The 70,000-nt window shown below is 38.7% G+C and overlaps 3 protein-coding genes across 7 annotated transcripts in view; all 3 read left to right on the forward strand.

The window, feature by feature from the left end:
* Positions 1 to 23,110: 23,110 nt before the first annotated feature.
* On the forward strand, positions 23,111 to 45,202 carry LOC135217689 (uncharacterized). Of its 4 annotated transcripts, none has more exons than XM_064253665.1 (7): positions 23,111 to 23,207; positions 24,582 to 24,699; positions 27,918 to 28,071; positions 39,821 to 39,992; positions 41,087 to 41,221; positions 43,173 to 43,282; positions 44,738 to 45,202. In XM_064253665.1, the coding sequence occupies exons 2-7, from the start codon at positions 24,590 to 24,592 to the stop codon at positions 44,897 to 44,899; spliced, it is 843 nt and encodes a 280-aa protein (XP_064109735.1). In that variant the 5' UTR covers positions 23,111 to 23,207; positions 24,582 to 24,589; the 3' UTR covers positions 44,900 to 45,202. The 4 variants fall into 4 exon arrangements, with proteins under 4 accessions (XP_064109735.1, XP_064109734.1, XP_064109733.1 ...); XM_064253664.1 differs by lacking the exon at positions 23,111 to 23,207 and adding an exon at positions 23,336 to 23,474; XM_064253663.1 differs by lacking the exon at positions 23,111 to 23,207 and adding an exon at positions 24,096 to 24,253.
* Positions 45,203 to 46,917: 1,715 nt separating this feature from the next.
* Positions 46,918 to 55,052, forward strand: LOC135217416 (putative aldolase class 2 protein CC_1201). 2 transcript variants are annotated; one of them, XM_064253259.1, is made up of 7 exons: positions 46,918 to 47,046; positions 48,640 to 48,754; positions 49,423 to 49,576; positions 50,326 to 50,488; positions 50,885 to 51,022; positions 52,154 to 52,263; positions 54,716 to 55,052. In XM_064253259.1, exons 2-7 carry the CDS (start codon positions 48,648 to 48,650, stop codon positions 54,875 to 54,877), a joined length of 834 nt encoding a protein of 277 aa, XP_064109329.1. In that variant the 5' UTR covers positions 46,918 to 47,046; positions 48,640 to 48,647; the 3' UTR covers positions 54,878 to 55,052. The 2 variants fall into 2 exon arrangements, with proteins under 2 accessions (XP_064109329.1, XP_064109330.1); XM_064253260.1 differs by having other exon boundaries at positions 46,941 to 47,046; positions 48,645 to 48,754.
* A 5,656-nt stretch (positions 55,053 to 60,708) lies between these two features.
* The window catches only part of LOC135217770 (cilia- and flagella-associated protein 57-like), a 36,046-nt gene continuing 26,754 nt past the window's right edge, over positions 60,709 to 70,000 (forward strand). The window contains 6 exon segments of the mRNA XM_064253796.1: positions 60,709 to 60,906; positions 64,761 to 64,971; positions 65,622 to 65,810; positions 66,771 to 66,883; positions 68,070 to 68,250; positions 69,296 to 69,463. Of these exon segments, the coding sequence (XP_064109866.1) occupies positions 64,816 to 64,971; positions 65,622 to 65,810; positions 66,771 to 66,883; positions 68,070 to 68,250; positions 69,296 to 69,463 (807 nt within the window). The 5' untranslated portion in view covers positions 60,709 to 60,906; positions 64,761 to 64,815.

The raw sequence follows: 70,000 nt of genomic DNA on the forward strand, positions 1-70,000 counted from the left end.
AAAACGAGTGGAATTAATCAGTGATATCTATCAATCTACGCTCAAAACGCGGCTTCTAAAGATTCGTCACGTGCATCTGATAAGCCACTTTTAATAACCACCAATTCAGCAACAATTGTCTCAGGTCTTATTCAGAAAAATTAACAGTGGCGTAGAATCAAGGTGGATAATGAGGTTCCGAGATTGTCTTTCGGATAATAAGTTTACTCTTGCGTCGAAAATTCATGTTAACTACCACTAAAGGTTTTATTTATTTTTTTTATTTCCATAATCTGTATGCATCAGTTGCTGAGACTGGGCTTCTTACAGTATATAACAGCATCACCAACTTCCCTCATAAAAAAAACGTAAAAAAAAAGTCTTGAAACCATTAAATAAAAAAGTAAAAAAAAGTAAAAAAAAAAAAATTCTTGAAACAATTAAATAAACAAAAAAGTTTTTAAAAATGTTTAAAAAAGGTCTTAAAGAAGTTAAAAGTAAAAAATCTTAAAAAGTCTTAAAAAAATAAAGGTATAAAAAAAAAAAAAAAATCTCTCAAAGTCGAGGAGTTTTAGCTATACTTTACAAGTTACGTTCGTCCGCGTTCTCACCAAGCTTTTAGTAAATTCTGGATCAATGCATCTTTATTTATCTCATCATCGGTGCCTTAAAAACAACAGCCCTACCTGCAGCCAAACCGTTATGATTTTCACCTTATATATTTGTAAATGATAAGAAATGAGCATCAGATGAATGTCATTACATCGTAGAAAGAGCACTTCACAAAGAACACACACCGTTGCAAGAACCTGTTACAATTCCTCGGTGAAATGCGCTGTCATTCACTCAATTAACACTTTCAAGAGTTCCTCGTTGGACGAGTGGTTTCGCGCTCGACCACCAATCCTGTGGTCCGAAGTTCGATTCTCGGCCCGGCTAACGCGGAGAGGAATTTATTTCTGGTGATAGAAAATAATTTCTCGATATAATGTGGTTCGGATCCTACAATAAGTTGTAGTTGCTAGGTGACCAATTGGTTCCTAAGCTACGTAATAATATCTAATCTTTAAGGCCAGCAGCCCTAGGAGAGCTGTTTAATCAGCTCCTCAGTGGTCTGGTTAAACTAAGATAGACTTAACTTTTTTAACCGCTTGCAACACAAAATAACCGCGAATTTGATGATGGTAACAGACGTGCTTGTTAACTATCCCCGATTCCCTCTTTTAATATTTCAGATACACAAATGCACTCGTAAAGGTATGTTTTTGTTTGTATGGTGCTTTTACGTTGCATGGAACCAGTATGGTTATTCAGCAACGGGACCAACGGATTACGTGACTTCCGAACCACGTCGAGATTCGTGAACTTCTATCACTAGAAATACACATCTCTCACTCCTCAGTGGAATGCCCGAGAATCGAACTCACGGCCAACGAGGTGGCACGCCAACACCATACCAACAACGCCACTAAGGCGCTTACTTCTAAAGATATAAATGCTCCCACACACTGCAATATAGTACCTATGTTGGTAAAGGTTTTTTCTAAATGAGAAAACGCAAGGTATTCCTAATCTCTTTATGAACTACCAGCAGTGATATCTTCAAGTAATATAATGATATAACATTGCATATTTATTTAGTATTATATAGCGACCTATCACCAACTTTTTGCAATATCCTCCTCAGTAGGCAGTAACCTGCGTAGAGAAAAACGCGCAAAGAACAACAGAAAAAAAAAAAATAGAAGACCAATTCCCACAAATCACCCATTTCAGGCAAACGAGATCCTAATCGTGCATTTTGGAGACGAAGAAGAAGAAAAAGATACTAGCATTTTTCATTTCTCATAAATGACCGATAACTTACTAGAAGCGCGGGGGGGGATCTGAACTACTGTGTTAATCGTATCTGAAGGTGCATGTGTGTGTGAGCGCGCGCGCACGGTTTCAACCAACTAATCTCCAACGGGAAACGTTCACACAGTCCTGGAATTCCAAAACAAACCCGACTAAACTAACACAAATTTTATTCATACCTCCACTATCACCTCAGAACATCTTGAGCACCAGAAGCTCGCCCAAATAAAAACGGGCGTCCTCACTCGAGCGATAGGCAAGATAAACAACATTTATCTTTTTGAAAATTATGGCGTAGTTCGCAGACAAATATACATGAAGCATTTGCATATTTGATGACAGTGTTTCTAAAGTAAATTTCTGCAGATGATATACACAGAACGGTTTCCTTCTGTTTGCAAATGGAGTGCACAGAAAAAAAAAAAAAAAAAAAAAAAAAAAAAAAATTATAATATATATATATATATATATATATATATATATATATATATATATATATATATATATATATATATATATATAAATGGAGTGCACAGTAAAAAAAAAAACTTTTTCAGGCTCAGCCTACATTTTCCATTTGGATAATCTTACTATATAATGGGCGTTATGTCTGTCCGTCCGTCTGTCATTCAATCACGGACAAACGGCTTGTCCGATGGGCATGAAACTTGGCAGGGTGATAGTGGGGATCCCTAAGATGGTTTATAATGGGGTTTCAGCCTACCTCCCCAACCCCCTCCGAAGGGGATGGGGGCGAGGAGTTTTGTTTCTTTGTATGGAACCAATGGTTAGTATTCAGCAACGGGACCAACGGCTTTACGTCGACAGTGAACTTCTATCACCAGAAATACACATCTGTGACCCCTCAATGGAATGCCGGAGAATCGCACTCACGGCCAGCTAGAGGTACTGGAGAAGCTGAGGAAGCTACTGAAAAAGAATTTCAATCTTGATGATTGGAATAACCAGACTTAACTGAATCAAATTTATCTTTGTTTTAAATAAAACACCAAACCAGTTGATTACTAACACGAACTGACTAAAAAAAAAAATTCATTTTAACGGGTTATATTCACCTCGTAATGTTCTACCAAAGGCAAGGCAAAAGCAGATACTTGCACCCTTCCACTTCAGGTCATATATGAAATTCCAAAACCAGAAAAAGTCTAAAATCCATACTAGTACTAAGTACCATCCGATGCGACTCCTTTTAGGATCGATACTCTCCGTTGCGATATCCTGTTCTGATGACCTCCGCATTCATTCTCGTCCTCCAACGTTTATGGAATTACATTCTCCAAATTTATTTGACTAGTACATCGCCCTTTAACGTTTCCCCTATACCAGTGCACCCATCAAATAAAAACCTTCTCCTTCACACTTTCTTCCCCACATCCCCCCACCCACCCTTCCGCCCCCTCTCCCAACAACCCCACATTATTCAACCCACTCCTTTTTTTTTCTTTCTTTTTTCTAATCCAGCAGTTGTACCGAATAGTCAGGAGTCCGTTCCAGCGAGGGGCTCGCTATGCAGCTGTCTTCGAGAAGCAGCCGTGGCCAAGCAAGCCTTCAGGCAACTGTGTCGTCGACCTCTCAGTGCCCATTCTTCGCGTTCGTGCCCATTTCCGCTTTGGTTGTGAATACCCAGCCTGGCCAGGCAGGCGCACCACATCTCTATTTTATCTATTATGAAGAATCTTCCTCAGACCAAGGTCCTTTTACTTTTCAGACTATCCACCTCCCCGAGTAGTATCAACAACCATTGTGACTGAAATGGCGAAAGAAAAGCCGGCCCCTACCTTTTTCCCTCGTTAGAAAAGGGTTTAGGATGGCTACTATGCCCGTGTGCTTACTACAATACAGGCGCCTCAGTGGCGTGGTTGGTATGGTCTTGGACTGCCACCTCGGTGGCCGCTAGTTCAATTCTCGGGCATTCCATTGAGGAGGAATAAGCCATATAGCCATATAGGAGTCAGAGATGTGAAATTCTGGCGATAGAAGTTCTCTCTCGACGTGATTCGGAAGTCACGTAAAGCCGTTGGTCCCGTTGCTGAATAACCACAGGTTCCATGCAAAGTAAAAACACCATACAAACAAACAAAACATATGAGCACCCACGAGTGAATTTATATGTTTTGGCAAACAAAATTAACAAATACACGTTTAAAAAACGTTAAAAATATCGGCATTTAGGGATAACATATTCTTTTTTTCATTCAGTACATCATTCATAGTATGCACTTTTTTTGGAAAAAGCTGATCGATGGATTCAAACTTTGAGAATAATACTCGGAGTACCAAATTTTCATTCTTCTGAAAATTAAATTACAAAGATATCGTATCTGCTGATACGTCGTGACAATTCATGAGCAATACGGGAAAAAATTTCGCTTCCCACCGTAAACAATAAATGCATCCTTCCAATCTACATGGGACTGTGTTGTTGGAGATTATGCTGGCATTACGCCAGCACGGGCTCTTGCTTATAGAGCACAGCCCGTAGGACGTGGGGCAATACCAATCTCTTCTCGAAAATCTCTGCTCAGAAACTAGCAACAGAAAGACCTTTAGGGGTCAGGCATGAGGAGCAATGATTCACACTGTGATACGAAAAGCTTAAGAAGTTCTCTCTCTCTCTCTCTCTCCTGAATAAGGCCGGCGCAGCAAATACATAAAATTTCATTTTCAAATCAAATTTCAGACCTTCGTTTGAATTACAAATTATCACTAATAATACCCACACGAGAATATGAAAAAAGACAATGCTACTCTGTTAACAACGTAAACACGAGAGAGAGAGAGAGAGAGAGAGAGAGAGAGAGAGAGAGAGAGAGAGAGGTTGCTCCATGACCTCTCCTATGTACCGGATCCTTTAAGAAATAGAAAGGATATGTAATCCCCAAGTAATCTCCTTCTCAAACCAACACCTGACAACCTCATACGGACACGGATGTTACATCAAGCTTTATTTTTAGAAGAAGAAGAAGAAGAAGAAGAAGAAGAAGAAGAAGAAACTGAAAAGGTAAAAAAGGAAATGAATGACTGATTTCAGCGAGTATCAGCGCTCATGGTGAGCGCGCAACTTTATTGCAGAATAAATACGACTTATTTCTATTTGGCTTACTCGGCGAAAGAAGGTTCATCCCTGATGACCTGTCGAAAGGTGACCCTAGGAGGAGGCCAGGGTCCCCGGGGTGTTGGGGAGCACTATGGGGCCGCCCGTACTTGACGAAGATTATGGAAATTGTGAGAAATTTCAGAGATGCCCAAAGATTAATACCTGTGGACCAGAGAGGAAAATACTATACTTGACAGATACACGCACACACCCAAAGAAAATTTTCATGCATATGCAATATATTGAAAACGAAAATTGTGAATGATTCGGCTTCACATTTAATCATAAAGCTCATTTTTAGTATAAACCCAATAGATTTAATTATCAACCTGACGTCGTAAAATGTTGAGGATCTACCCATATATCACATACGAAGCATCGGTACAGTGCTGAAATAATTCTGACATTACATTTCGCACTGGCAGAAATGGGCGTCTGAACTAACTATAATGTTGAGAACCATTGGAGATTAACGCCTATCTTGACCGAAGAAAATAAGTAGAAATATCTTTACACTGAGAGAGAGAGAGAGAGAGAGAGAGAGAGAGAGAGAGAGAGAGAGAGAGAGAGAGAGAGAGAGAGAGAGGATTGTCTGAGCTAAACGACTGTAACTTTTCATTCAACGAAGACGGGTAGGAACGCCAAGAAAATCATAGATAAAGGTAAGATATACGGAGACCTAGACCAGATGGGAATTCGGTTTTGTTAAAAATTCAGTGGACTGATAAAAACGTTTTCTGGATGCAAATACCCAAATCAAACTCTCCAATCCTTCAGCACACTTGAGCGGTTTTAGTCGACCGGCAAATAATAATAATAATAATAATAATAATAATAATAACATAATAATAATAATAATAATAATAATAATCATAATAACAATAATAATAATAAAAACCGAGTTCTCTTGGTCATTCAAGTATACGTTTCCCGGGATTCGTCCATAACTTAATATTTACGGGTCGTAAAAGTTATAATATCACAGGCGAAAACGAGGCGAATAAGTTTATATAGACGTGGCCTTGGTGAAGAATACGACAGAATGAAGCAATACAACGAAAGCTCTTAACTTAATTCATATCTGTATCTTCTTTCCCAACGTTATCCCTACACTAAGGGGTCGGTTGCCTGATGCGCCTTTCCTTACAATATCAGGCATGGTTTATTATTTGGCAAAGGGGGTTTTTACGACCGCATGCCCTTGCTGTCATCAACTACAGTTATTGGCGGTGGGCCTCGCCTTTAATTAAAAAGTCCACCTGCAAGGCAGCAGTTTCCACAGTTATTGGCGGTGGGCCTAGCATTTACTAAAACAAAAAAAAGTCCACCTGCAAGGCAGCAGTTTCCCAACAGTTATGGCGGGGGGTGGGCCTAGGCCTTTTGCTTAAACAGTAAGACTGCCAGGCAGCAGTTTTCCACAGTTATTTGCGGGGGGGTGGGCCTAGCCTTTTTACTAAAAAAAAAAAGTCCCAAAACCCCCTGCAAGGCAGCAGTTTCCACAGTTATTGGCGGTGGGCCTAGCCTTTTACTAAAGAAAAGAAAAAAAAAAAAGTACGACTGCAAGGCAGCAGCTGCCCTTTTAGTCTCCTTTTACGAAATGCAGGACCTACGGTGGTGGTAGTCTTACACCCCTACCACAGGGTGGGAATTCATAGCTGTATAATGGGTGATACTGAGTTCGGGCGATTGTCGTAATGTTAGTTATTCTGTGATTATGGAATCAATGATGAAAACATCTACTATTCCACAGAGCAAAATCAAGTAAAGATACGACGGTCTCTGGGAAACCTATGAGAGAGAGAGAGAGAGAGAGAGAGAGAGAGAGAGAGAGAGAGAGAGAGAGAGACGCGCTAAGCAGCTTATATACTAACGATACATTCTAGAATCTTTTGAGCCATCATGGATATCTACTTCTCCGTAAGAGACGGCGCTCACTTCCTGTTTGGCTGTAGGAGAAGCACATAGCGAGGCCTGAGATACCATAATATAATGAAATAATGCTGTGAATGACAGAACAAGTGATTATGTCTTCCCACGCATGCGCTCACACTCATACTTCCGGTCTCATTCTACGTTGGTTCCCACTTATGTAAGTTGGTTTTTTTGTCTAATGGTTTTTTTATTACTATTATAATTACAGTATTATATCATTGGCATTATATATATATATTATATATATATATATATATATATATATATATATATATATATATCTATATATATATATAGATAATATATAATATATATATATATAGTATATATTATATAACTATATATATATATATATATATATGTGTGTGTGTATCTAATAAAAGGAGCCCATAAAAACGCCAAAGCATAGAGAAAATACTATATTTGACGAAAACTACAAACAGGATTGCGATGATTAAGTTCACTGTGATCACTGAAACAATAATGGTCATAATTATAACGTGAAAGGCCTCAGTAGTAAGACTATACTTTCACTTCCTGTAACCTAGTACTATAGTACTAAGTTCCGTCTTTCAGCTCTTCTCGTGACCCCGGCAGCATTTTTGGACACAACCGATTCATATCAGATAATGAAATGACTGAAGTTAAATGGCATTCTCATTTAGTTACGAAGGAATTTTTATGCTATAATAAGCACATCAAAAAGATCTTCATATCTCACGATGGAAAAGGTAACCCACAGCCCTCATCTGGTCCAGACCGGAAGAACACTTAGCGTCAGTAAAGAGAGGGTGTTAATCCTGAAGGAAGCGTTAAAAAGGCCTATAAAATACCAGACGCAGAGGAAGAGAATTCGAAAAGCTTGGCAATAAAAGACACAAACTCTGAAGAACTTTGTCATCCAAAGATGGCGACACGTTTCCACTGCCAAAAGTCTACAACTTTTCATTTACTAATGGCAAAGAAGCCCACTGCTTCACTGGCACGTTTTCATATAATATCACATTAGAAAACAGCCTGATGATATGAGTATAATAAATCATAAAAACAATCAACACACTTGACAATGAATGCTAAAAATGAATTTAAAAGACAATACTTTCCTGCTGGAGGCAGAGTTATCTATATTCAAGCTAAATTTTGGTTTCTCTATAGAAAAGGTCTCTACCAGTATTAATTCGGTTTCAAACCGAGCTTTACACAAACTACAAAAATCAAACAAATTAAGTTTAACGTAACACAGAGTTATCTCTCATGGAGGACAGAAGTGGTTTACCTAGACTAGAGGTACGTAAAAGTGTCCTTGAACTTATATGTCTGTGTTCAAAAGGGCTGGTAGAAAACAATTTCGCTATGCAGATTTATATTTGATATATGAGGAAATCTCAACTAGGCTATATAATACTGTGCTCTTTTGTTTATTTTAAACCATTACAGTTCATGATATTGCTGACACCTTTTGCAAGCAAAAGAATGCATTGGTGCAACTCTAACCAGGGACTGTGGAAACCTAGGGATTAGAAGCTACGGGACGACACAGACTAATTAACAAATACTGTAGGCCTATTCTTTGGGCTCCTAAAGGTTCAACTAATGTTATATATACGCAACAATTCTTTGTGTAGACGCTTACAAATAAACACATACACAAGTATGAGTGTGTGTAATGTGTATGCCAAATGAGGACATCGCAATAATGCTAACAAATTCCTACAAAGTATGGATTTCCTTTATGGCGCTGATTATTTAACCAAACTGTTTGTTGTATAAATACGGTAGTTTATCGTATCCAAAACAAAACTGATTGAGACATGAAATATCCACTAAACATATGTCTGAACGTACCACAACATCAAAACGGTCTTACATATTTAAAGTTCTGTTATATATTTAACTACTAGAAGTACTGAGGACGCAGTCGAGTTCATATTTAACAGTTAATAGTTAATGACAGGATTAAGTACAATTCGCTGAAGCAAAAACCAACCTCAAGTGCCCGAAGTGAAATCTTAGACCTACACAGACAGAGATATCTCCAAAAGGAAGCGTATAGCTGAACTTTGAAAAAGCTAAAGACGCACGTCAAACACGATAACACGAAAACGTGCAGGATACATTAAAGGCATCTTATAATGAATTTTCTTTCTCTCCCCTTTTCTTGTAACTGTAAACACCTTAGCCCGGGACCAGGTGAGTGACGCCAGGTATTATTTGCTCGACTAGGCCTAATTAAGTGTCCCAGCCAGAGGTCTCAATTCTCCGCCAAAATAGCTGATTATAAGTTGGAGTCCGACACCAGGTGGTTGGCCTTAAGTCCCGGGAGGGGAGGAGAGACGGGAACAAGAGTTACAAGACGAGGACAAAGGACGTAGTAGTAACAGACTTTCTTTTTTAACGAACGATACGATGGATGGCTGGGTCATTATGAGGTGGTGTTGGCGGGCATAGACGCTAAGCGAAGGAAGGAAGGCGTCGCTTGATCTACGTACAGATAACAAACGACTGTGAACCCGGTTTACATGCACGGTATCAACCTGGTACTATTGTATCCGCACCCTTGTGGATACAATAGTACCAGGGTAAACTCATGCTAATTACAGTAGACGACCGCAAGAAGATATCGTGCATTATTAATTAATATACATATTTGTCGACTATGCAATATAGAAATGGGTGTAAATAATACTTTGATCCCCCAAGGCCTAGTACTAAACATACCGGGTTAATACCCATGTACAGTGATGCTCAAATCTCATGCGACATGACTCCATAGGATTTCGTTCAAAATTCCCTAACTGGCAACCTAGCATGCTCCATATTTATCTTTTATTTCAATGCGAAAACGCGAGTATCGCATACAATAAGGCCATAATATGTTTCACAAGAGTAAAATCTGTCATATATTTAAAAATTGTAAGAAAATGTCACGTGTAGCCAAATTTCAGAAAAACCCTTACGAAACATTTTCAAAACTTTCGTTCACTCATTGCTGAAGCATTTGACCAAAACGAAGTCGCCATCAAACCTCAGTTCAAATGTTAATAAATAAAGAAAGAACGAAAAAAATTGTCGTAACATTAATAAGGCTTCCAAAGCAAACATAAAATTTGAAATAGTCCTATTTGATTGTTTTTACCCTCAACGCTGAAAAAATGTAAATATGTATATACAAAAGTAGAATGCGCCCACCGATATCAACGTGTGAGGGGAGCATGTGTGACGTATTAGTGTCGGTGCAACAACAACCACCTGGTATATAAGTAGGTCTAATATGAGTAGCGACCATTAAATTATCTTGAAAACATTTACTTTATGTGTGAAAGGAATATTTGGATTTTCATACATAATTATTTGTTATCTTTCTTAAATATTTGAAAACTGGTAGCATACTAGCAAATATTCGCCTATTTGTCAAAGCCAAGATATTATTCCTAGGCCAAGGTGTTAGGTTTCTTTACTTTACACTTAACATTCACATCTCTATATTAACAATTTCTGGCCAGAAAGCAAATGAGGTTATCTACACATTCTTGCACTTCAAGTTATGAAAGAATAAATTATACACCAAAAGCGAGCAGAAGGACTTTTAAGAAAATAATATTGTAAACCAGTTGAAAAACAAGTGTTCCATATGCCTTGATATTAATACTTATGATATTTCGATTAATAACCATCTTCTCCATATAACCAAAATCATCATCATCTTTTATTCCTCAAAGAACAGGTAATCTCTACAAATAAAAACATTAGTAAAGATTACATCTCAGAAAGCCTAGATTATTTTTCTAGGCCTATAAATCATTTTGCAACATACAGGCAGCTTAAATACAGCCTGAAACTTCAACATTCAAAGAAAACTGGTTGTAATTCGTATTCCTCAAAGAACAGGTGATCTCTGCAAATAAATTCATTAGTAACAGATCACATCTCAGATGGCTTAGATTATTTTTTTAGGCCTATAAAACATTTTCCAACATACAGGCAGCTAAAACGAGCCGAAATCTTCAACATTCAAATAAAACTTGTTTTAATTCATATTCCTACATTGAAATTGTTGTTATGACTGTTGAGCATATTAGGCCTACTGTCACAATGCTGCAGACATGGATATGTTGACCGGTTCGAGGAGCATGTTAAGTGTGCTTTCATTGCTGGCACCGCTAACCTTATCACACCACACTTGAACTGAGCAACGTAAAGATAAAAAAAAATTAAAAAATCAATTCAAATCACACAAATTAAGAGTTATACCAATGCATAAAAGGGATCATATCTATTTAACCATAAGGAAAATAAGGCTAGCTGTGAATTCGCAAACTTTTCGACATGAATGACATTACAAATAAAAAAAGAAAAAAAATACCACTACTTGGCAACGTCACGTTGAGTCTGAGAATATGGACGATACAAAAAGAATCATGTCGCATGAGATTTGAGCCCCACTGTACAGTACGATCAATTTCTCCACAATGCAAAAGCTACCTGTGGTTCACTAATTATAAATTATATATATATATATATATATATATATATATATATATATATATAGTGTATGTATAATATATAATATATATATATATATATATATATATATATATATATATATACATAACACCCACGACAAAGCAGGTTCATTCCGTTGTTTGCACAATACCAGATCAAGTCAACAGTATGATATGGGTCTTGAATACGGGAATTTCACACACCTACTGCAGCAGTGCAGATATTTCCAGTCTTTATTGCTTTTTTTCAAAACTGAACGTAAAATATTTAAATTTACACAAGTAAACAACGACGCTCAGGCAATAAATAAGTTAGAAAAATATTTTCCTTAGAGGAAATAAATTTTTTCAAACAATACGCGTAGGGCCGCGTCGAAGAGATGGTTCACAGCCTTGGTTCAAAGTAGGTCAATTGTTACAAACATTGGTCTATTACGTTTTTCTAACAGAATGAAACACGTACTGCTGAAAATCCAACATACTTTGGTCATCTTGAATATTCATGAATTAAACCGCACATGGATAATAGCATAATTACTCTGAGAAATAAATCCATAACAATTATTAACATCAAAGAAACTGAACCGTTGCGTCGAAGCAACACTGAGAAACGCTATTTAAAAATTCCAAAAATTGTGAGGCCCTTTAAGTAGTACGTCAACGTTTTTTTTTTTTTTTCGTTTAATATAATGGAAAAAAACTGGCCTGCCTACGCCCATTAAAATGTGTTAATCCTTTAGGCCATCTCTGCTTGACCCACGTAGATTTATTGTACCATAATCCTAACCAACAACTCTCATACTACTATACGTGCATGAGCCCCCTCTAAACATTTTCTCCTTAAAAATTTGGGGGGGGGGGCGGTGATGGATAAGTCAAATATAAGTCTAGTATGATATTTACTGCTAAGGATGTGTAGCCCCAGAATCAATTGGAGGTAAGAAGAGGTTGGTGAAGGCAAAGTACATCGTCACATAACTGAGAAGCACTCTGCAATGAACCTTCACAGCACTGCAGAGATGATTAGGACATTCACATCTCATAGTATGTATACCCCTCTGTGCCACTAAGCTGTGATGTTATCAGCGAAGGTCAGCCCTCACGATAGGTTAGGTTAAGGACTTAAAAGACTTCCTAGGCCCACAGTCGTTGCTCGTCACACTTTTAGTAACTGTTAGGCTACTGCTACTGAGTACTGACACGCATCAACTAAGTATCTTTTCGAAGTATTACTAATGTTATGATTTATGCATTTATGCTGTTTACACAGTTGTATTATGATTGATTTTCGTTTCCTCCCACCTAGCCTAGATAGCCGCCCACTGGAATCCCTCAAAATAATTGGATAAATTTTGAGAAACACAAAAACCAGTGATTTGCACCCACGATAATCTTTACGCAGGCATAAAACACAAGATAAAGAGTCACAAGAATATATGCTAAACTGACTGGGATTAAAAAAAAATACACTTTAAAGGTAATTTTACAATAAATATATATATACAATATACTAGGCTATGTAACTTATGAAGAGATTAAAATTATTTATATTTCTTATAGCTCAACATACTTGAATTTACTATGTATATACATGTATATACCCATACCTATACACTGTATAGACATACTCATTAGGCTAAATAGGTAATGCCAAAGTAGTTTCGAACTGGATACTGGTACGGCAGCCGTATCCTTGATTGCGATAGATATTGGTACGGCTGTGAATTGCGCATGCGCGAACCCTTGTTTACCGTCTCAGAGTGACAGCAAGAAAATGACGACCTAACATCGTGAACCGTGTAATAATACATTAGTTTTCGCTAAAGAAAAAAAAAATGTTTTCAGGTTTCAACAAGCTGAAAAAGGCAATAGACGTCTACGAAGAGTCAAACTTCCAGAAATTGTATATCCGTAGGTCACGAAAGATCGAATCGGCCCTGAAAAGAGCTCCGAAGTGGAGATTCAAAGATTTGAAGCTTAGCTAGTAAGGTAGTGCAGCAGCCAGTAGTGCGTCCAATATGGGAAACATGCTGTTAATATAGACCTGATTTGGATGATTACTTCGATTGATTAGGCCGTTTACTAGAGGATCGACTTTGGTAGTTTTCCTTACTACCATGAATACAGCAAAACACGATTTCTGTGTACTTCAAGTCTTCTTTGAATCTCCTCTTGGAGCTCTTTTAGGGGCCGATTCGATCGTTCGTGACCTACGGATATTCAGTTTCTGGAAGTTTGACTCTAAGTAGGTGTCTGTCTATTGCTGTTTTCAGCTCGTTGAAACCTGAAAACATCTGTTTTTCGGCGAAAACTGATGTATTATTACACGGTTCAGAGGGGATCCAAAGAAGACAAGAAGTACAGATAGATTATTCTATTTTTATTTTTCATGTATATAGCCATATCTAAGTATGTTTAAGTATTATTGTGATTTTTTAATATTTTCATTTACTGTCAAAATGTTTTGGTGCTTTTGGTGATGACAGTATGGTGCTTAACTGACATTTTGAATTGAACGTGTTCAGCGAAACAATTCAGTTCGACAATTATTACTACTGTCGCTGATCTTCTAGTGCCGTACCTATAGCTCTTAGCAACAGTGTACGGCAACTGCTGCATGATTAGCAAACTGCAGTACTTACAGCAAGGCACCACTGACAGAATCAGACGTACCCCCCACCACACTACGTTATTTGTACGGCAGGAAGTCTGAAATTGACGCATGCGCAATTTACTGCCGTACCAATATCTAACGCAATCAAGGATCGGCTGCCGTACCAATATCCTGTGCCTAAAAGTTTTCGAAATTCGTCGGAAACAAACAGCAATACTAGGCTAAGACTAACCTCGCTATTATATACTTTAAAACTAGAACTCAATATATGAGTTTTTAAGCTGTGTTCTCAACGGTCCTATAACATACTAGGTACAAAAATCATACTAACATTCTATGGCAAATTCAAGATTACTACAAATATATTTACCGGCTTTTATGTTTGAGCATTTAGTATTCCCATGGTACTAGTACGAGCCTAAGTCTAGGCTAAACACGGAGTCTTCTGTCTTTATAATCTTCAGAACCCGTTGTGAAATTTAATATACGATAATCACCGACTTGCTTTTGACGTTGAATTTCATTTGCTATAAGTCATGGAGGCTTGATGGTCCTAGATTTTCATTGTCTGAGCATCCTTCCGTCTTTTCCCAAATACTTTTTTTTTTTTTTTCCAAAATAGTTGTAGTCACATCTCGTTGCGGATACAAGTAACCACTCTTTGATTACTTGAGGCTTGTTTGGAACGATTACTTAACTAATATGACAGGGTAACACTTTCAACAACTGATACTGGAAGTAACTCGGCATCGAAGTTACTCAGAAAACATAAAAAAATTTTGTCTTTGCTGCTTGTCTCTGTAACGGCTCCTCCGCCTTTTCCCATGAATATTTTCGCGAAAGTTTGTCTTATACTACTCACGTCACTCGTACCCTGCTGACATACATTATTATTATGCAAAACGTTAACCAAAACAATAGAATACAGGCTAAATGCAAGTTATGATAATTCAGTCTGTATTACTCTGATAGGTATAGATGAATTTCAGGTGATATTCTTATTAATCTTTGGTAAAACTGAAGATCACTACTACGTAGTACCACTACTGGTTGCCGTCAGTCGGCGGCCGTAATATTTGCCGCATTTTTCTTATGTTTTTGTTTATGGCTAGGCCTTTAATTTGTATGTATAATATATACAGTCGTTTGTTCATGTTCATTTCTAAGGAGCTAGTGCTAAGGCGCCCATTTTGCACGTAAATTGATGGTTACCGAAACAGAGGGGAGTGGTAGCAGTCTTCAATTTTACGTAATCTTAAAATAATGACTGCGGTAAAACTATCGATGAACACAATAAAATGGCACATACAGAGCTAAATAGACAATCACCATGAGAAGTGCGAGTTTTGTTAGTTTAGTTACCCCCAGCATAATTGGGATGTGTAAGTGTTAGAGAAAACGTTGTATGCTACAAGGGAAACTACGGTAAACAAAGTGCCTTTTATATTGCACAAGAATGAAAGGGAAATTATGTCCATGCATGGGCGCCGGCACGTAGTGGCAAAGGGGGACAGTTGCCGTCCCTGAAATCCTGGAATATATATATATATTATATATATAATTTACATTTAACTACATTACTATCTTTTCCTTCCATTCTACAGTATATTCTTCCTGTTTAAATAAATTAAAGATATCCTTAATATATCGTTTACGGAACTACTGTAAAAGGGACAATGTAATTTTGTATTTTTTTTTTCTTTATCACATCTTGATTCACTTAAATTATTGGTATCGCAATTCCACTGCAGATATATATATATATATATATATATATATATATATATATATATATATATATATATATATAATTTGGAAATAGAGAAATACCTACAGTACATACAAAGGCCTCTCTACAACTGGCAAATATTTTATAAAACAATCAAGAATACAAACATATTACTCTGAGTAATATTACTCTCGTTTCAGTTAAGAGTTGAAAAATTAAAATATTGTTAGGATCCATGAGTATATAACTATTATAAATAAACGACACTCAATATTCTAAAGAGGGCTGACGGAAAAATAAATTTCATGATCTTTTGCAATAAAAAGAGGAAATAGCCGAAATGTCCAGTGGGTAAGTATCGTTAATATTAAAAGTGGCAGTTAACTTTTATAGGCTTCAGTGTTTTTTTCGGAAAGGCCAGCGTTCTTCCTTTCAAAGGAAAGGAACTTTTCAGTCACACTGACTGGGACTGCGACTACTTTCAGTTGTTCAGAGATTAGACCAAAACTCGGAGGAAACTTTCTCCTCAAGCGAAAAGCTGTGGAAAGAGAGAAAGCTCTCTCTCTCAAAAATGGATTACGGTGGGACTTTAGGAATGACAGTTACCACTACCCCGTCTTTTTTCGACCTGAATGAAGACGAGCAGATCTGGGGACAGGACACGGAATTCCTGAAGAGACTTTTGGTCATCAACAGGGCGAAGATTCTCGTCGCAACCCAAGTGTCCTATCAGATGAGAGAGCAGCACTCGTGCGACAAGAAGATGAAAGTGGCCGCTGCCAGGAGATGGCGCATATCGTCCATTTACGCGATGGATCTACGCATGTCCGTTCAGGAACCCTTCCACCACCTCATGCACAGGTACCTCCTGATACTCTGGCGGGACTGCCTGGCGCTCATGACGATGCTTAGCGGGCCTCAGCAGTACACGCTGTACGACACCATGAGGCAGAGCACACACCGCATTCTGTCTGAGCCTCCCAATGTGCACACGCGATTCCTGTGGGGTGACCGTTACAGGGCCACCCATGCTATGACTGTGGAGCAAAACGTTAGCCTACACGTGAGGCTCCGGAACGCGCGTCGAGAGCGCTTCAACGGAAGGCAAAGTCGAGCCAACCAAGGCCCGAGTACCGCTTATGTGTCTAGTCTCAACCACCGTCGGGTCCCTGGCAGTTGATTTTTAAAATTCGTTAGGTTAAAAATGGGCGAAAATGGTTCATAACCTTGAAAAGCGCCAGTAACCACATGGACTGCAAGAAGTATATCTCTTGAGGCACGAAATTTAAGTTTAGTACATCGTCCAGTTGCACGGTATATTTCTTTTTCATAACGGGTTACTGCACAGTTTAGCATATTCAATAATATTTTGTTAGTGTTCATAGTCATAGTTTATTTGTAATGTTGTTAGGCAGCTTTATTTCTGTGTATTAGTTTTGTTATGTTTTAATGTTCCACAAGAATTTTACTTTTGACTATTTCATTTAGTCAAACTAGGATTTTATTCCAAAAATATGTACACTGCACTGTTAATATGGGTGTATTTTCAAGATTTATACAGGTTATGTAATAAAGAATATTACATAAGGAGTTTTATGGTTTTCTTCTTATTCATTGATGATGGATTGATTTTTTTCCTAAGATGCACTATCGTGGTACCAAAGGCTGCTAAGTAATTACTCAAATTGGAGTTTCTAAGTAACTCATCCCCCGTAGGAGGGTATAGTGCCGTCAGTGCACCTCATGCAGTGCACTGTAGGCATTAGTTAAGGTTTCAGCTCTGAACGACTTCATTGGTCCTAGTGCTTGGCCTTTGGCCTAAGTTCTACAGGGTGTCCATAAAGTTCCAGTACCATTCTGAGCAATGAATACTGTATGGTACTGGGACTTTATGGACACCCTGTACATTCAATTCAAAGTAACTCGTTATCCAGTTAATAATTTTATATTTTATTGAAGTAATTGATAATTCGATATTTTCTAGCAATTCAAAGCTAAAATTAAATGGCTTATCCACTGTCTTTTGTAACCGGGGTCGCTGTTAAGATTATACAAGAGGTAAAAATTTCTTGTCAACAGTTAAACTCTGCAGCATGATTTGACGATACATTTAGGCTGTCAATTTGAGAAATTTAATAACTGTTGAGTTGTTTATTCTGGATGATGTTATGATGCCAAAAATGTCACGCTGACAGTTTGGAAGAAACCTATTAGCTCAAGAAAACATTCCAATGAACTAATAAGGTACAGGGTGTCCATAAATTCCCAGTACCATTACAAGTATTTATTGCCCAAAATGGTACTGGGACTTTCTGGACACCCTTTGCATTATCTTTTTTTTAAAAAAAAGATAATTTTATACAGCTGTATGAACTTTGTAGTTTTTGCCTTGACGTGTTAACTCATGCATTACTTTTTTGTCTGAAAACTTGAAACCGAGACTTTTTGTTGACGTTACAACCATTTTTAAGTTGGAAATGTCAAATAAGCGGAATGTAATATCAAGTGATAAAGAGGATTAATTTCATTCGTTAATATATGACCCGGGTAGGATAACCACCGACAGCACGCCATGCACAGTGCACTAGGCAGTATTATAGTAGATTCACATCAACCGCGCATTTGAAGTCTAGGCCAGTCCCTTACGACGCTCCTGGTTGGCTGTTGATAAGCCAATCACAGGGCTGGAAACTGTCAGTCTCTCGAGAGAGAGTTCACATAGGCAGGATATATGTTCCACCTCTCCTGAGGGATACTTTTGGAAGACGTAGCCCTCAGGGGAGGTGGAAGACTGATCCTACCCATGTGAAGTCTCGACAGAGACTAAGACTTTCCAGCCCTGTGATTGGCTTATCAACAGCCAATCAGGAGCGTTGTAAGGGACTGGCCTGGACAGCAAATGCACTGTTGATGTGAATCTACTATAGTGGTACATTTTTCAGCCTCCCTGAGGATGTTATGCAATTGAAACTTCAATTTTAAATCTAATTACATTTTTATCCGTATTTATTAATTCAATTTTCTTTTTTAGCAAGTGATATCTTCTTTTTTTTCCTCCTGTTACTCCTTTCCATAATATTCTTTGGAAGCTTGAATTTAAAGTTAGTGGCCCCTGTCCCCTTAGGGGGTAGTGCCGTCAGTGCACCTTATTCGGTGCGATGTAGGTTCTTTGCAGCGTCCCTTGCATGGCCCCCTAGCTGCAACTACTTTAATTCCTTTTACTGTACCTCCGTTCATGTTCTCTTTCTTTCATCATACTGTCCACCCTCTCCTAACAATTGTTTCATAGTGCAACTGCATTGAGGTTTTTCTCCTGTAACACCTTTCAAACCTTTCACTGTCAATTTCCGTTTCATTGCTGAATGGCCTTAGTTGCCCCAGTGCTTGGTATAATGCCAAATCTATAAAAATCAAATCAATGGCCCCCTTAGTGGACTTGTTCCATATGAATACGGTTCATCTTCAGAGTTAATAATAATAATAACAATAACATATTTTCTTTTGATTTTTGACCACACACTCTTCAACTTGGCCATACTCGGAAATTAGCTTCTAAAAGAACAAATCTAGAGGGCCAGGTTAAAGAATAAGTTATGAAGTGAGATTCGCTGTCAATAGCTTGGTTAAAATACCTCCAACACACGATACAAAGCGCCTCAGTGGCATGGTCGGTATGGTCAGCCTGCCACCTCAGTGGCCGCGAGTTCGATTCTCGGGCATTCCACTGAGCGGTCAGAGATGTGCATTTCTGGTGAAAGAAGTTCACGAATCTCGACGTGGTTCGGAAGTCACGATGCTGAATAACTACGGGTTCCGTGTGACGTAAAAACACCATACAAACAAATACATGATACAATGCATGAAAAAATATTTAAAACATAAGAAAGAAATCGTTGAGCTTTCACTAGTAGAGACAGGAATGATAAAAATACGTAATTAAAGCTTGATCATATATGTCATTAAAAGACTGATACACGCTCCATACAATCGTATAATGCATTAGCAAACCCAGCTTTTTACACATGTGTCCGTGTGTGATTTACAGAGCTAAATTTATAAAAGCAAAGCGAAGATTATAGATTTTTTTAAGAGTATGAAAATTCCTTTGACAATTTTCCTTTATTGTAAACACCTCTTTGTAAGGAGCTTAATGTTTTTGAATATAAATATGTTCCGGTGTATGTGATATATGATATATATACATATATATATAATATATATATAATATATATATATATATATATATATATATATATATATATATATATATATATATATATACACATATATATATATGTCATATCACATAACCGCGATTCATATACATACATCGAGCTACAAATGTCCTTTAATATCTAATTCGCTCTACCTCGGAATTAATCAATTTTCATATATATTAACCGAAGAGGAATTTTTTTTCTTAGAGATAAAGTTAAGCAAAGCCAGACTCAAGTTGTTTACTAATGAAACAAAATGATTCGACAGCTGTTTGGCAGGATCATCATAAATAAGCACTTGGCCTTTTGCGATACAGCCACTCGGTTCAGAGGCCCAACTACAGAACAACCTATACGTGCCTTTCTTGGTTCTCCACTAAAACCGAAGAAGTCAGTTCCTTACTAAATGTAGAAAGAGACAGCAGAAGCCAGAAGGTATACAGAATTTAGAAATCCATTGTTCAACGGAGCGAGAAGGGCATAACGTGCTTAAATCGCCTAACGACTGCCGATCGTCAATGGACTTCGGAAACGAACTGGGCTCCGTTGTCACTGCTTCCCCAGAGCCTAACCAGATACACAGCGAGGATGTGGACTTCCTTCTTCACCTACTCAAGATCAATAGGGTCAAGATGGCCATCTCCCTGAGGGTGTTCCAGGAGATGGTGCAGGATCACCTTTGCATGAAGAAGATGAACGTGGTCTCCTTCAGGAGAGGCCGAGACGCCTCTTACTACTGTCTGAAGCTGCGCTTGTCGAGTGTGGAGACTTACCTCCACCTGCTGAACAGGTACATGCTCGTCTTGCAGAGAGACCACTTGCTGTTGCGGTCCCAACTCTACGGTCGTCTGCCCCTCCCTGCTTATTCGGTCTACATGCTCAGTCGAGAGAACGTTCTGTCGAATCCCCCTGTCATGCACCGGCACTTCATGTGGGCTGACAGTCAGAGGCGGTTTGACAGCCTGGTAGGACCGCTCGTCGAAGACGACCGTCAAGAAGAGGCGTCGCTCGGTGGAGAGTCTCACTCAACCCAGAATTCGATGACGTCGTCGTCATCGCCACCTTCGTCGAAGCAGTAACATCATTTTGGATTTCCATGAAATTAACTTAACCGCCCCCTTGCCACGAGAGAACTAATGCTACCTGTATTGAGCACCTACCTGTTTAGTTTCTCCGGTATATACTGATTGGTTGAGTGGAATATGTATAGTCCTATTGTTTTATACAGGTAACACTCCAGCTGGGGACGCATAATTAACCTGGAAATCCACCTGGACTATACTTTGATAGAATTGCATTGTAACATTCTCGGATTTCCGAGAATAAGGAATTCAATCAACCTCCCCGCACGATTATTCTTAACGCATCCATAACTCGAAGGAGTTCCAGATGCAAATGTCATATTGAGGCCGAAAGCTTGTCGATATTCTTTCTGTAAACAATCTCACTTGACGCCCGTAAGTCCTTCTCTTGTCTTGGGGGGGATTTACAATGTAGTCTGTTTTATAATTTTAACATAATACTTCGTAAAAGTTATGCGTGTCATTATTTTTATTCCGTCGGTTTTAAATAAAGCGTTAGTATATGAATGCATTTCATTAAACCAACACAATCTTGTTTAGTATCGAGAGAAAAGCGTCGTTAGAATGAAAACATAAAAAAAGTGTTTTGTCACGTTTCAGCATATTTAAGAAACTAGCTTAGTCAGTGGTCATCAATGTAATGACAAACCACTTATGTCAATGGTGTACGTCAATGGTATTCAGTTCATGTTTCAAAATTAAGGCTTACATATCCAAAGATACCATGACAGGATTGCCCTGGCAGATCTGGGCGTAACGTCGCGTCGAAAGAGAGAGAGAGAAAAAACCACTTGTAATAGTAGCAGTAACAAATGTATTTCAATATGACAAAACCGGATTTGATGATCCCATTTGGCACGTTGCTTGCCAGTTTTAACAACGAGAAATCCTTGATAAGGAAAATAGAGAAGACTCTATACAAAATTAATTTGAGCTGATGCAGCAATCCTTTTTAACAAGAATTTTTTTTTAAAGAGGGGTCTACTCCCAGGATTAGCGCCTCAGTGACGTGATCGGTATGGTCGTTACCTGCCACCTCGATGGCTAAGAGTTCGATTCTCGGTCTTGACATTGAGGTGTGAGAGATGTGTATTTCTGGTGATAGAAGTTCACTCAAGACGTGGTTCGGAAGTCACGTAAAGCCGTTGGTCCCGTTGTTGAATAGCATGATAAACATTAACTCCCAGGATTGCAATCGGATAGTATTCTGTAACTTGGAATCACAAGATGTCTACAGGACTGCAGTGGAGAAACTATCTAGACTCGACCACAAAATTTAATGGCTGGAAAAGCTAAGTGATATAAATGCTCCCGAAATTTTTATAAAAAACTTTTAACTGTAAATTAAATTTCTACCCCATATAGGGGTATCGCAGTCAGTGCACCTCAAGCAGTTCGCTGTAGGCATTACTTAACTCTTTGTAGCGTCCCTTAGGCCCCTAGCTTCAACCCCTTTAATATTTTTTTTTAAGAATAGGACGTTTTACAAGATTTAAACTTGAGAAGCTGACGTAAAAACCTCGTAGATGGCAGCAGAAGTTCTGATTATCTCGATTGTTTACTGTCTTAATTAGCAGATATCTGAAAGTGGGTCATCTTTGCTCTTCTGTTAACGATCTGAGAACAGGCTTTCCGAGGTTGTGTCACTTGTAAAGTCCTAAACACGTCATCAAATTGTTTCGCATGAAACACATGGTGTCCATAAAGTCCCAGTACCATTACAAGCATTTATTGCCCAGAATGGTACTGGGACTTTATGGACACCCAGTACGTCTATACAGCTTTGTGGTCAATATTTTGTCAAGTCTTATGTATATTCTCTTGAGTCCAAATATCAAAGCTCTGAGTTAGAAAATGAACTGAATTTCTAGTTAACTATATCATTGCAGAGATGTCAGACATTACCTCGAGTATGAATCAAAACTGACGTTTACTTGAGTGCCATGATAAAATATCAATCCAAGGTAAAACTATCTAACTATAGCACAACAATCATGCCGTGATTGATAAGGCGCTATCAGATTTCATGATAAACCATAATGACCCCTATTCCGATCTCTCTCTCTCTCTCTCTCTCTCTCTCTCTCCAACGCTGTAACATGCATCTAGTATACAGGAACGTGAGCCTTCATAGCATGACAACCATTTTCAAGACGTGAAGAGTAATTCAAAGTGAGGTAAACAAGAGTATTGTCTAAATTCTGTCGGAAACGAAAAACTAAATATGTTATTGTATCTATCCTAACAGAATTACCAAAACCCAAGTACCTTTCAGCTTCGTTTAATTAGTGTCATCCGTGGATCGCTCCTGCCAAATGACGTAAAGATCTGGGAAACGATTCTACCGTAATGAAAATGCAGAGTTGGCTAAAGCCAAACGTATCTTTAACTTACAGATAATAAATATCAGTTCCTGTCCTGCCGTCGTCCTAACACCACACCAGGTAAGAGTCTCCCATCAGATGAACAAGGAAAGGTGTAGACTGTAGAGGGAGAAAAACGAGGGCATTTAGGCTAGAAAATCCTATATCGTATGAGTTGCAAGACTTTAAAATTACATTATGTTGCTAGCTTGTGATGATTTCTTGGGTTCGATGGTTCGCGCCCGTGAGGCGATACAAATTTCTTATCGACTGAAAAAAAAAATCCCCTACGGTTAACATATATGTAAATATATTAATTCCGAGGTAGAACGAATTAGATATTAAAGGACTTTTGTAGCTCGATGTACTATGTATATCAATCACGATAATGTGATATGACTCACATACATATTTGTATGTATATACATATGTATATGATATATATATTATTATATATATATATATATATATATACTATAGTATATATATATATATATATATATATATATATATATATATGTATATATATAGATATATTATATATATATATATATATATATATATATATATATATAGTTATATATATACTATATAATATATATATATATATCTATATATATAAGATTTGTTAACTGCACTGAATAACGATAATTAAAATCAGGGTGCAACAGCGCAGTCGCGAGTGTTCATAGAAAGCTTCAAGATATCAGCGAATGATTTTAGTGCGTGCGTGCGTACGAGCAACAGAGCTTTCTCAAAGTGAAATATAAGGTGACTGGGAGCGAGAAGCGGCTATTCGAGATAAGATACCACTGCGCAGAAGATCGAGAGGGGAAAGTACAGAAGATCCATATAGAAAGGTATATAATAATGACTTTGTTAAGCCGTTGAACATTTACAGATGCTCTGAGAGAAGCTGAAGTGTAGTGGAAGATTAACCTCTCTCGTTCCTTTTACTGTACCTCCTTTCATATTCTCCTTCTTCCACCTTACTTTCCTCAACCTTCCCCTAACAACTGATTCATTGGGCAACTGCTTTGAGGTTTTCCGTCGGTTAAATTTTCCTGAATTCTCCGTTAATATAGGTGAATATACGTACTACAGTCAAGTAACACTTCATTGAAGCTAGATCAGTTGCTGCGTAGGAAGTCAAGCTTTATTTCCCCTGAAAAGATCGATTTATTGCAGGAAGAAGAATGCTGTCAAGATCAGCTGTCTCAAGATGCTTGAAGTCCCTCGTGAGGACGTTCACAAGCGATTGTGCCAAGCCGTACAGTGTTCCTGACTGCCCGTGGGGAGCAAATAGGTAAGACCACTTGTTTCCTTTTTAATCTAAGCGAAAAACGAAAGTTTGCTTCTTGGAATTTCATCAAATCTATTAGTAAAATTGTTTGACATATTTGACTGTAAGACGAAGTTCTACTAACTCTTGCAGATGCACTGGATTTCGAATCAGTCTTTGACTGGAACTTAAGAAAGTATTTGAGACTCGAAGAGGGACACTGACATTTAACTTCTAAGCAGAATAAGTTGCTAGCAATAGAATATAACAGAATATATAATTCAAGCCAAAAGTTTGTTTGCTTGTATGGTGTTTTTACGTTGCATGGAACCAGTATGGTTATTCAGCAACGGGACCAACGGCTTTACGTGACTTCCGAACCACGTCGAGATTCGTGAACTTCTGTCACCAGAAATAAACATCTCTCACCCCTCAGTGGAATGTCCCATTTAAGTTGTTACGGTTTTCATGGAAACCATTAAGAAAAACATCATCAGAACTATTGAGCATCCTCGACTGAATAACGATACCTTATCTTCCGAGTTGCAGCGACCTTCAGCATATCTGTGATAAGAATATCGAAATTTACTTACTGAAATATGAAAATTGATCTTCTCTGCTTAGAATGATCCTTTTCTCCTTTGTGCTTTGGGGGTGGGGGGAACGTGACTTGTGGTTTGTAAGAGTCCAGAGGTCCACAGTAGTCCCCAGATCTCTTTCGACACCTTACCTTCGGACAAGGGCCCTTGATGGCACCAAGTTGGTTCAGTCTATGCACATGACCCAACTAGGATGAAAACAAGTGATTGATACCATAGACTCTTAGAGCATAATCTACAAATTACGCTTCCCCAACCTGATCAACCTGATCAAGGGTCATCATTGCCATAAAAGAATATACTTACGGAAAAACGCTGACATTGCTTGATTAGCTGTAACCGGACATACGCAATTTAGAAGACATCTGATACAAAGCAGCCACTGAAGATCATTAGAAACTTTACGGTCTTATCAGGTTACAATTCTCTCTTCCTCACGCCTTTGAAGTGTGGGGCAGCCTCCCTGAGTTTGTATGGTGTTTTGACGTCACATGGAACCAGTATGGGTTCTTCAGCAACGGGACCAACGGCTTTACGTGACTTCCGAACCTCTCGAGAGTGAACTTCTATCACCAGAAATACACATCTCTAACCCCCTCAGTGGAATGCCCGAGAATCGAACTCGAGGCCACCGGGGTAGCAGGTCAAGACCATACCGATCAAGCCACTGGGGTGCTCCAGTCTCCCTCAGGATGTTGTGTACTACTAGGAACATCAACACTTCGGGCGAACATGAAATGCATTAATATCTTAGAGGTGTTCTATAAAGTCTATCGGCTCCTTCAAGGCGATTTGGGTGGGGTCTCCTCCGTTGCTGGCGCTGCCACATCAAATATTCCAACTCAACGTTTTATGGTATATGAAGGCAGCATAAGTTATACAACACAAACATAATTGGTTGTTGATTAATTTTGGCAATTATTAAAAGCCCTCGTAATTTTCTAGCATTTTACAACAATAAAACAACAAGTTTATTCTTAAACGTGGCAAAAAAAATTTCCAGCGTTGCCAGTCCTTCTCTCAGGTGTTAAGCTGACCTCAGGGCATGAAGATGTCAAACAGCCCGCGCCTCCACAAGGGAAGCTCGTCAAAACACTCACTGTCACTGACTCATTAAGGAGTCTGTCGCCTTACAAACAACATGGAAAATGTTATGAATACTTACTGCCGATAATCTTATTTGTGTAACCTACTATGTACATTTGCTGCGTTCTCTTATCTGTCTACTCTACATACACAATCCTTTTTAAATGTCAATAGCTCGCTCTCTCTCTCTCTCTCTCTCTCTCTCTCTCTCTCTCTCTCTCTCTCTCTCTCTCTCTTTCATATATTCTTTTCAGTTCCCAAAATTAATTTACTTATATATATAACGAATTGTTTCTTAAAAGTTTTGTATTTATAACGTGCCGTAATATTATCTTTATAATATAGTCTTGTCATTCGTGTTTATTATTATCACTATATGACATTCATGACCCAAATAATAATTTATTTGTTTTGACAAACCCTTATGAAGATATAAGAATAGAAAAATGTTATGAATACTCTTAATGGAAAGTAAAGAGGGAGTATATTATATAAAGATGATAATTAAATAGCTGACGATATTTCACTTGTATATTTATGCCTCTCTCTCTCTCTCTCTCTCTCTCTCTCTCTCTCTCTCTCTCTCTCTCTCTCTCTATCTATAGTATATATATATATATATATATATATATATATATATATATATATATATATATATATATATATAATTCAGTGGCTTATGATAATCACAAGAAAGGTCCTAAAAGAGATTTAATTAAACGTATATGAAAAACAGAGACCTGGAAGAATGGAAATATTTCCGAAGGAGCAGGGAACCCCCAGAAGTAAATTGCTCCCATAAGACATTAACAAACGCCAAGGAGGGTAAACCTCCTTGACAGCCGCACGGATTAAAAGGGGTAAATGGGAAGGGTAGTCCTTTAAAAATTCGAGAGAAGTACATTTGGCAACGTAGGGGCCCCTCCCAAATCGCCAAGAAGGAGCCGATAGGGTTTAGTAACTGATTTCTTTCTGTATTTCTTATTACCTTCTGTAACTTCTGTCAAATGAACACCACATTCAATGGAAGCTTGAATTTCAAGTCAATGGCCACTTTGGTGGGCTTGTTCCACACAAATAGAGTTCATATTCATATTAATATAATAATAATAATTAATTATGGTAGATTCACATCAACAGTGCATGTGATGTCTAGGCCAGTCCCTTACGACGCTCCTGATTGGTTGTTGATAAGCCAAACACAGGGTTGGAAACTCTCAGTCTCTCTCGAGAGTTCACATGGGTAAGATCTATGTTCCAGCTGCTGAGGGATACGTCTTTCAAAAGTATCCCTTAAGGAGAGGTGGAGCATGGTAGAACATACATCATGCCTATGTGAACTCTCTCGATAGACTGAGAGTTTCCAGCCCTGTGACAGTGGCTTATCAACAGCCAATCAGGAGCGTTGTAAGGGACTGGCCAAGACATCAGATGCACGGTTGATGTGAATCTACTATAGCATCAGTCATGTTTTCATAGCTTGGTAGTTGAAAACGTGCACCGGTATCAAGATGCGACTAGTCTCCACATGATTAATATGCCGTTACGTTCCCTCAGAGCCGCGAGGCTGGAGCTGGCTGCTACCCACAGGGTACTTGACACCTTGAACCTAAACGAAGGCGTCTGCAACCACCTGAGTGTCATGGCACCAAGAGCCGACGGGAAGGGCGAAGGAATGCTGGTCTTCCCCTACGGCCTTCACTGGAGGGAGGTTGGTCTTTTTTTTTTTTTATCTCTTATTATATAAAATATTTAGTATTTTACAATTTTAACAGAATTTACATTCAGTATTTTATCCGAGGAGAGTATTATTGTTATGGAGGAGTTATGGAGTTCCATTTGACAACGTCTGTGTGTGTGTGTGTGTGTGTGTGAGAGAGAGAGAGAGAGAGAGAGAGAGAGAGAGAGTAATTGGTGGTTGGATGGTTAACGACTATATTGGCTGTTGGTCAGTTCTGATCAAAGGACAAAATTAGTTTAATTAAACATCGTTTTCAAAGAATGTTAATGCCTTGATGTGTTATTTATCGGCTGTAGGAGACGAAATGACAACACCCCAGTGCAGTACGATACGTTGAGTAAAGACTCGAGCGGCAGCAAAGCCAACTTCAAAATCTTCGGTATGCTGTCACGAAGCTAGAGTTGAGAATAAAATTAGAAATCGTGGACCCATCGTTATATATTTTCCTTACTTTGCAAAATAATTATCTTTAATACGTTGAATAAGTCTACTCAATTCTAATGTAATTTATTTCAAGTATAGCACCTTTGAAAGGAAATGTTATTTATTGTTACGTAAATAATCTGACACCTGCATACGGCAATATTTCCTTAACGAACAATGAATTAAGAAACTACGCCAATTCTTCGTTGGCCGTCTGTACGTTGACACCTTTATGAGGTAAGGGGTGGAGGTGGAGGGGGTGGGGGTGGGGCTAGGGGTGGAGGGTGACTAGGGACAGGGGACTTACTGTATTACTGTTTGTGGGAGACATTCTAAAGACACTGGGGAGACATTAAGAGACTTCATTAGTTATTATTATAAGTTAATTGGCCATGCCAGATAATTAATCGTATGGGGAGTGCCCCGTTTGAAGGCGTCTCTCTCTCTCTGAAAAAAGAGAGGAAATAATGAAATAAAACTCGTGAAGAGCAGACATGGATTCGATACTTAGCCCAAAGCCCCAATAAAACGTAGGTTTATGAGGTCGACCCGACCTCAACTGGGGGTCTCGCCCATCAAATATGTAGCGTCCTTACCTTTTATTAACTTGTGGGGGCTGGGGGGAGAGTTGGGAGGCGGAAGGTTATGCTCTTGGTTCTATTGGTCTCTATTTGAGTGACGGTAAGTCTGTCTACCTGTCTGTCTATTTGTCTGTCTGTATTTTGTTTCAGGAGTGTCTGTCCTGTTTCTGAAGGACACCTAAAGAATGTATCTTAATAGGGGATGTAATGAATAGGTAGATCTTTAAAGTTTGTTTATATATATATATATATATATATATATATATATATATATATATATATATATATATATATATATATATGAATAATTATCACATCGAACCGTGATCCTTTATATATCAATTCAAGCTACAAATGTCCTTTAATATCTAAATTCACTTTACCTCCCAAATGATATATTTTCATATATGTACCGAAGGGGAATTTTTTAATTGATAATAATTTCGTCCCCCCATGGGATCGAACCACCGGTGGTTCGATCCCATGGGGGGACGAAATTATTATCAATTAAAAAATTCCCCTTCGGTACATATATGAAAATATATCATTTGGGAGGTAAAGTGAATTTAGATATTAAAGGACATTTGTAGCTTGAATTGATATATATATTATATATAATTATATTATAATATATAATATATATATATATATATATAGGTATATATATATATATATATATATATGTATATATTATATATATACATACACACACACACACACACACACACACATATATATATATAATGTATATATACTATATATATATAGTATATAATTAGTTTATCTACACACGTAAATATAGGTATATAATATATATATATATATATATATATATAATATATATATATATATAATAATATGTGATATATATACGTATATTATGTATAGTATATATTATTTATCTACACACGTAATATAGGTATATATATATATATATATATATATATATATATATATATATATATATTATATATATATATATATATATATATATATATATATATTACTTTATTCCCTTAGGAAAAGAAAGAAAAAACTAGAACAGGGTTCGGTCAAGGTTCACCACTGCCTCCATGCGTTTTTGTGAAAGGAAAAAGTAAACAATAGTCATTGAGTAACTATATATATATAATATATATATATATATATATATATATATATATATATATATATATATATATATTATATAATATAATATATATATATATATATATATATATATATATATTTTACTTTATTCCCTTAGGTAAAAGAAAGAAAAACTAGAACAGGGTTCGGGTCAAGGTTCACCACTGCCTCCATGCTTTTGTGAAAGGAGGAAAAAGTAAACAATAGTCATTGAGTAACTATGCCAAGTGCGTCCTTTTAGTCGTCTAAAAAAATGCAAGCCATATAATGCTGAATTATCTGCTCGAATTGCGCTCTTTCATTCATTAAAGGAAAGTGCGAATGAAGTTAAGTGCTTTATTAGTAAACTTAACCAAACTCAAATTGCAATATTTGTAGAGTTTTAACTCGTGATGTAATTATGGACGAATTTGATTTTACAATAACAATTTTTAATTTATATTTTTTATTTTCAGCCTAAGTATTGTATTTAGACTTCTTTTGAGTATTTGTATCAATATTAAAAAAAGGGGGCGGGCGGTTTTTTTTTATGCCTTCATTTAATTGGAATCTCTCTCTCTCTCTCTCTCTCTCTCTCTCTTTCTTTCTTTCTCTTTCTTTCTTTCTTTCGATTAAAGAGTTGAAACAGAACTCTATCTCATCTATTTTCCGCTTTTTGGTCTCCTCCTTGTGTCCAGTCTTCTTCCTGTGTCCAGTCTTCTTCCTGTGTCCAGTCTTCTTTCTGTGTCCAGTCTTCTTCCTGTGTCCAGTCTTCTTCCTGCTGTCCCTTCTTCCTGAGTCCATCTTCTTCTGCGTCCAGTCTTCTTCGTGAGCTTCTTTCGCGTCCAGTTTCTGCTCCTGCGTCCAGTCTTCTTTCTGCGTCCACTTTCTGCGTCCAGTCCAGTCCTCTTCTTTCTGTGTCCAGTCCTTCTTCTCCGCGTCCAGTCTTCTTTCTGCGTCCGTTTTTCCATTCTGTGTCCAGTCTTCTTCTGTGTCCATCTTCTTTCTGCGTCCGTCCTTCTTTCTGGCTCAGTCCATCTCTTTCTGTGGTCCAGTTTCTTTCTGCGTCCAGTCTTCTTTCTGCGTCCAGTCTTCTTCTGCGTCCAGTTTTTGTCCAGTCTTCTTTCTGTGTCCGTCTTCTCTGTGTCCACTGCCTTCCTGTCCAGCTTCTTTCTCTGTGTCAGTCGTCCATCTTCTGCGTCCAGTCTTATTTCTGCCGCTTCTTCGTCCAGTCTTCTTCTGCGTCCAGTCTTCTTTCTGTGTTTCCAGTCGCTTTCTGTCCACTCTGTGTCCAGTTTCTTCCTGTGTTCAGTTATCTCCTGATGTCCGTCTTCTTCTGCGTCCAGTCTTCTTCCTGTGTCCAGTCTTCTTCCTGTGTCCAGTCGTCTTTCTTTGTCCAGTCTTCTTTCTTTGTCCAGTCTTCTTCCTGTGTCCAGTCTTCTTTCTGTGTCCAGTCTTCTTCCTGTGTCCAGTCTTCAGTCTTCTTTCTGTGTCCAGTCTTCTTTCTGTGTCCAGTCTTCTTTCTGTGTCCAGTCTTCTTCCTGTGTCCAGTCCTCCTTTTGGTCCTCGTCTCCTTGTGCCGTCCTTTGCAGACCTTCTTGCTTCTTTCCTCCTCTTTCCCTCAGTCCTTGGCGGCAGGCTCTGTTGCCGAGAGGCTGAATCAAAGACGCTTGGTGCTGATGGTTTGTTTGAGAAGCTGACGGAAGCTTCGATTCTTTTCTTGTGGATTTCGAAGTCTTCTTCCTTCCTTGGAGACAGACGGAGGCAATTGGGATTCTTTAGCAATTTGAGCAGTGAAGATCTCTGTGGCTGTATTCGACGGAGCCACAGCTCTGCAAGAGTGCCTTCAGATTCTTTCGAAGTCTTTCTCCTTCCTTGGAGGCAGACGGAGACTGTGTGTTCGTTCGTCCTTCGTCCTCCTCCCCGTGTGTCTTGAAGGGCTAGTTCATTTTGGGATTCTTGAGGATTTGGGAAGCCTTTCTCCTCTGTTCTCGTAAGTAGTCCTATTCTCACTCTTCCTCTGTTGTAGTTCCAGTATCCAGTCCTCCTTTTGGTCCTCGTCTCCTTGTGACGTCCTTTGCAGACCTTCATGCAATCTTCATCCACTTTCTCTTAGCCCTTGACGGCAGACCCTGTTGTCGAGAGGCTGAGTCAAAGACGCTTGATGCTGATGGTTGTTTTGAGAAGCTGACGGAAGCTTCGATTCTTCTCTTGTGAATTTCGAAGTCTTCCTTCCTTCCTTGAAGACAGACGGAGACAGTGTGTTCGTTCGTTCGTTCGTCCTTCGTCTTCCTTCCTTCGTATCTTGAAGGCCGATTTCCTTTTGGGATTCCTGAGGATTGCAGAAGCCTTTCTCCCCTGTTCTCGTAAGTAGAGTAGTCCTTTTCTCACTCTTCCTCTGTAGCAATTTGAGCGGAGAAGATCTCTGGGGCAGGATTCGACGGAGCTGTGGCTCCGTCGAGGATAACAACATCTCCAGAGATCTTCAAGTTCAAATGCTCACGAATTCTGGACACACACAGAGGAGGAGGCCGAACGAACGAACATACTGTTTCCGACTGGGATCCAAGGAAGGCGAGGACATCGATAAAAAATAAGACTGAATTATATTAGTTTGAAATTTTTTTGATGATTGCTCTTTGACTTTGAATAGCTAGGTCAGAGTTAATTATGTTAAGCAATTATGAAAAGGATAAGAAGAAAGGCGAACATGGCTAATAAAACAAGAATAACGGGAATAGTCAAATAAAGCAGATTTATAATATATATATATATATATATTCTATATATATATATACATATATATATATATATATATATATATATATATAATATATATATTACTGTCGATTAAATATTCATTAATATTACGTATCCGAGAGAGTATAGACCTAGGCTAATCATGTGGGATAATCAGAAGTCCAATTTAGGCACACTAAATGTGTCATGCAAATTATTTTATTGATCAAAGGACAAAATTAGTTTAATTAAACATCGTTTTCAAAGAATGTTAACCGCCTTGATGTATTATTTATCGGCTTTAGGAGACGAAATGACAACACCCCAGTGCAGTACGATATGTTGAGTAAAGACTCGAGCGGCAGCAAAGCCAACTTCAAAATCTTTGGTATGCTGTCACGAAGCTAGAGTTGAGAATAAAATTAGAAATCGTGGACCCATCGGTATATATTTTCCTTACTTTGCAAAATAATTATCTTTAATACGTTGAATAAGTCTACTCAATTCTAATGTAATTTATTTCAAGTATAGCACCTTTGAAAGAAAATGTTATTTATTGTTACGTAAATAATCTGGCACCTGCATACGGCAATATTTCCTTAACGAACAATGAATTAAGAAACTACGCCAATTCTTCGTTGGCCGCAGTGTTGCCAAAGCGCGGAGAAACTACCAAAAGTGCGGAGAAGATTCGAGGAGGAGTCATTGAATGTAGAGCTGCGGACTGCACTCCTCATGTATGCGGCGCTGTAGGTCCGCATATATATTTATGCTTTTAAAACTTTTTTTTCCATTTATAAAAATGATTGAAATTATATAATATTTTCTGAAAATACCAATATTTTTGAAAAATGAACCATTTTCACTAGTCTCGAGTGTTCATGCGCCAATCAGATAGGTACGATCATACGATTGTCAAGAACCGATTTTGACAACAGCAGATAACGTAACCCAACGTGTACTTAATGCATTCATTCTTTAGGTCCAGCTATCTTCAATTTGCCTTGTAATTATATATATATATATATATATAATATATATATATATATATATATATATATATATATATATATACTAGGAACTGTGTCTAATTCACAATCCGGAATTCTCTTGATCTTGTGAAAAAATTAAATAACATTGTACTAAACCCTAGCGATATTTTTGTCAGTTTTTGATGTATGTTTCTTGTTTACAAAAGTCCCTATTGACTCTGTGCTAGAATATTTAAAGTAATGAACTTGTACTGCATGAATGAATTTGCCTATGTCCGTTAGTCACATAATTTCCTTAATTAAGTTATGTATTTGTGATTGCAGATTTATTTTTAATGCAGAATATTACAACAAATATTTAGTATGGCCATGGGTAACCCCTTTATCACCTCTCCTTTCAAAACTTATATATGGAATTTTTTGAGAGACAACACCTCCCGAGTATCACACTTATCCCCTTAAAATGGTACCGATATGTCGATGATATCTTAGTAGTCTTACCTGGTGGTATTGATGTAAATGATTTACTGTCTAAATTGAATAATTTAGTGCACCCATAAAATTCACTGTTGAAAATGAAAAATAACAATGTCATCCCTTTCCTAGATGTATTAATACATAGAGAATTCTTTCCAATGCAAATTCAGTATTTATAGAAAACCCACAAATAATTTATCATATGTACATTTTTATTCTGGCCACCATCTTAATATTAAAATTAAAATTTTTCTTCTATGTTCCTAAGCGCTTTACGTATCACGAGTCCCCACAATATCTGGACCAAGAAATAGAATACATAAAAAAGATAGGAAACGATCTCTGCTACCCCAAGCTTATTTAATGATTTATGTTATCAAAAGCTCACAAAAAGTTTTATAATGTTGCTATTAATGAAAAAGAAATGCCTAAAAATGTACTTAGCTTACCTTATTTTCGTGGATTTGAAACCATAAAATCAATATTTAAATCGTTTAATGTTAATGTAGTGTTCTCTTATAACAATACCATAAAAGATATGGTAATTAAGAATAGTCCCGTATATATATTATATATATATATATATATATATATATATATATATATATATATATATTACGTAACTTTAATGATAGTCAAATTTAGAATCGAACGAGACACGCGGACAGTGTTCAGCTTGAAGCTGATTTATTACATTCAGCTTCAAGGCTGAACACTGTCCGCGTGTCTCGTTCGATTCTAAATTTGACTATCATTAAAGTTACGTTATGTTTCAGAAGATATGAAGAAACTGAATTTCGGTAACTTGATCAAATATTTTCAAAGGCAAATGTTGTTTTATTTACATTCTTTTGACACTTGAAAGATCATATTTTCAAAAACATTCTCTTCTAAAAGAAAGAATAAACAAATAAAGGTCTCTTGACGGTGTGTTAGACCTACGGTCTTAATGGTTCTCACTACACGCTCCCTCAGATGACGTAGGTGCGCAGAAGAGGCTAAAATTGGGGAGCTGTCTGGCTGACCTGTTATATCTGGACTCGTGGATTCTAAATTTGATCATCATTAAAGTTACGTAATGTTTTCAAGAAAGATATGAAGCAACTGAATTTCTGGAAAGGGGAAACTCTAACTCTAAAAAGGTCTACTTAGTAAACCCAACTCATATACTGGTAAAGATACGGTTAATATAATATAAGCAGGGTGACTATTTAGTCTAGTTAGTGTAGTTTCTCGATGATGTGCGGACTTCGCGGCAACCCTGGTTGGCCGTCTGTACATGTGTTTTGTGTTTGTTTTTTTGTTTTTGTATAGGTGTAGATTAATAGTACTGCGTGTATTTTGTTGTGTAAAGAAGAAAGTGTGACTGAGGGTGGGTTTGGCAGCTGGAGTGGTTAGGTTAATGTGGGGAGGGTTTTGCCACTTGTTTTTTTTAAGCTTGTGATCCCGCCACATTATTTTTTGGTGCCCGAACAGGGACTGTTGGTGCGGCAGCTGCAGGGCAATTGGGTAATGAGTTGTGTGATTGGTGGAGAAAGTGAGGATGGAAGGGTTGAAGGACATAGAGAGGCTGAAGGAGGAGCTGAGGTTGGCGAGGGAAGCTAAGGGAAGGTTGGAAGTGGAGAATGAGAGGTTGAGGGTAGAGTGTGAGGAGCTGAAGAGCGAGTTAGAGGAAATGAGAGGAATGCTAAGGAGTGCGAAAGTGGAAATGAAAGAAGAGGTGAAAGGAGCAGAAGAGAGAATGGTTGAGAAAATGGACGAAAAATTGGAGGTAATGATGAATGCAGTGCAAGAGATGATGCAGGAAATGATGAAGGGATTCGTGGGAGAGGGAGCTGAAGGAGGTAGGCCTACTGGGTCTTGTGACGGGCCAGGAGTGGTAAAGAAAGTGAAAGAGCGAGTGGATGAGAGTACAAGTTTCGAAGGTGATTCGGTTGTGATAGGTAAGGGAAAGAAGGGGAAAACGCAGGATAAGGATAAACCTGAGGACAAGAATAAGAAAGTGGCTGAGGAAAAGAAGACTAAGGGAAAGAAGGGTAGTAAGGGTGATGGACAGGTTGAGACTAGGACAGAATACATTGGGGAAAGGGCTGAGAGTGATTTGGATAGCGGTGAATGGAAACAGGTAGGTAGAAAGAAGGGTAAGAAGAGCGTAGTCAGGAGTATGGACATGAGTATGGAAGTTGACTCGCTGTATTCGGAAGAGGGAAAGGAGGGTCAGAATGGAAGTAGCGAAAGTGAGAGTGAGAGTGACCGGGAAGCACGAAAGGCTGTGTATATGAGAGAGGTACCCCGATGTGCACAATACAAGGAATATGGTAGTAGGGACATAGGGGACTTTTTAAAAGAATATGAGAGGTATTGTGAGGCTAAGTATGGGGATAAAAAGAGAGTCTGGGCAAGGGAGTTAGGTAGCTTTTTGACAGGATTTTTGTTGAGTATGTATGGGGTAATGATGAGTGTAGGAAATATGCCGTATGAAAGTGTAAAAGCTAGGATTGTAGAACAGGCAAAGAGGATAAAGAGTAGCATTAGATATAGGAGAAAGCAAGATTTTGAAGAGGCAAGAATGAATGTTGGTGATTCGTTGTCGATATATGTCTGTAGGTTAGAAACTTTAGCCAGGAAAAAGTTTGGGGATGAAGGGATAAATGAGTGTAAGGAGTTAGTGCGGAAGTTGTTGGTGAGTGTATATGAGTTTATAAATCTGAAACGTAAGCAGAAAATGCGATGGACAAATGAAAGGTTGACAATTTAGAAATAGTCGAGGATTACGAGTTAGATAGGTGTATGAAGGAGAGTAGAAGTGTTAGTGTTAGGACTGAAGTAGCTGAGGTTATACTAGAATTTAAAAGCTATAGGGGGCAGTTTTGGAAGGGCCGAGGCGAATGGCAGAGCGAGTGGTAGATAGGAGCGTTAGGGCAAGTAATGTGAGTGTAGTTAGCCCTAAAAGAGATAGGAGTGCGAGTGTTGGAAGAGTAGGGTCAGTTAGTTGTGAGCGAGAGCATCACCAGTGTTATAGATGCAGTAAGCCAGGACATAGGAAGAATGAATGTTGGTGGGCGTTAGGAGCGTGCTTCGGGTGTGCACAGACGGGGCATTTGGTGAGTGAGTGTAAGAGAGATAGGGATATTAGATGTTATAGGTATGAGTCAGGCTGGGAATTCGGGAAACTAGGTTTTAGAGGGATTCAGTTGGGTGGGTCCTCTAGTATGCGACAGTATCTTCGGGAGAATGTGATCAGAGAGTGGTTTGGGATGAATAAATGTGAGCCGAGCATCTGAGCAAATGGGTCTGGGAGATCGGCAGTTAGTGTTGGTTGAGTATGGAAGAAAGCGGAAGAAGGTAAGGAAAGGGAATGAAAGGGAGAAACGTGAGTTGCATGAAAGAGGGGTTAGTGTTAGGGTAAAAATGGTGGATAAGGCGAGAAATACAGATGAATTTGAGGGAAGGAATGATACATATAGCGTGTGTGGGTCTTGAATTGTCAGGGTTTAGTGAAGTTTCATCGGGAAGGGAATCAGGTGGTAAGGATGTAGTTGGCAGTATGAATGAGTCTCTTCGGGAGTTTGGCAGGAGTGTAAATGAGGTAAGTGATTTGGTGGCAGAGTTACGAGAGATATTTGGACAAGAGTTAGAGGGGGTAGATGAGATAGTGAATGGAATTTGGGAGGATGGTAGTGAGGGAGATGGTAATGGTAGTCTGACTGGAAATGGTCTGGGAGAAGTTGATGGCGGTGTAACTGAGAGTGTGTATGAGGGCCCTCAAACCAGATCCAGGGGACCTTCGTCCGAGCATCCATGGGTGTTGCGGAAGGCTATTTAGTATGGGTGTTGTGAGTGTAAGGAGACGACGTCAAATGTAACGGGGGAGGAAATATGGAGGAGTTATGGAGTTCCATTTGACAACGTCTATGAGAGAGAGAGAGAGAGAGTAATTGGTGGTTGGATGGTTAATGACTGTATTGGCTGTTGGTGAGTTCTGGCTGGGTTGTCTGCTGGTAGAGATCAGAGTTCTGTGTTTTCGGGGAGTTTTCAGGCAGTCGTTGGTGAGAGCTGGTGACAGACAGTAGTGCTGGAACATTTTGGAGAAGGCAGTGATATTCAGCTGAGTTGTGTGTTTTTGTTGTTATTTGGTGTTGTTAAGTTAGTGGTTTTGCTTAGAGTAGTTGTGCCTGTGCTGTTGTGATTTTTTGTGTTGTTTGTACAGTGGTCTTTTGTTGTGTTGTTGAGTTTTGTTGTTATGTGTGAGGTTGTGGTTGTGTTCCTTGGTTGTTTGCTGTGTTGTTGAGTCGTGGTTGTGTTCCTTGGTTGTTGTTGTGTTATTGTGGTCCTTGGTTGTTGATTTGTTGTTGGTTGTAGTCCTTGGTTGTTGTGTTATTGGGTTATGGTTCTTGGTTGTTGTTGTTGTTGGTATCTCTGTGACCTCGACCAGCGGACAGCACAGGATAACCCTGGAATATCTGGAGTTGGTAAGTACATGTGTTTTGTGTTTGTTTTTTGTTTTTGTACAGGTGTAGGTCAATTGTCCTGTGTGTATTTTGTTGTGTAAAGAAGAAAGTGTGACTGAGGGTTGGTTTGGCAGCTGGAGTGGTTAGGTTAATGTGGGGAGGGTTTTGCCACTTGTTTTTTTTAAGCTTGTGATCCCGCCACATTGTCTTTCTTTTAACAGTGCATAACCAGCTTAGATTCTTCACATCTTTCTTTTATATTTTAGTTATTACATACTTTAATTTACAATGTATATGCATACATATACCCATACATATACACTGTATATACATACTTATGCCACCTACCTGTATATCTGTATATACTAAAATTCCAAGTAACTACGTTTAAAATTAGAATAAATGTTTTTAAATGACTTACGCAATACATACCTAGGTCTAGGTCTGCTTGATCCCTTCCCAAAAAGAGTTAACCTCATTTGGGGTAAAAATATATTCCAAGCTGGAATACCTGTAGCTAAAATCTGTAGTACAATGACAAGCTCTTGTGGTCTCGTAGATACACCTGCACATATGTAGGTTTGTAATTTCCAATCTGGAATTCCAGTTACTATAGCTGGTTCACTTAAGGTAGATTCTTGGATGAGCCCTATGCTTATGAGACGTTTGCTCGGCGGCCGCTGATTGGATGGTACCGTGAGATAGGCAGCTCCCAGCCAATCAACGGCCGCCAAACAAACATCTCGTAGGCATATGGCTCACTCAAAAATCTACCTAAAGTGAGCCAGTTATAGTACAATGGCATGGTCTTGTGATCTGAAACGAGAAATTAATCCATTGTGACCTGGTAGATACACCTGCACTTATACAGGTTTGTATTAGCCACAGTTTTTTTTGTAGCAATGTGACTCCTCTTCAGCTAATTAGTCGGGGAATAAATATTTCCTAGGTGACAGCAAGTAACCTGGTGTGTGTCGAGTACAAAGACGACAACGTTAACATTCTGGAAGGAGGAGAATTGCCCGAAGTTGCAGCCTCTTGCATTCATTTGGGTATCAGGATGTCTCGACCAGACGCCAAGGTCATATTGCATGTGCACATGCCATACGCCACAGCAATAGGTTAGTGCTATAACCTCTATAGTATGTTGAGGATTAATGGTTTCCATGTCTGTTGTGGCGCTCTGCAAAGCTTTACTGTTCTTCAAAACTATAATTTTTCTCTAATGTCGTTTTGCATTTAGCGATGAATCTCTCAAAAGCTTTTATCATATCATCACTCCTCTGATATTTGTTAAAAGTCTCACTTAAAATTCATTAATTTGTTTTTTTAGTCGTGCACGTATGATGTCATTTTCAAGAAATTCTCGTGTGAACGAATTTTCTTCTAACATTTGCTCAAGTACATCTGTCCCCACAATCACGCTTCAAATGTCTCGAACATCTCCGACTTGAGAAAGGTAAATGTAGGTAAATGAAAGACACATTCAGTACGATATATGAACCTTTATGTATATGTATTACCTTCTTTATATTTCACGTCCATTTATACACCTCCCTATGTATTTGATGTATGCCATTTTCATGTATCATGTACGATATGTAATGACTGAATCTCGCGAATGGTCACGTTTCGCCAGTACGGCGCCGCTCTGTATGCCTTGCTAGCACGTATCAGTTTGCACCTCCGCGATTTTGTTTACTTCACTTAGACATTAAGAACCTACTTTTGATATAGTGGTGTTGCCTTCATCCCCAACCTTTAGTGATAGGGATAACACATCGAACACACACAGCAAACTACTCCAGGAAGATGGAGTGTTCTTTTTCCCAAAGACTTCTCCATCAACTTTACTTTAGTAGATTCACATCAACCGTGCATTTGATGTCTAGGCCAGTCCCTTACGACGCTCCTGATTGGCTATTTATAAGCCAGTCACGGCTGGAAACAGTCTATCTCGAGAGTTCACATAGGCAGGATGTATATTCCACCTCTCCTGAGGGATACGTCTTGCAAACGTATACCTATGGAGAGATGGAACATAGATCCTACCCATGTGAACTCTCTCGAGAGAGACTGGAAGTTTCCATCCCTGTGATTGGCTTATCAACAGCCAATCAGGAGCGTCGTAAGGGACTGGCATTGACATCAGATGCACGGGTGATGTGAAACTACTATAGTACTACTAGAAACTTAGCCAGTCATTTCTCCACAGCGTGCATGAAGGACCCCGAGCTTCTGATGATCAGCCAGAACGCCCTTCGGTTCTACAACAGAGTGGCTTACGATAACAACTATACTGGCATCGCCATAGCTATCGAAGAAGGAAAGCGCCTTGGAAAAGCTCTTGGTAATACTTTTTTTTTCCTTCTTACGAGTAATTTTACTGAATGGGTGATGAATTTCAAACATTTTCTTCTCTTCTTCTTCTTCCAGCCTTATCCTTATTCGGGGTCGCAGTTTTTAATGAGTCTCTTCCATTTCAAACCTTTCATCACCGTTTATTCATTATTATTCAGAAGATGAGCCCTATTCATAAGGAACAAATCTACGGGGGGGGGGGGGGGGGGCGGGGGGGGGGGGGGGGGAGGTTGAATTGGAATTCAATCCTCCATTGGATATGGTGGTCATTCGAAAGAATTTACAGAAGATAATATGAAATGAAGTAAAGAAGAGGTCAGTTATTAGAAAAGAAGCACGAAATAAATAAATTAATAAATTGCAAGGTGAATGATTTCAGGTTAGAAATGCACTGAATCTTCGCTTACAATTTTGAGATTATAATTCCACAACATCCTCAGGGAACTGTTGATCTTTTCGTATGACTGACATAAGCAACAGCAACTTAGTTAAATATGATCACATGAAAATTATCCACTGAAAAAAAACTCTTACCTTAATTTGTTGTTAATTTTAGTGTCATAACAGACCTACAAATACGAATGGATTTACTGTCTCGGAAATTCAGTAACAGGGTATGCTAGCGCCTCAGTGGCGTGGTTGGTATGGTCTTTGCCTGTCACCTCGGTGGCCGCGAGTTCGATTCTTGGGCATTCCACTGACGGGTTAGAGATGTGTATTTCTGGTGATAGAAGTTCACTCTCGACGTGGTTCGGAAGTCATGTAAAGCCGTTGGTCCCGTGCAGAATAACCACACTGGTTTCATGCAACATAAAAACACCACACAAATAAACAAACATGGTATGCTGACAACAACAAAACCTTAATTAACAAAGCACCGTTGCACACACACATCAGTAGCAAACATCCCAGTTGAAATTGAACTTTTCACATTCTCATTTACATTTTAATGAATTTCAGATGGTAAAGGTCTCGAAAACTGTTTACAGTGCAGTCTCTTAACACACTTTAAAGGAACTCTTATTCAACACATGCAACAGAAATGGAACATCATGTAACACCTATCTGCTACTGACACACTATTATATGAACTGCGAATGTTGCAAAAACCAGGCTTCACTAAATATGAAACTCCTCACGAGACAAAAGCTTTTATTCATATCTCTAGGCTGTCAGTAACTGAGATATTCACCAGCCTATAGTAGATTCACATCCACCGTGCATCTGATGTCTAGGCCAGTCCCTTACGACGCTCCTGATTGGCTGTTGATAAGCCAATCATAGGCCTGGAAACGCTCAGTGCCTGTCTCTCTCGAGAGCTCACATAGGCAGGATGTGTGTGCCACCTCTCCTGGGGGGATACTTTTGAAAGACGTATCCCTCAGGAGAGGTAGAACATATATCCTGCCTATATGATCTCTCTACAGAGACTGATTTTCCAGCCCTGTGATTGGCTTATTAACAGCCAATCAGGAAGCGCCGTAAGGGACTGGCCTAGACATCAAATGCACGGTTGATGTGAATCTACTTTAGTAGGTATCCGACACAGAACTACTACTGTGGCACAGCAGTCTACCTACCACTTTCGTACTGGGGGCATTCTTGATTAACGGAAGTCTAAAATGTCGCCGAAAATAGTCATGTTGCTGAAAAAGCACGCGATGAAATGAATGTTGGAAGACGCTCCATAATATAGAACATAATATAAAATAAAGTGAAAAGCTTTCTAAAGATACCTCAGTATTTCTCTAAACCACTGAAAAGAGTGGATTCAGTTCTTGATCATTTCCCTTACTTCCTTAAAGCAGTCAGTTGGTTTTTTCTGACAGTCAGTAAGTACCGTGAAACCCTCATTTTTCACGACAGGTCATTCTTATTCCATCTGCATGCTATACATTTAAATGGTTTGAAAGTCGTTCATGTTCAATTCTTATTTTCAGGAGACAAAGACATCCTGTTCATGGGTCATCACGGAATAGTCTGCGTCGCCCCGACGGTATCCCTGGCCTTCGATTTGTTGTACTACCTAGAAAGGTCAGCCGAACTTCAGGTGAGTTTCCAAAACCAGCAGAGTCGTTATAATTTGTAAGCTGGGACCGTATAGTGTCTCACAACCCACCCACCGTCCTCCCCTCACCCCCTGTCGGCTTGGCTTCGTGAGTTTCAAAGGCAAGATTTTGTTTTTTTTTCGTTCCCTTCTTTTAATTTACTTTCTTTGTTGGCACTCTCTCTCTCTCTCTCTCTCTCTCTCTCTCTCTCTCTCTCTCTCTCTCTCTCTCTCAATCCGAAACATATAGGTTACAAATCCTCTCGCCTTATGGAGAAAAAAAAAATTATTTTTAAGTTTCTGAATTTTTACTACTTGTATATATATATATATATATATATAATACATATATATATATATATATATACATACAAATATATATATATATATATATATATATATATATATATATTGCTATAGTATAGTTTGCGTGACGGGTACTGATTTTATAATAAGAGAGTCAAAATTTGACTCTTCTCAAGAATATGGAAAAAAGGAGAACAAGAGTGCTTGCTATAGCAGATTCACATCACCCGCGCATTTGATGTCTAGGCCAGTCCCTTACGACGCTCCTGATTTGTTGTTGATAAGCCAATCACAGTGCCGGAAACTCTCAGTCTTTCGAGAGAGTTCACATAGGCAGGATGTATGCTCCACCTCTCCTGGGTCTAGGTGTGAGGAGGTAGATTCGATGATACGGAACTTCTCCGACAACAATGGTGAAGGACAACGGTTAGATAAAAAGTCACATGAAAAAATTTGAATTCTCGCGTCTTGGAGGGCAACTGCTATCTGTGAAATGGCTTCTGTCAAATTAGATCGGGGACTGTAATACAAACGAATGCAATGGCAAAGGGGGCTGTGGTTCCTTACGCGTCTGCCCGTTTTCAAGATTCGGCTGGTAGCTGGGTATAACGAGGAAATAACAAGTGATAAATCACGTTTGACATGTCGTTAAAATGAAATTGGAAATGTTTTCCAACTACGAGCTCTTGTTTGGGGAGAAAAGCAAAAGAGGCTTTCAAAATATCAAAGCAAGAAGGGTTTGCTTGTATCGGATTCTGACGCAAGGCAATTTACTCTATGTAGTTCTTTCGTTTTCCCTCCTATTCAAATTCTCGCTTATTCTCAAAGTTTGGGCAGAGAAAAGCTAATAACAAGAGTCCAAATGGATGCTCGTAGATAGATATATATATATATATATATATATATCTCTAAATATATATAGATATACATAATATATATATTATTATATATAATTAGCAAGCATTTGTTTAACAGTAATTAAAATTTCCCCCTATCAATAAGAGAGCAGCCTGCTGCCATGATGTCAGCTTATGTATCTTCTCTGTTCAGACAGGTATAAAAAACAGACTTACTGTTCTGCCATAATTCGACGTTAATGCAAGCAAGCTCATCATCACTCTGATAATCCGTCTTGCTTGCTTTCTGTTTCAGGTCCTTTCTTTAGCGATGAACAAAGAAGTGGGGATAATCCCGGAGGATGACTGCGCGCGCATGTCCGAGGTCTTCTGGAGGCATATGCAGATGTACGCCGACACCCACTTCTACGCACAGTACCGCCTTCTGAGGAAGACTCAGCCCGATTTTGAACTCTAGAGTCTAGATTAGAGTCTAGAGTCGTGGTGGCAGCCAGAGTCGTTCCATTGCGACTGCGCAGTGGCGCTAAGTCAAGAAGAATGTGGTTTGTAAGCACTCACGGTCTAGACTCTAGACCGTGGTAGCACTGTCAGATTTGCAGACATCGAACTCAGGGATTTGAATCGCAAATTCTTATCTTCTTCCTGATATGTTACCAAAACACGTTCCTCATTATCTCTTACTTTACAAATGTAGTTTATAGCATATACGACCTGTGCTGAGAAAATGGTGTGACAGTTACAATAAAATAGTTTATTCACATATTTATCCTTATTCCGCACCTTGCCACTTAGCAATGCTTTATGTGGGTGGCCCACCAAAGATGCTATAGAATATTACAACGATATTCAACTCGAATTTTTTTCCCATGAATGCATTATTATGTACCAAGAAAGCCACCAAGCTGTTGTAATCTGATGCCGTCATCAAAGACGATGCAGTGACGTCACGTGAAACGTCAGCACCTACGTCACGAATGTAAAAAGACCATTCATTCAAGATTTTATCTTTATACTCTGCGTTCAAGATTTTCTCTTTATACAATGTATTCAGAATTTTACATTTCAGACCATGCATTCTATGCTTGAACTTGATACCTTGCATCCAAGATGTTTTCCTTATACCATGTATTCAGAATTTTCAATTTGACACCATGCATTCTGGGCTTGAACTTGATACCTTGTATCCAAGATTTTCTCTTTACACCATACCGTGAATGCTAAGCAGCACTAAAAACACAATACAGTAAATTGCAACTAGAATATTCCAAACACATTATGTGAACAAATGACGCTTTTCCCCAGTCATTTTGGAGAAATTTACAATGATTGGGATTTATGACGCCAAGCATTTTAATTTGGTTACAACCGCCAGATGTGTCTACTGGCGCCGCGGTGCTTGCTACTCTTGGCTTAATTTGGCCGTACCTTAAGGCCTTGGAAACAACTTGGTTGCAACTAGTGTCAAAGAAGCCGTCAGCACCAATATAATTCGAAGCAGATTTTGGTGCTCATGTGTTTATTTTCAATTCTCAGATAAAAAAATAAATAGCTTCCAAATCATTTAAGATGTAGATGATTGACTATTCCATGTTCCGTAGTTGTTAGTATGCATATCATTATCTGATACGCCATCAAAAAGGTAATTATATACTCATAGGCACATACTACAGATTTGCATAAACAATTCGTGATTAACTGCCCTTTCTCCTATATAGAATTTGAATCACATGTATAAGTGTATATACAAAATTTGAGGACTCATTCCTTTTTGCGAGTTATTGATTTAATAAAGCATTTAACAGCCGATGCTGACAAGATTTCCCAGCGTCGATGGATAGTGGTTTAGCTAGTACATATGAAACTTTCAGTTATACATTTGTCTCATGCAGTTTCTCAAGGCTAACGTTGGCTGATGAAATGCCAACAATAGCAATGTTTTTCATATAATAATGATAATCATATGAATGAAAATAATGGGCGCTATATCGTTGGAGAGAGGCTAAGTAAACTTGATTCTTTTGGATACATTTTATTCGTCCGCTAACCCTGAGTCCTGTCTTTCTCTTAACTTCAGCAATTGTGAGATTTTTCATTGTTGTTCATGGTATACCTACTACCATGCACAACGTCATATGTGGAAAATAGACAAAAAAATCTGCTGGGAAAATTATACCAAAAGCGAATAAGTTATGAAGAAGCAAATAAATAGTAAATCCGCAGCAAAAATGATCAGGGATTCAAATTCATGCTACTTCTATTCTTTTCTCAACTCAGACATTTCTCTCCCTCAGCTCTCTCTCTCTCTCTCTCTCTCTCACACACTACACACACACACACACATAATGTGTGTACACGCACGTAAGCATGTCTGTTTTTTTTTCCCTACGTGCTACGAATAAAGAATCCCGAGAGAAAGAAAGAAATTTGTGCTTGCGCTGTGTGAGAACGCAAAGCGATAAAATCATAACATGGCAACACGATCATACGCATCGTTGCCAGCCGTAAGAACCACTTTAGTTTAGTGACAGTCGGACATTAAAAGACCGGCTAACACAGCTGAGCATCACGTTCAAGAAATTGACAAACGCTCGTTTATTCGGTCAGGTAGGTCTTGCTTATCGTTATTCTCGTATGCAGTGATGCTAACGTTGTTCCAGCTATGCATGTTAACAGATTGTAAGTAGATTTAACAATTAACAAATCGTGTGGAGGACACTATATTAAGCAAGGTGGACGTGCTAAAGGAGTAGTAGCCTACCACCAGGGTTTGGTGATGAGGGCGAGGAAATGGTACTGTATGCTATAGTAACCATGTCATATGTATTATAGCCCTGCTCATAGCGTTTTCCTATTCTCACTATATGATGACGTTGGCTGATGCTTGTGAACTATTTGTTTATAAAGTTAACAGTATAATTCTCTTTGACCTTGCGCTGTACAGAAGTGATTATTCCTCCTTTCTGCAAGCAACTGTTAGCAGTTGAATATCTTTTACCGCATGATTACTCTCTTGTATAAAACTCCTGCTCAGTAATAAACATCTCCATCGTTTAAACGAACTTATAAATGTAAACCATCCCCAAAGACCTAAAGCCATAGTATCAGAGAATCATATAATCCTAAAAATGATTCACTGCTTTCGTATTCTCGTCCAGTGGCAGCAACGGTGTATTAATATCTCCACTCAAAGGATGAGTTTGCGTTCACCTAACCTTAGTATATGAGTCTCAGTGTCTGTTGTCTAAGATTAAGCTGGTCTTATGCCAGCACAGTCTCTTCCTCATGTCATATAGTATATATTTTTTCACGCCAGCGGGCAAATTGTAAACTATCGAAATGTTGACAAGTACAGGATTTGAGTAGCAAAACAAGTTGTCGCATGAGTAAGCACCTCGGTGTAAACGTGCTGTGGAACAGTATCGTGTACTACAATGAGATACCCTTGAGACTTTTCGTTACATTCTTCTAGCTAATCTAAACCACTTATGCTGAGTAAGTAACTGACGCCTTATCAGTTATCAATCAAGTAAGGTTGGAGTCAACCCTTTGGACTACACAACACAACCGTTCCCATCTATTCATGTGAAAATATCCTTTAAGAAAAACGTCCCATTAATAACTAAGTATTTACTTGATTTTTTTTTTAATGTGAGCAACCCATTAACTTAAATTTAGTCTTTCTAGGTAAGATCCTTTAAGAAAAACGTCCCATTAATAACTAAGTATTTGCTGTTATCACCGTTATGTATAAGAATGTTCTTATGGTTTATTTATTAACTTTTTCAATGTGAGTAACCTATTAACTTAAATTTCTTCTTTCTGGGTATGATCCGTTAAGAAAAACGTCCCATTAATAACTAAGTATTTGCAGTGATCGTCGTTATCTTTAAGAATGGTCTTATGGTTTATTTATTAATTTTTTTTTCAGTGTGAGTAACCCATTAACTTAGATTTATTCTTCCTGTGGTAAGATCTATATTAGGGTTACCAGACCCGTAGCTGGTGTATTTAGAAAAAAAAAATCATGATATGTGAACTGGATGCTGTTAGGCTATGTGGTATTGAAAAAGATTTGAAAAAAATCATTATAAGTGAACTGGATGCTGTTAGGCTATGTGGGTATTAAAAAGGAAAGTTTAAACACGCTTGGACACAATTCTGTCAGTCAGCTATTTATTCCTTCCACGCATATTGCAGAACAGGAGATGTGGTCCAGGGTGGCTCTTCGTCATGGCAGAACCCTCTCGAGGACGTTCACTTCCAGTTACCCCAAACCCTACTCAGTGCCAGATGGTCCAGTTGGTCAAAACAGGCAAGGAAGGAATACCTCTCTTATGGTTCTAGTCTTACACGGGAGATTACTCTTAAATTCCTTAGTAGGCCGATAGCCTATGATTCTGGCTATCATTCTTGAGAATAGGGAATAGTATAGTTATTGCGTCATATTTTGAAATATATATATATATATATATATATATATATATATATATATATATATATATATATATATATACACACATGAATATATATATATAAATGTCTTTTACTGTAATACAACAGTATATGGAGATACGAGGCCCTTAAAGCACTATTTTTTAACGTTTCATATATTTCGAGCATATATCGAAATATATATGGTTGCAACGTTAAAATAGTGCTGTATGTTATATATATATATATATATATATATATATATATATATATATATATATTAGAAAGAGAGAGAGAGAGAGAGAGAGAGAGAGAGAGAGAGAGAGAGAACTATTTGATGCAGCACAAGGATTCGAAAGAAATGACCTTATTCGTGCCAATACCATCATTTGTGGTGATAGAAGTTCACTCTCGTCGTGGTTCGGAAGTCACGTAAAGCCGTTGGTCCCGTTGCTGAATAACCATACTGGTTTCATGCAGCGTAAAAACACCATAGAAACAAAATGCCATCAAAACAAAGAATTTATTTTTTTCTACTAATTATTACAGAGCAGCTAGGCTGGAGCTGGCTGCCGCTTACAGAGGTCTGGACTTGCTGGGCTTAAACGAGGGAGTTTCGAACCATCTGAGCGCCATTGCCCCAAAGGCCGATGGTAACGGCGAGATCATGTTAGTCTTCAATCAGGGATTGCACTGGAACGAGGTGAGGCCAAAGGAACCGTATATTCTATTTTATTATATTTCGCCTAGTACTATAGAACTTCTTCCTTCTGGTTTCGCGCCTTTTATCGCTTTTTCTAAACAGTTATTCGTTGCGTTCTAAGTCAAGTACATCTTAGTTTAACCAGACCACTGAGCTGATTAATAGCTCTCCTAGGGCTGGCCCGAAGGATTAGATATAATTACGTGGCTATAATAGGAACCTATTGGTTACTTAGCAACGGGACCTACAGCTTGTTGTGGGATCCGAACCACATTATACCGAGAAATGAATTTCTAATCGCCAGAAATAAATTCCTCTGATTCTACGTTGACAGAGCTTGGGAAGCAAACTCGGACTACCAAATCGGTAAGCGAGCACGTGGCCCACTCGTCCAACGAGGAACTTGTTGTGCTCTAACCAAGCATTATTATTACCCGAATGCCATTCTTCTTAAATTTTAATTCATTTTTGTCTGTTTATTAATTTACTAATTTATTATTATTTGTATTTTTTAATAAGTGAGACCTTTCGGTATTTCCCTTAGTACCTTCTCTTCTTTCTAATGAACACCTTAATATTCTTTGGAAGCCTGAATTTCGAGTCTATGGCCCCTTTGGTGGCAGAGAGAGAGAGAGAGAGATTGAATCTAAAGACGGGAGGTCCACAGCGACGTAAATCTTACCAGAAAGTGAAACTGATAAGATACTCTTTCTCAATAAGTGATCTCTAACCTAGACCTCCTTTCTCAGGTGACGGCCAGCAACCTGGTAGGCCTAGACATGACTGGTCAAACAGTCGAAGGAACTGGGGCTCCAGAGACCACGGCTTCCTGCATCCACATCTCCATCCACAAATCGAGGCCAGACATCAGGGTGGTTATGCATACGCACCAGCCTTATGCCACCACATTAGGTAAGGGGATGATTGTGGCTCTAGATTGTAAAGTTCAATTATTCTACAGCCGTTTTTACCTTTCCAGAATAATTTTCATAAAAATTATTTATGTCTTGTTTTATATAACATTTTCTTCTTCCTTTCCTTAAAATAATCAACTTTGCTCTCCCGGTGAGGAAATGATTCATTAAATCAATATGCACGGGGAAATTACTTTACGAAATGAGACTGACTATGGACGAGCGTTCTTGTCCATAGTCAGTTTCAGCTACTCCGGCGTTTCACTTTAATTCGTGGCTTATACCTTTATTTGTGCATTTATCACGTTCCAAAATTTCGTGATTCAGTTATACACGAGTGTTCTTGTACATAGAAGAATATGGATTTAAGTATAGATTATTTTTTTTTCTACAGCGAGCTTACAAGACGACTTCAAAATGGAATTGGTCCATCAGAATTCCCTCAGGTTTTGGAATCGAATTGCTTACGATACTACTTACAGTGGAGTTGCCTATGCCTTTGAGGAGGGAGAAAGAATGGCCAAGATTTTAGGTAAGAAGAAATGGTGAAGAATTGACTGCCTTTTTTAAGGGAAACTACATTACAAAAACACGTATTTCTCATTTCTTACTGTTCCTGTGTGTTTTTTTCTTCTTCATCTTCATCTTTTTTTTTTTTTTTTTTTTTTTTTTTTTTTTTTTTTTTTTTTTTTTACAGATCTCAAGCAATGATTAATTTATTTTTTTCGTAATATGCCATTCCATAAACAATGGTCAGCGACTACAACCAGCACTGATTTCTTAGACATTGAAATAAAGTAGTCACTAAAAGCGTTTCTTAATAGAAGATTGATTCAAGCTTATTATCATATTGCTAGAAGGAAAATGGTTGTTTCCGTAATTAGTTTTTTTTTAATTGGTTTGATTGTTCCTTACCCTTTACAGACACGCTTTGGAATTTTTCTGTCCGCAATGTTTTCCCTCACTGTTACAATCATCATAATTCAAGGTCAAGTCCCAGAACGTGAAAATGCGTCCCAGGACATGACGAACTGACTGCAGACTTTGTTGAACTTTTCGTTTTCATGCCTTGCAACTCTTCGTAAGGGGGTTAGTGCCATGAGCGCACCTCATTCGGTGCACCGTAGGCATCACTTGAAGTCCCTAGCTGAGACTCCTTTCATTTCTTTTACTGTACCTCCGTTCATATTCTCTTTCTTCCATCTTCTCCCCTCTCTTAACTATTGATTCATAGTGCAACTGCTTTGAGGTTTTCCTCCTAGAAAACCATTCAAACCTTTTTACTATTGGTTTCCGTTTCAGTGCTGAATGACCCCATAGGTCCCAGCGCTTGGCCTTTTGGCTTAAAGTGAGAGATGTGTATATTTCTGGTAATAGAAGTTCACGAATCTCGACGTGGTTCGGAAGTCACGTAAAGCCGTTGGTCCCGTTGCTGAATAACCACTGGTTCCATGCAACGTAAAAACACCATACAAACAAACAAACGTTTGGCTTAAATTATATATTCTGTTATACGTATTCTATTGCTTGCAAGTTATTCTGCTTAGAAAGAAACCAAAATCTGTTGCTGCTACTGTTATTTCAAAACACGTAAATTTCTGCTGTTGTTACTGAGCCGCAAGCTCTCGTCTATTCATCTCTTTATAAACCAACTGTATTACAGGTGATAAGGATGTTCTGATGCTGGCAAACCACGGTGTGATAGCTGTGGCTCCAACTGTTTCCATGGCCTTTGAAATGCTGTATTACCTGGAGAGGGCCTCAATGGTACAGGTAAGACAACACATCTACTATTCTTTCAAATACAAGTATTGGGGTTCATGTTTATTGTGCATAAGAAAGCAGAGGTTTATTGTACCTGTAAGAAGAATTGGTTCCACGCCTGCTACGTATATTCACGTTGAGGTGTTCCGTGTCAAGTATGTATATTTGTATTTGTGTGAATATTTGTTTTCCATAGCTTGTTCACTTCTGCTAAGTCTAAATATAAGCAGTGATATACTGTATTTGTATGAATACTGTTTTTCATATTCACTGTTTATATGCAAATGATGACGTAACACTGCTTAGTTTGCATATCAAGACAAGAAACATTCAGTATGGAGTTCGTTAACTGATGCAACGAAAAGCAGATCCCAGCTAAGTATCCACGTAGAGAAGCAGGGTTGCTAATGTGCTACACTGCATTTGTAAGAGAATTCCTGGTTGGAAATACAGGCAGTCCTGGGCTACAGCAGGTTCAGATTAAGTCGTTCCGGACTTAAGGCGCTTGCCTCATGGCGCTGTTAACCTGCTTTACAGTCCTGTAACCTGGAGACTTACAGCACTGTTGCTATTTATTCCCATTATAATAATAATGATTCAAGTTAAGGTGATTTTCGGCTTACGGCGCCCTGCCGGTACGGATGCCCCTGCTGTAACCCCGGGGACAGCCTGTATAGTACAGGTTTACATAGCATGAAACGAGCTGCCATTTTTGTGTAAATAAGTGAGCAATATTCTTTGGAACTTAACAGAGTTTTTTCTTTCTCAGTGCCAGAGTAACGTTTATAAACGAAAACCGTGGAATGCCATTGTTACACTCCTGAGACTTTAATGTGTTGATTGTTTTGAAAATGGTACTAAAATCCTTATATAGAAGAGGTCCTCATACCCCTCATACCTGTCTTGTGGATTTTGAAAGGGAATGAAAGATAAAATAAATCACTACATCAATAACAAGAACAGGGCAAAGATCAATGTGAGCCAATGTGTAGATATTTCAAAGTCTATTTGTATGAATTCATGATATCCCTTCGCTGCACGTATGAGTTTGAAAAGGAAAATAATGGTTCATTTCAACTTGAATTTCCTACAGCGTTAAGAGACGGATAAAAAGTTTACAAAGAACTTTCGGTTTTATAGTCGAGAAGTTTCTTATTAATTACATCTTCTGTGAAGGTGGGGTGGAATTACATTATTTATTAATAAAGATATAATCCACGAAGGAAAGTGAAACACTGGAGTATCTGCAAGATCTTTCGACTCAACGTCCTTTACTTAGCAGACTGACTGACATAAATGAGAAACTGAGAGGACAAGGAAGGACATTGAGTCGAAAGGTCATGTAGCTACTTCAGTGTTTCACTTTCCTTCGTGGCTTTTACCTTTATTTGTGCATTTATCACGTTCCAAACTTTCGTGATTCAGTTACACATTATTTATCATATTTAGACAAGATTGCTGACATTTCAATTTAAAGCTATTCATTGAATTAGATCAGTTCTCTGATGATTTTATAAGTTATCGATATTATTGTCATACCACCATTAAGCCATTTCCCCTAGCAGCAGTGGTCCAGAAACAAAACATTACAGTAGTCACTGCCACATTCACGCTCTCAACTGCAGAATCGTGGATGAGCCCCTTATGCAGTAAAACTTCCACAATTATCATAATACCGTCATTGGCTGCAGGGCCACAATAATGTAGCATGTGAGTATATGGTCTTCAATGGATATTAAAAGCTTTCGAACCTAATACAAGGTTCGAAAGCTTTTAATATCCTTTAAAGACCATATACTCACATGCTATATCATTGTGGACCTGCAACCATTGTCATCATTTTCGACACGGAAAACTGTGCCCATCCCCAGTACCGTCATTATTATACTCTAGGGCGTGTTTATGTGGTCATTAGTATTCGTAAACGCATGATTTTTTAATTGCCTTAAACAGTGATGTAAGTGACGTCATACCCAGGGACATACTAACAAACAGTAATATAAGCAAAATCATTCTCAAGGACATACTAACGAGATGTCTAATATTTCTTTCGGGGTAAAAAAAAATGTAGGTAATTGCTTCTCCCTCCTTTGAGTGTAGCAGGTCTTGGGCCATTAGAAACGGCATGCATAGTACTCTTTCATTGTCAATAATCGTTTTCTTTGTCCTTGGTTATGGTTCCTCATTGGACGGGTGGTTTTCGCTCTCGGCCACCAATCCGGTGGTCCGAAGTTCGATTCTCGGCGCGGCCAACATGGAATCAGAGGAATGTATTTCTGGTAATAGAAATTAATTTCTCAGACAATAAGCTGTAGGTCCCGTTGCTAGGTGACCAATTGGTTCGTAGCTACGTAAAAATATCTAATCCTTCTGGCCAGCTAGGCCTAGGAGAGCTGTCAATCAGCTCCTCAGTGCTCTGGTAAAACTAAGATGTACTTAACCTTTTTGTCCTTGGTTATAGTTGCTGGGCATGTCAACGCAAAAGAAGATGAGGACCATACCAGAGGCAGTTCCAAAGGCGATGTTCAACGAATACATGAAAAGAGCGCAAACTTATGCGGACGACTTTTTCTACGCCATCTATCGGCAGCTGAAGATGTCTCAACCAAGCTTCGAGAGCTAGCTAAACAAGTTGTGGACCCATCGATGACCATAGTATCTATAATATCACTCAATGCCAGATTGTCTCATCAGATTATAGTGTATTCTTCATATGTAAATGCAAAGGCTTCGCACAAAATAGTTGCAAACTTACTAAATAAATGTCTACTTTTCTAAAATCATTGGGTGATTGTTTTTGTGATAAGTTGCAATGAAAAAGCGTCTATGACCATATTCGTTGCAACGCCAGATTTTATGAACATTTGAACTGATTGTTCGGAGATCATACAAGCAAGAGCTTTGTCAAATATGATTATGTGAAAATATTAGAAATTATTGATTAATGACATCGAATATAGTAAAGGCAAATGTGTGGTGAATTAATATTAAGTTGAAAAATATGCTTTATTTTGTTGCATAGATCAAATTAAGACAGATATTTACATCTGGAAGTGTAATTATTGTTTTATCAAGTTTTACAACTCAGTTTAGGTAATGAAGGAATAAATAAAACATCAACTCCGATCCACGTCGAGAGTGAACTTCTATCGCCAGGAATACACATCTCTCACCCCTCAGTGGAATATCCGAGAATCGGACTCGCGGCCACCGAGGTGGCAGGCCAAGACCGTACCGATCACGCCACTGACGTAACTGTTTGTCAAACATGTCTATCAGTCCCATGTCGTAGCCGTCTTTCTTTCTCTTGAATCTGTCTTTGAAATGTCAACAATTTCCGATCTTCATCTCCCTTTCAGTGAGTATTTCCCATATATCGATCGAGGCAGTATACTCATAGGGTTCGAGCGCGTCAGTGATGTGATCGGTATGGTCTTGACCTGCCACCTCGGTGGCCGCGAGTTTGATTCTTGGACATTCCATTAAGGTGTTAGAGATGTGAATATCTGGTGATAGAAGTTCACTGTCGACGTGGTTCGGAAGTCACATAACCACTGGTTTCATTCAACGTAAAAACACCATAAAAACAAACAATAATTTCTAATAATGACGAAGGAGGACTTTTTCTTCCCATCGGTTAAAACGCGAGTGTTTTTAATATCTCCGTTATTTTCAAACAACTATTTGTTGATACTCTCTTTGCCAGTAGTACAACCAACAGTCCCTCTTTCCCACAGTTTTTTTACTTAAACTTTCCTTTTCCATTTTTCCTGTTCATCCACATCAGGCAAAAATCTCGTGCAAAGATATGCGTCACTTGAAAGGTGTCCCAAGGCGTGGTTGATATGGTGTTTGCGTTCGTTCCACCTCGGTGGTTGCGGGTTCGATTCTCGTCCATTCCATTGAAGAGTGAGAGATGTATATTTCTGGTGATAAAAGTTCACTATTAACGTGGTTCGGAAGTCACGTAAAACCGTTGGTCCCGTTGCTGAATAACCACTGGTTCCATGCTACGTAAAAGCACCATACAAACAAACAACAACGGGTAGGGCATTTATCAGACCTCCTCAAGTTACAGAGTTCAAGATCTCAAGTTATAGTAGAATTCAGTTTCTTTAGTGGCTTTAAAAACATGCAGTCTACGGGGGAACTTGATCGAGGAAAATGTATTTACTTACAAAGCAAAACAACCTTGTGAAGGTTATTTTATCCAAAACGCCTTATCGAACCGCCAGAAAATGGTTAAATATAACTTTTCAATGGATTGAACCTTATAATTAATTTCATGGTTTACTGTTTGAGAAACATTACTTGATACCCAACGTCGGAGTATCAAGTAATGTCTCTCAAATAGAAAGTATCTGCCATACAAACAGGAACGTCATTTGGGGGTCCCTGGACGGGGACACTTGCTCCCCACATGACATTTATTGCCTCCCCCCAAGACTTGGTCTGCCCCTCTGCAACAGTGAAATTCACTCCAATGGACTCAATACAGCTCTTATATGGCTTCAAAATGCGGACGAATTTCTCAAAAATTTCTTGAAGGTCCCTACTGCGCTCCAACTACCCTTAGTGGTGTGGGCTGGCTTCTCTCGCCACCCCACCTATATTACAAGTTCTAAAACTTTGCCCACCCCCCTACAAGGAAATGACGCCACTGTATACAAAGCGATGAATGTCAAAGGTAATGCCATGACTCTATCTCGGTCAAAAATAAAATGAACTGAAAGGCGGAAGGTTCAAACTTTAGAAAATTTTAGATATGTAAGATGAGTGATTGTTTTCCTGTAGTTTTGGTGAAGCTTGTGTAACAAGTTACAAAGTGATTTTGTGGGTTTCTTTTTCAATCGCCATGTATTATTCTGATGCATTGTACATAAGTGCGTGTGTTGTTTGTTGGTAGCATCGAAGGAAGTATTTTCCAGATTTTGTTATTGTTGTCAGTATGTAAACGAGCCCGCCATAGTGTATTCCGGCTTCATAATCATAACATAAAGAAATACACGCTAACCGAATTCGTCAACGACGAGTTTCAATGAACCAATTTTGACGAAAATGGGAACAATTTTGATGGATATAAGTGAAACTGACGGTAGATCTACAGTACTTTTCCGCGGCGGCCTAGACTATGGCAGTTGCGGTTTTCTATCCAGTTTTACCTCTTGAACAAGAATTTTAAGTAAATTCGGACGACTGTAATTAACCCCTGGGGCCCAGTACTAAACACGGCGAAATGCATTGGACATTGGACGCACCAATCCCTAGCGGATGTCGTATTCGCGGTTACGTTCCTTGCAGTCCGTGCGGAACTATTCTGTAGAATTACCAAACTGACAGCACAGGATTCAATATATAACATCATGTAACGGGATTTTATCACTTCCTTCCAAGTAAGAGTTATACTGTATAGCCTAGGACAAGGAGACGGTTGACGTAGGCTAGGCCATCCGTCAGAAACATCTTTAATTTTTCGGGGTTATTGTTGCCGAAAAGGGTAATGGATGAGAATTAAAATAATGATCTTGCTGTAAAGTAAAACTATGGATGATTAAAATTGTAAAAAAAAAAAAAAAAAAAAGGAATAAAGCTCTTGCACCTCACGCGAATAGTGTAGTGTGGCCGCAACTGTGTTTGTGGAGTGACGTCACCATTAAGAACTAGGAACAATACCCCTGTAATGTGTGTATAGACGTCTCTTTCTATCTATAAAACTTTTCTCTCTCTCCTAAATGTTGTACAAGTGTGTTAAGGTAAGAGGGTTTTGAAAGAGTAAATATAGAAAATAGTAAAAATGGTAAATGTTTTGTCTGACAGAAACCATTAGGTTGAATCACATAAAAAAATTGATTAATACCTAGTACACTCATGTTATAACAACATTACAATTTAGCAACATTAATATCTGGTAACTGTAATGGTGTATAAATAAATTTGCATTTTCAAAATTATCTTTGAGACGATGCTTGGTGTTCATAGAAATTAACGACGTTTTCTTTGTTTAAAATCTATTGTGCCTAAAAACGTCATGGTTGCAATTTGTCGTGCAGAAGACATCTACATCGTCATATAACTACACAAAACAAGCTCACCAGTAGCACATCGATTCATTTAATCACTCACCTGTAGGATATCTTATATGTTTGATCACACTTAAGTACTTATTAAACCAATCCTTTCGAGCACTTTTCTGATTCATCACCCAGTCATAACATATTCTCTCTCTCTCTCTCTCTCTCTCTCTCTCTCTCTCTCTCTCTCTCTCTCTCTCTCTCTCTCTCTCTCTCTCTCTCTCTCAAAAGATTCTTTGAATTCTGCACTTCTAACAAAGTCACCGATCTCCATACTGTAACCATGAAAACTTGGCTTGCGAAGAATAAGAATGATTAAGGTATACCTACAATCTGAACTAAAGCAACGTTTTCTTTGTACACTATTTACCTGCAACGTTTTCTTTGGTTACTTACGGTTACTATGGAAACCAACGACGCTCTTTCCTTGATAGCCAGCGAGTCGAGATGTTTCAATATAAAGTGCCGTGATTTTATAAGTGATTTTGTCTTCAAACAATATTTTTCTCATCCGTCGAAGATGCTTGACGGATTGTAAAGTTTTCAGGACTCTTGTTTAGTCATTTAAGCCATGATTAACAAGGTTTTATGAGGATAGTTTGATATAAAGTCCTCTCTCCGTCATGGAAATCTAACTACAACATTTTGTTCTACACGAAGTTCTTATTTTGCTGAAGATTTTTATGCTACAGGTTCGTATATATTTATGTATGGGAGCATTAACTATATACGGTTAGTTTTTACACCACTGAGATATGTATTGAAGTAATTATCACAACATATCTATCTTGTTTCTTAAAGGAAAAAATGGCTAATGGCCTTATCATCCAAGTGGCGAGAGAAACTTCTTTGAATATTTTGAAACAATTTTTTTACTGCCATATGTTTGTTTCCCGTAGAAGCCTGTGAACTGTGTTGTTATGTCATCACACGCACACACACACACACACACACACACACACACACACACATTGCGTGTCTCTTTCTGTGTAAATATACTTACCAGGGCCGGATTAAGGGGAGGCCCCAGGGGTCCGGGCCCCAGGCCACCCTCCAAGAGGGGGCCTCCCACCAATAAAAACAATACATTTTAATTTAATAAGGTTAGTATTGTAATCGGGCACTTATATTACCCATACTAGCCAAATTGAAAATTTTATTATTAAGTTTGACAATAACATGATGCTCGTACATACAAATGTTACGAATATTTGTGTCACTCAGTCTGGTTCAGCATATATACTATATTATAAGCAGACAAAATCTCGGCAGAAGCGCCGCAATGTGCGTCTTAACCCATTGGATTATGGACATGCAGAAGAAGTACAACTCAGCCCTTCTGAAAAATACAGAACACAAACTTTCTTGCCTGTCATTGATCAGTTTATATCTTCTCTCGACCAACGTCTGGAAGCATACAAACAGATATCAAGTCAATTTAGTTTTTTTAGACATCTGCAAAAGCTTTCTTCAGACTAACTTCACGACACAGCAAAGCAACTCGTCAGGGCATATCCAGATGACTTGGATATTACATTTAAGGAGGAACTGTGCCAGTTTGTAACATTTGCTAATATATTCACAGATGAGGAGCCAACAGATATCAGCACTGAGCTTTTCTTGGATAGACTTATATTGGACAAGGGTGTGCAGGACACTTTCCCAAACATAGAGATAGCTCAACGAATATACCTTGTTTTGATGGTGTCAAACTGCAGTGGGGAGCGCTCTTTCTCAAAGCTAAAATTAATTGAAAACAGATTACGGACACACATGAAGCAGAAACGTCTGGTAAATCTGACTATAATGAGCCTCGAGTCAGATACTATATATTGCGTGAACTGGACTTCAACGAAATCATCAGTGAATTTGCAATAAAAAAAATAAAGAAAAGTGTCGAGAAAGTAATCCTGGCTATACATATAACTCCATAAGAAAGAATGAGCTATTATGATTATATGTGTTAGTTACATTATTATTTCTATATAAATAATTGTACCTGTATGTGTAAAAAATATGGTAAGAACAAATTATGCTTATTTTATTTTGTGTTTATGCATATTAATAACATCAGAAGAATAGTCCCATTGTAGTATTTCCAAAATAAAATTGTCTTACTAATATATTAGTATCACCGTATTTTGGCTACTTGTACCGTATTTTGGCTACTTGATTAATTAGACTATAGTTTGTAGTGTATGCAATAGGAGTTGGAAAGGGGGCCTCCCTCCGGCTTAATCCGGCTCTGATACTTACGTTCCTATTACCTAGTTGTGTACTGTATACAAACTGTAGGTATACGTATGCTTATTGTCTGCACAGAGATTTTATCTTCAGTTATTTAGTTACTCAAAGTCCTGCCCCCGCTTAATTCCAGGACCATGGCCTCGCTAGTGGAACCGGAGTACGTCTTCGGGTTGCGGGGGGGCGTGCACCAATGCGTCGTGCATATAGACACCGACGTCATCGCTTATCCTGCCGGTGCGTTCCTCGTTCTGCACAACACCGTCACTCACGTGCAGTCCTTCCTCAGTGGGGCAGAAGAGGGTGCTCCCACGGCGCTCGCTATCTCCTCCAAGAGGTATGTTTGTCCAATTGTTTGGCTCTCTCTCTCTCTCTCTCTCTCTCTCTCTCTCTCTCTCTCTCTCTCTCTCTCTCTCTCTCCTATATTTATTTTTTAATCTAAGCTTTTTTCTTATTTTCTGCACAGTAGTTAACACCCATCCTCTCTCTCTCTCTCTCTCTCTCTCTCTCTCTCTCTCTCTCTCTCTCTCTCTCTCATATTTATTTATTAGTTCAAGATTTGTTCTTATTTTCTGCACAGTAGTTAACCTCTCTCTCTCTCTCTCTCTCTCTCTCTCTCTCTCTCTCTCTCTCTCTCTCTCTCTCTCTCTCTAATGGAAATGGAGCAATTGGAGAAAGTGCTTTATCCATTTTGTATAACAAAAGCTTATGTAATTAATACAGTCTCTCTCTCTCTCTCTCTCTCTCTCTCTCTCTCTCTCTCTCTCTCTCTCTCTCTCTCTCTCTCTCTCTCTCTCTCTCTCTCTCTCTGGCCTTTTTGCTTGAGACTTTCCCTTACTGATCTGTTGGGATGAGTAACTATGTCACGCCAACCACGTTATTATTATTATTATACTTATTATTATTATTATTTTTTTTTTTTTTTTTTTTTTTTTTTGCTCTATCACAGTCCTCCAATTCGACTGGGTGGTATTTATAGTGTGGGGTTCCGGGTGCATCCTGCCTCCTTAGGAGTCCATCACTTTTCTTACTATGTGTGCCGTTTCTAGGATCACACTTCTTCTGCATGAGGCCCACGGAGCTACTTCAGCCTCTAGTTTTTCCAGATTCCTTTTCGGGGATCTTGGGATCGTGCCTAGTGCTCCTATGATTATGGGTACGATTTCCACTGGCATATCCCATATCCTTCTTATTTCTATTTTCAGATCTTGATACTTATCCATTTTTTCCCTCTCTTTCTCTTCAAACTCTGGTGTCCCATGGTATTGCGACATCAATGAGTGATACTTTCTTCTTGACTTTGTCAATCAACGTCACGTCTGGTCTGTTTGCACGTATACACCCTATCCGTCCTGATACCATAGTCCCAGAGGATCTTTGCCTGATCGTTTTCTATCACTCCCTCAGGTTGGTGCTCGTACCACTTAATTACTCGTACCACTTATTACTGCTAGGGTAGCTGATGTTTCTTGCACAGGCTCCAGTGGAGGGCTTTTGCCACTGAATCATGCCTCTTTTTGTACTGGTTCTGTGCAAGTGCCGGGCATTCGCTTGCTATGTGGTTTATGGTTTCATTTTTCGTATTGCACTTCCTACATATGGGAGAGATGTTATTTCCATCTATCGTTCTTTGAACATATCTGGTTCTTAGGGCCTGATCTTGTGCCGCTGTTATCATTCCTTCAGTTTCCTTCTTTAGCTCTCCCCTCTGTAGCTATTGCCATGTGTCATCGCTGGCTAGTTCTTTAGTCTGTCTCATGTATTGTCCGTGCATTGGTTTGTTGTGCCAGTACCTCTGTTCTGTCTTGTCATTCTCCTGTCTCTGTATATTTCTTGGTCTTCGTCTACTTTTATTAGTCCTTCTTCCCCATGCACTCTTAGCCCACTCGTCTTCACTGGTTTTCAGATATTGACCCAGTGCTCTGTTCTCGTGTTGACGCAGTCCTCTATACTTAGTAGTCTCTCCTCCTTTCTTTCGTGTTATGTACAGTCTGTCCGTATTTGCTCTTGGGTATAGTGCTTTGTGTATTGTCATATGTTTCCTGGTTTTCTGATCTATGCTGCGGAGTTCTGCCTTCGTCCATTCCACTATTCCTGCGCTGTATCTGATTACTGGCACTGCCCATATGTTTATGGCTTTTATCATATTTCTGGCGTTGAGTTTTGACTTGAGTATCGCCTTGAGTCTCTGCATATATTCTTTCCTGATCGTGTCCTTCATCTCTTGGTGTTTTATCCCCTCCTTCCATTATTCCCAGGTATTTGTATCCTGTCTCATCTATGTGTTTGATGTTGCTCCCATCTGGTTAGCTTTATCCCTTCAGTTCTCGTTACTTTGCCTTTTTGCATGTTGACTAAGGCGCATTTTTCTATTCCAAACTCCATCCTGATGTCCCCAGATACAATCCTTACAGTCTGGATTAGGGTATCTATTTCCTTGATGCTCTTACCATACAGCTTGATGTCGTCCATGAACATCAGATGGTTGATTCTGTTGCCTCTTTTCTTGAGTTGGTACCCGGCATCCATCTTCTGTAGTACTTTTGTCATGGGAATCATGGCTACTACGAAGAGTAGTGGGGACAGTGAGTCTCCCTGGAAGATCCCTCTCCTAATATTAACCTCTGCTAGTCTTATTCCAGAGCTTGTAAGTATTGTATTCCAGTTGCGCATTGTTTTTGATTTTTGAAGCTGATGGTGTTTCCTCTGCCCATTATATTTTCAGGCATTCTATTAGCCATGTGTGTGGTATCATGTCGAAGGCTTTCTTATAGTCTATCCATGCCATGCTTAGGTTGGTTTTCCTTCTCCTACTGTTCTTCATTACCATTTTGTCTATGAGGAGCTGGTCTTTTGTGCCCCTACACTTCCTTCTGCAGCCTTTCTGTTGGTGGGGGATGGTGTTTGTCTCCTCTAGGTAATTTTATAGCCTTTCACTGATGATACCTGTTAGTAACTTCCACATTATTGGTAGGCAGGTGATAGGCCTGTAGTTACTGGCTATATTTCCCTTACTCTTGTCTTTTTGTACTAAGGATGTTCCTGTGGTCATCCATTTTGCATGGTGATTTGAGATACAATGCTGGAGTTGTTCTGCTATTCGTGGGTGTAGGGCCTTGAAGTTTTTTGAGCCAGTATCCATGGACTTCATCGGGGACCTGGGGCTTTCCAGTTTGGCATTTTCTTTAGTTGGTGTCTGACTGTGTCTGTCGTGATGTCTGTGAATCTTTGTTTTATTCTCCCTGTTTCTTCTTCCTTGACTTCCTGGAGCCATGTTGCATGTTTGTTGCGTGATACCGGATTACTCCATATGTTTTCCCAGAGTCTCTTACTTGGTTCGGCTTCAGGAATTTCTGGGTGGTTGTCTTCCCCTCTTAGTTGGCTGTATAGTCTTTTCTGGTTGGTTCCGAATAGTTTGTTCTGTTGGTATCCCTTATTCCTGTTCATGTACCGTTGGATCTTATGTGCTTTGGCCTTAAGCCTCGGTTTTACATCTTCTATTGTGTTGTTTAGTCCCCTCTCCTGTACTTTGTATTTCTCGTTGAGTTCCTCCCTTGTTTTCTTGCTTCTTCTTCTTCTTCTTCTTCTTCTTCTTCTTCTTCTTCTTCTTCTTCTTCTTCTTCTTCTTCTTCTTCTTATTATTATTATTATTATTATTATTATTATTATTATTATTATTATTATTATTATTATTATTATTATTCAGAAGATGAACCCTATTCATATGAAACATTCCCACAGGCTTTGAAATTGACTTGAAATTCAAGCTTCCAAATAAATGCAGAAAGAAGAGATTAGTTATTAGAGGAGAAAGAAATAATAAAGTGATAAATCTAAAAATATATGTAAATTATTAGAATGCAGATAGAGAGAGAGAGAGAGAGAGAGAGAGAGAGAGAGAGAGAGAGAGAGAGAGAGAGAGAGAGAGAGAGAGAGGATTTATGACTGAGCAGCAAGATTGAAGAAAGGAAGCAGATGGAGGACAAGTAAAAAGGTTAAAAATTGAGTCAAACTTGAAGAAACGCTACAAATACCCTTTAGTAATGACTACAGTGCACCTCGTGACGTGCACTGGCAGCATTGCCGTCCAAGGGAGACACTACTACTTTGATCGTCTATAGTGAGTTCAAGTCTTGATTGTTTTAGGGTAGCAATGAAAGATAATAAAGAAAGGAACCTATTTATTGGCAGGCAGTTCTTGGCAGTCTGCAGGGAAGGCGAGCCAGCATCCGTGAGTGTGTGGGACATGACGACCAAGAAGAAACAGAGGTACCTAACCTGCCCAGAGATGACGAGCAACAAGTACGTGGCAGCTGCCTTCAGCCCAGACGAGAGAATGTTGGCCGCTCAAGGAGGACCTCCAGATTGGACCCTCGTTCTCTACCTGCTGGAGAAGGGAAAGGTGAGTAGATAGGAGGAAGGAAGTTCACCCACTCTTTTGTTAATCAGGGACGCCATCTTTGATTCTCATGCAGGAGTCTATGTTAATCTTGACCCCTAAAGAGAGATGGAAGGGAAAACGTAATTAATATGTACCTGTACCTGAGGAGTTTCTCTCCAACCACACAAGGTCAAGTTCATCAGTGAGAGGCATCCCGCTTTCTCTCTCTCTCTCTCTCTCTCTCTCTCTCTCTCTCTCTCTCTCTCTCAAGGATGCATATTTCATGAATGATTAGTTTAATCACTACATGCGCTATAGTAGATTCACTTCAGCCGTACATTTGATGGCTAGACGAGTCCCTCACGACGTTCCTGATTGGCTGTTGATAAGCCAGTCACAGGGCTGGAAACTCTCAGTCTCTCTCGAGAGAGTTCATATAGGCAGGATGTATGTTCCACCTCTCCTGAGGGATACGTCTTGCAGAAGTGGAACATACATCCTGCCTATGTGAACTTTCTCGAGAGACTGAGTTTCCAGCCCTGCGACTGGTTTATCAACTACCAATCAGGAGCGTCGTAAGGGACTGGCCTAGGTTGATGTGAATCTACTATAGTAGCCCCTAATTGTAAGATCCCACCTTCCTTCACCCCCCCCCCCCCTTACCCCCACAGGTATTCTCTGTCTTGAGACTCAGTGACACACCGGGGCTGGGCCCCGTGGCCTCAGTGCTGTACCACCTGGAGGACAACGGGGTGCTCTCGGTAGTGGGCGAGAGGGTCGTCAAGCTCCTCAAACTGAACGACAAGCTCCTCAAGACCTGGGGATACCAAGGGGGCCACAACCATAATTGTCACTGTCAAGTAGGTTTTTAAATTTTTTTTTTTTTTTTAATTTATTATTTTTTGTTTATTTATCTCTATTTACTTATATATATATATATATATATATATATATGATATATATATATATATATGTAGTATATATATTATATAGATATATATATAGTAGTATTTATTTTATATATATATATTAGTTAGATATATATATATATATATATATATATATATATATATATATATATATATATATATATATATATATATATATATATATATATATATATATATATATATATATATATAAAAGTTTTAATTTGTTTATTTTGTTTTTTAATGTTTTCGTGATTAACAAATAATTGTGTTAATTCTTTTATGTGACTCAATAATTTTGATGAGATCGACACTGACTTTGTTTAACTTTGAAAATGGTTTACTTATACAGGAAACTAAACATATTCCTCTCCTTTCCAGTTGTTTTGAAATTGAGAAATGACGTAAATAAATTTTTCTATCTTCATTCCGAAAAAAAATATGAGTATCAGATTTTAAAACAATATCACAATGAAGACAACAAAACAAACAAACAATGATATTAACATTTCAAGGAACACAGTAGTATCAAATTGCAACGTTTTCTGTTGCATGCAATGAAGTAGGTTACCGACATCGTCGAGGTGAAATGGCTTGATATGAGTGAATATAGCGCCTCAGTGGTGTGGTCGGTTTGGTTTTGGCCTGCCACCTCGGCAGCCGCGAGTTCGATTCTCGGGCATTTAATTGAGGGGTGAGAGATATGTATTTCTGGTGATAGAAGTTCACGAATCTCATCGTGGTTCGGAAGTCACGTCAAGCCGTTGGTCTCGTTGCTGAATAACCATACTGGTTCCATGCAACGTAAAAAACACCATACAAACACCATATGAATGAATGTTGATTCTAGATTTATTTGAGTCATTCATGTTTTTTTTCTCAATCATTTAGGTTTGGGCAGACCAGCACACGTTGCTCATTGGGACAGACGTTGGATCAGTCTTGCTTCTAGAAGAGGGCGAGTTAAGGACAGAAATGAAGGTGTCTCATCCACACTTGGGACCGTAAGTCTCTCTCTCTCTCTCTCTCTCTCTCTCTCTCTCTCTCTCTCTCTCTCTCTCTCTCAAATACACGCGTACTTAGAGAAGACACAAAGGGGACAGATGCGCATCAATTTTGAGTAAAATTATATATTTAAATTTGATTGCAGTTAAGCCAAAGTAATCATACTTAAGACAACGTACAATTAGATCTGTAATTGCTGTCTTTTAACCTGTTTTTTCTTGCTGCAATGACGACGACCTTGATGGAACACATAGTCTTTGCATTATGTGAGGACTTGAGTCTCAAAATTGACGTGCAAAATTTCAGTTAGAAAATCAGCTCTGCCTATTTCCTCGAAATAGGTGGTACGTTGATGGATGTCTACCAAGAAATGATAATAGACACCTATAGCCTATATGGTATGGTGTTATGGTGCGAGCACCCTCATCCGAGAACACTAATTATGACTCAGTAAGGTAACAGCTCCTCAGTGGCGTGGTCGGTTATGGTCTTGGCCTGCCACCTCGGTGGCCCCGCGAGTTCGATTCTCGGGGATTCCATTGAGGGGTCAGAGATGTGTGTTTCTGGTTATAGAAGTTCACGAATCTCGACGTGGTTCGGAAGTCACGTTAAGCTGTTGGTCCCGTTGATGAATGGATCCATGCAACGCAAAAACACCATGCAAACAAACATCCAATAAGGTGACACCGTCTGTAGTTACGCTTTTCAAGGAAATGGGTTTTATGTAAAATGTACAAGGCGTAATCCGACCTCCAGCTTACTCGGGCTGCTTGCTAAAATCTACTGTTAGATGGAGCGTTGTTTCACGAAGGAAAATTGAAATACGCTGTATTTTATCAGAACTAATTTTTTGTGTACTGTTTAACATACACATTATTTATGTTTTACATTTTCATCTAATCCAGAAACTCCTGTATCTTTAAATCAACGCTTAACACCTTTTTTCAGACTTTTTTAGGCTTATCCATAGACCTTTCCTACCCTGCCTCCCCACCCCCCAACCAGAACAACAACAACAACAAAGAAGTTTATAGGCTTACCTCCCGAGTAAGCGAAAATGTATATATATATATATATATATATATATATATATATATATATATATATATATATATATATATAATATATATATATATATATATAATATATATATATATATATATATAAACCTTTTTCTCTACACAGAGAATGTGACAAGCGTTCCTCGGGCGAGGGATTGGTGGGCCTTGGAGGCCGAGGTCCAGGGCCTCGGCACCGTCGAGTGACAGCCCTGGCTGTCTTCAACGGCGGGTTCCTGTGCGCCTGTGGACCCGACAAGATCTTCGTCTTCCAGAAGAGTGACGACATCAACGAGCATTACGTCCAGGTGGGTCGGTTCCTCCTGAAGAAGGAGATAGATTGAGTTGGTCGGTGCAGGAGTTTTAAGGATAACGTCCAGGTGGGTCGGTTTCTCACGTGGAAGGAGAAATATAAAAAGGTCGAGTTGGTTGATAGAGGAGTTTTAAGGAAATCTAAAACACTGACGCGCCTAGGAGGCTTCAGTTGGCTGTTGTTGTTGTTTAAGATTAAGCTGGCCTTGTGCCAGCAGTTGGCGTAGTTCTTTTTCTTATACACCCTCTTCAGGTCAGATCTCCTTAAATGGTTTTGTTTTGCAATAGCATAAGTCAATATCTCCGTCTGTGGATCGAAATAAATGCATGAAGTGGTTGGGTTATTAATTAGTATGAACTTAGTAGAGGAATTATTTATTATTATTATTATTATTTTGGTAAAAGACCCTCTTTTAGGCAAATTCTGTTAAGAAGAATAGCAGAATTAAGCAAGTTGCTTTTATATACTTTTTCCTTATCAGTATGTAAAATCAACTCGTTTAATTCTGCCATTCTCTTTCACGATATTATTATTATTATTATTATTATTATTGCAGATATGTATACTACCTGTAAACAACTAGTTAACCTTAGAAGTTTGCTAAACTGATTTTGTTTACCTTACTATAGTAGATTCACATCAACCGTGCATCTGATGCCTAGGCCAGTCCCTTACGACGCTCCTGATTGGCTGTTGATAAGCTAGTCACAGGGCTGGAAAGTCTGTCTTTCTCGAGAGTTCACATAAGCAGGATATATGTTCCACGTCTCCCGAGGGATACTTTTGAAAGACCAGGAGAGGTGGAACATGCATCCTGCGTATATGAGCTCTCTCGAGAGACAGTTTCCAGCCCTGTGATTGGCTTATCAATAGCCAATCAGGAGCGTCGATGTGAATCTACTATAGTCGTATTCCACCCAAACGCCAGGGATTAAATGGCTGGCTTCCCTTTTGTCTCACACCTAGCCTAAGATATATTACAAGAGAGACTTTATAAATTTTCACAGGCGAATTCTAAAAGTCTTTTCAAACTTCCACAGCGTTTTATGCTGAGGCTGTGCGAAGCCAGCCCTGCGTCAGTAGTGAGCGGCCGTGGCGAACACACCATCACTGTGCTGTCACTCTCCCCTGGGGAGAAGACCATTATAGCGGCGACCCACACGTCGCAGATATTCACCAACCCTCTGCCTAGCCTGGAGCCCTCCAAGGTAACGTCTTGAGACCCTTTTTGTTTGTGTTTATTATTAAAAAAAATTATTTTTTTTTATTTTAAAAGGGAGCGAGTCGGGACTTTGAACTGGTATTGAGGTTATTAGCAACAGAATATTTGTCTGATTATTAAAAAGGTAACTTGTCATGCGTAGTTGATTTGAACAATTGAAATACGTAAAGCCTCACCGGAAACTGTAAAAGATTCATGTAATAATGAACGCAATTTAGCATATTTTGATGAGAGAAACGGAATAATTCATAAAATAAATGAATACATTCGTTAATAAATAAATCGTGTTCAGAGGTTTGCATCAGATTTTCCCCTTAATGGGTTCCACACGCGCGGCTGACTGACCTACTTCGGATACGTAGACTGGGATGTTGAAACGTGAATGGCCTAAGCTAGTATTTTAGGGTAACTTTACAGCAACGTTGTCCATTGGTTTATAGGTTTATTTGTCTGCGTGCACATTAGGTTAGTCGTCATATGAATTCATCATTTCTATTTAGACTTGTTAGGAAATGGAAGTTAT

The sequence above is a fragment of the Macrobrachium nipponense genome, chromosome 7, assembly GCF_015104395.2.
Source record: "Macrobrachium nipponense isolate FS-2020 chromosome 7, ASM1510439v2, whole genome shotgun sequence".
Lineage (NCBI taxonomy): Eukaryota > Metazoa > Arthropoda > Malacostraca > Decapoda > Palaemonidae > Macrobrachium > Macrobrachium nipponense.

Excerpts from the sequence above, each read along its gene's own strand:
- LOC135217689 (XM_064253665.1), top strand. The coding sequence starts at position 24,590 with ATGCTGTCAAGATCAGCTGTCTCAAGATGCTTGAAGTCCCTCGTGAGG. Across the intron at positions 28,072-39,820 it reads ACGGCCTTCACTGGAGGGAG|GTGACAGCAAGTAACCTGGT; the intron begins GTTGGTCTTTTT and ends AATATTTCCTAG. Across the intron at positions 43,283-44,737 it reads AAAGGTCAGCCGAACTTCAG|GTCCTTTCTTTAGCGATGAA; the intron begins GTGAGTTTCCAA and ends TTTCTGTTTCAG.
- LOC135217416 (XM_064253259.1), top strand. The coding sequence starts at position 48,648 with ATGTGGTCCAGGGTGGCTCTTCGTCATGGCAGAACCCTCTCGAGGACG. Across the intron at positions 48,755-49,422 it reads GGTCCAGTTGGTCAAAACAG|AGCAGCTAGGCTGGAGCTGG; the intron begins GCAAGGAAGGAA and ends TAATTATTACAG. Across the intron at positions 49,577-50,325 it reads AGGGATTGCACTGGAACGAG|GTGACGGCCAGCAACCTGGT; the intron begins GTGAGGCCAAAG and ends CTCCTTTCTCAG.